Below are 72,089 nucleotides of genomic sequence, written 5' to 3'. Positions count from 1 at the left end.
TTCAGATAAATTATTTTCTATGGAAAATGGCACATAACGAAATTTCTGATCTAATATAATATGATACAATAATATAATTTCAAATCTACATAAAAATCAATTTATAAAATAGGCATAAAATCGGCTTAACTTTTAGAAAATTAATAAAAATAAATATTATATCAGTATAATTTTTTTAGAAGTTCAATAATATTGCAAATAGATATAATTAAAAATGATTTAATAATCAGTAAAAAATTATTAATATTAGTTTTTTTAACTTACACTTGAATATCTGTAGTTGTATTGTGTAGTACAAAACGATTGGCATTAAAATAACTATATATTCTTATTACGACATCAAATGAATGCATCTTCAACAGATAAAAAAACGAATGATTAAAATTAAGTATCTTAACACGAATAATATTAAATTAAATTTTAATTGTATTAAGTGTATAACTAAATGTTGTATAAATTATTAAGCTCAGCAATGGTAATATAATTGTGACGATTTCAACAAGTAATCATATTTTAAGACATTGGAGGAGAATCACGACTGGCATAACGTCTTTGAAACTTTCTGAAATTAAAATCTTATTTTAGTCCGAAATTTTGTACTTTGATTTATTATAAATGTATAGCGTTCATACGAATGGCTTTAGAAAATTAAATAAATACAGTGACCGTTTCCTGAGTAAGCAATTGCTTCAATATTCGATTATGATAATTCAATAATGCTGGCATGTGGGTCAGTACTATCATGACGAATTACGCTTGTACCTATTACACCTTTTATATATTGTTGCTAAATTATGTGAGGACAGAAAGTGTAATATCATATCTACTTTGATCCCTTTCTATAGATTATATCGTTAACATATTAATACTTTTTTAATTTCATAACTCGTAACTATGATACACAACTGAAAATATAAAATTTTAATCATGTCACAAAAGCCTTTCCTCTCATTCAACTATAGACAATGTAATTGACTTTTTTCTTCTAAACCAAATTTACTACGACTAAATATTGACCGTATGTTTAGAGGTGAAAATAATATGTGTTCATTAATCATCAGACGCGCAAGTCAAAATAATTTTAAACAAATAGTGTATGTATATGGGGGAGACGGTAGCTGAGGCCTGATCATTATAAAAGTTGAGAAGGAGAACTTTTGAAGGTATTAGGCACAAACGATTGGGACCGATTTTGTTTTAAAATTCCATAATGGATTGGGAAGGATAACCTAACTGTATTCGGAAATATTGAACACAAACATGCGAGATTTGCACTTAATTATACTTAAAAATAACTGTGATTTTTTAAATTAAGTTTTGTATTTATTTTATTTAATTCTTCAATTATAAACTAATTATTATTTTTAAGGAATATGTTTTTTATTTTTTATTGTTTATTGTTTTGGTGTTTGGCTCGAGATAGTTTAATGCTCATATTTGGAACTTAAATACAGAACAATGTTTTTACAATAAATTTAATATTCACTCGTTGTTTAAACAGCGTGGTGAAACATTTTCTCATGTTTTCAAATGTTAATCTGTGGTGGTTATTTGACAGTAAATTGTAATGCATAGAACGCTTCGTTTCACGTCAACATGAGAATGTAGGGCGTATTTAAAGAATAATACCTTTTTTTTTTTTTAAGAAAAATAATTGCCGTTGAATACATTTTATTTTAAAATACGTTTTCAGGTTTCTATAAAGCACATAATGGTGATTATATTATACTGCTAAAATACAATTTTAGATTTAGATTTTCTGCATATCTTAAATAATATTTGTATGTGGTTGCTATTTATTGAACTAACAAAAAATAAAAAATAAATGCGATATGTAGAATATAGTCCTTAATAATTATAATTATAATATGTATTCTGGATCGTGTCCGATTGGCCTTCATTGCAACGTGAACACCTTCAAGTCAAACGATATGACTGTGTCATTATTATTATTACATTATTATTATTATCATATTACACGCGATTGATTAAAATGGTGGATGGATTGAAGTTTATTTCGCAAGATCCCATTAGAAAGCGTTTTAAGTTTTTATGGCAATCCCCATAATAATATCAGCCATACAAATAACATAATAATAATGCTCGTTTGGCCAAAGTGAACCACCCAGACAGTAATAAATTTTTCATCAATATTTTAGAGTGTGTGTGTTTTTTTTTACATACATTGCGAAATTGTTGGTACAGTTTCAATGAATTTAATTTGAAACAGATATTTGAAATTAAATATTCTTCTTTCCGCTAAAAAAGGAGTTACAACATAATATTATTACGTACATGCTCGAAAGCTTACAGTCGTGTGATGTGGTTATGGAATATAGGTATAAGGTTAATCCGCGGTATATAATTTACGACCCTTGATATGGACTTTTCGTTCAAAATAGACGATGTGATGAAAAGTTTCCGGCTTGTGCAACACCAATAGCCATAGCATCTTAATTCAGCGCAATGTGGCGGGCGGTTTTATTAACAACGGTTTCCGTACAATGAATTAATTGCTCAACCTCCTCTCCTTGTCCAAATATTGCCAATAAATCGTCTTTCGTGTGTCGCTGTAGCGGCGCTTCTACAGTCGCAGCCGCCAAACGCCTTTATTGAAATTTAAACGTTTCCACGTGTTACTTAAAAATACATGACATTCGGTATATAGCGAGTCTTCCATTAATTCCGCCGGTTTCGAATGGTCAATACTTTCTGTTTTCTTTTGTTTCATATAAGGGAAACATTGTTTTTATAATTTTTGAAATCAGTTTTCACATTCTGAATAGATATTCAGTCACATAACCTTTTATATACCATTTAAAGCATTTTGGAACAATAAATGAATGCAGTTAAGTTCCATCCCCTCGTCGTTTGAAAAAAAAAACTGTCTCCAATATTTAGACAAAACAAATAAAAATTATTATTAATCATTAAAAACTGTGTAATTCACAGGAAACACTGCATATAATTATATTATTAAATACGTATAAGGCTTTCTAATTAATCGTGTTCCGTACGTCATCAGAGAACCATCTGTGTTATGTACCCTAGGGCCTAGATAATACATACTGTATAGTTGAGCTATGACTAAAAATCTTGAAGCATATCAACGGGTCTCCAATTTCACCACCGTGCATGCGCAGAAAATAAAATGCTTGTGGTATTATGTTACCGCGGTTATATGACCAATTCCAAAGGTATACAGCCCGCCCCGCACTATCTATTTCATTCCTGACGCATGCGCATTAAGTACGTCGGGGCCGAAGGACCAAAGTAGTCTGCTTCAAGTGGAGACCAAGAATATACTATGCGTGATATACTCTTTAATTCTATACAGAGTATATTATCTAAAGCCAATACAATGCACATAGTGATAACTTATGTGGTGGGGCCTTTAACGCTACGGTACAGTGATGGTGAATCTACGGAATACGAAAAATTAAAATCTATTTTTAATAATAAATAATAAAATTGCAGTTTTTGTTATACAAATTTAAATATATGTATATATATATATAATTATATACAAGGTGTAATAGATAGAACTGACATTTGGAATAACTTTTGTCCAAATTAATATTTTTATTTCTATTTTTATTTTTGTTCATTAAAGTGATTCTAATGCTGCATGTATTATGATTTTTTTAATGTTTCGTTTCCTTTTTAGTGCTGAAAATAAAAAAATTGTTTAGACAAATTCAAAATAGCTTATTTGTGAATCTGATTATAAGTACAATTTTGACGGTAAAAATATTTAAATAAGTCAGGTAGTTACTTTGAAACGAAATAACTGTTTAAAAAATATAATTTTTGAGAATTTGCCGACATGAGTATATTTCTTAAATCGTTTAATTATCGTATAATAATAACAATTTATTTTTTTCATACGTTGAATTAGCAAATAGGTATATTTATTTATTTTATCAGGCCTTTCTGTTACACGCTGTATCTACGTATGAATAAATATAATAGTTTTCACAGTTTAATAGCAATTTGAAAAATGCTAAGTAAAAGTCAGGTAATTTTTAGCACGTTACGTTCGAAAAATTTGCATTCCTTATATATAGTATTATCATTTTTATTTATATTATTGGAAAGTAATTGGTATTTATCAATAAATCATGTGCAGAATAACTGCATGAATTGGTTTAAGTAAAATAAATTCGATGAAAATTCACACAGACAACACACAACAGTTAAATCGATTTCATGTGATTTTTTTAATTAAAAAAAAACATTCTCTACATACGCCAAGTTCTTATACACTATACTATTACATTGATATTCTCTTCCATCGTCTAGAATATGAGTTTTTAAGCTTGGCGAATCACCTCTGAATTTATTAATTGTGATACAACTTATTGTTTGTATTCCTTATAAGATATAGCTCATAGAGAATAATTTTAATATGTAAAATGTATCGAATAAATAGCTGTTTTCAATATCATTCTTTATGTTGGCATCAAACTCAATTCAACTTCTATATTTTTTGCTGTACAAAATTAATCTTATCATCGTTGTTGGAATTTAACACCTTGTGTAAATATTTCCTAAAAAAATAAAAAACAAATACAATGTATATTATAATCATTTGTTTTTTTATCCACCCCACATTTTAAATAATTTATACATGTATAACAGTATATATTATTATTATTTTTATTGTTATTGAGTTGCAGTATATGCGATAACCAAACTTTTCATAATTTACCCAGGTATAAACCTATAAAATAGTGATTTTTCCTGTGACCTATATATATATATATATATATATTTCATTATTAGTATACATAATTATTATTTTATATTATATCGTACGCATATACCAGTTCATACCACGAAATAGACTTTTCGTTCACGACATACTATTATAACAAATTATTATTATATTAGTGTTGTTTGGTATACAAACTTAGTGTACCACCGTGTCCACCCTGTATGTAATACAATATAAGCGGAAGTCCCCTCGTGGACGCCGCCTCGCCTTCGAGCCCTTGCCAAAGGGTAATTTAAATGTCACCCTCGAGAAAATGGAAACGGATGGCCAACGATACACGAGTGTACATATAGCTCACACGCCGTCCATGTGCAGCCCCTCAAGTCTGTCCAATTTTACTGCCACGAGCTCGTGACGGTAAATTATTATCAGTGTCCCGCTGCAATATTATATCCGCGGTCTGACCGTAATTTGATTATTTCGTAGTGCGCAAACCCATTTTTGTTATACGGTTCTGTGGAGAAAACGAGACGATCGACACAATTGCAGCAGCTGTGTACCTATTATTATTGAGGTTATTTATAATTAAATCACTATATTATAATATAATATTATTATCATGGATAAACAACGTTATTATTACAACGTACATTTTGTATGACTCGATTTTCAGAGCAAACCGACTGAAATTAAACGCCTCAATCTGCTGTTTGCAATGTACGTTATCCACACACATTATATCTATTTTGTTGAAGTAGGGGGAGACCCATCTTCTTTCTACACACACACACAAACGATTTCGATGCAAAAGGGTTTTACGTGACGGTGAGCTTGAGAGCGATTATGTGTCATGGTTTTATTAACTTGACGATACGATTTATATGCATAGAACGTAATAAGTAATAACATATGTAGTAAACACATATTTTATGACCATAACTGTCTTGGCTGGTGAAAAATAAAAAAAAGAACAATTATAAGAAAAACAGAACTCAGTGCATTTTATTCCGAAGCGTGCCTCAGTTCACAGTCACGTTGTTGCTAGTTAATTAGGTATCTTTAAGTTTTTTAAGCAATTCAACAGCGTTGGATTAAATACAAAGCTTGGTTAAGTATAATAGTATGTGATAATATGTAGCCTAACCTAACCTAACCCTCCACACCACATAAAAAATGGACAATTTTAAAATACAGCCGTAATTATTACTGTAATTAGTATAGTAGTTTTTTTTGGCATGTAATCGTAAAAATGTTTTGAAACGAACCACTTTACGTGGTACAAACAACACTCTAAAGTTCCTGGTATCTTCAAAAACGATTTTCGTCAAAATCGGTTTGAGTAACTTTAAACTTTTAACTTTAAATGACTCAAATAGACAGTTATTAACAATAATCTTCAAATAATATACATACTTACTGAATTAAGTTGTAAAATACTGTCTAGTTATGATATAATAATGATTTTGAAGTTGTAAACCATACGATTGTGACGTAATGTCTCTTCGTTGATAAAGGCCTTTTGCAAAAAAGTTCGAACTCTAATGGTGTTAAAGCTTTCTATATAGTTAAATTGCTTAATGTTGAGTTAGTGTATTAGGCGCTTTAGATAAATCTTTGAAATGTATTTGATAAATATTTAAATTTAACCTAACCTTGCCAAAATTCTGCTGAATTCTAATTGAAATGACAACGCATTTATAAAATCGTATTGAATGTATTTATGTATAACCTATTATGAAATCAGACGTTTTTATATTTTTAATGAGTTTTAATCCAATATTCGTCATTCCAAAAGTGGGACAGTTAATATTTCAACTTTGCTAAGGAATAAATTTATTTAAATTGATTCATAACGAAAAAAAAACATTTCTCAACAAGTAGACTTAAATATGATACCAAATTTAAAACTTTTATTTTAGTTCTCATGATACTTAGTAATTTATTTTTAAATGCGTATAGTCAGCTTAATATGATAATTATTAATTATTTTTAGGTTCAGGAAATTCACTTATCGCCAACACTTTATATTATATGTCTAACTTATTTGAATGGCACTGGCTGTTTTGTTATTTCCTAAATTTTGACCATGCCAAAATATCAAGTAAGATTTTTAAGTATTTGTTAGCAGAAAATTAAAATCGTATTGAAACTTCTCCCTAAATTATGCCATGAAAGTATCAGTGTTTCATAGAGGTTTTTACACTTTCACCTTCTTCGCAATCATTCAACATTAATTCAAATTTTTTTGACGCGTAGCATTGAATTTAAAATAATATAATGATCTGATTCTATGACAGCAATTCTGAGTAATTATTGCATATACGTACAAGAACTTCACAGTTATTTAGGACCATTATAACTATTATCCCTTTCAGCATAGGAAAGATAGGAACGATGAAAAGCAAAAAAAAAAAAAGCTGGTAAGTCGTGGATGTCGCTTTGCTGTACTGTAGGTTACTGTAATGGATGGGATTAAATTTGAATGCAATGATAGGTATCATTGTATACGAAAAACGATTCTGAACGGAGATGATTTGTCATTCTATTTAAATATTGTCATATATTCTATTTTGAAACAAATATTTTATTTTTCAATTAAGACCCATTTTGCATATGGCATGGTTAATCAATTAGTGTAGTTATCATAATTCATAATATTTTATATTATCATAGATATACATGTACCTGGTTTGAGGATAAATCGTTAACATTACGCGATTTCATAAAAATTTAAAACTCAAACGCTCAAAACATTTTTCCTATAATGACACTTCGAGTTTTCTCTATAGCTACTTGAAATAAAACTTATGGAAAACTTAGTGATGTATTCTTAATCTTTAGTTATAAACACAAAAAATTTTATGATTTTTCAGCTTCAAAATTACTTGCAAATTTTCACATTTTCGACAGATTTCGTAAAAATTTGAACTATAAACGCTTATAAAAAAAAATTGTGCCTATGTATTCTTATAATTTTTTAATCACTTTAAGAATAACTTATGAGGAACTTTGTATTAAATTTTCAAGTATTTTGATAGGGCCAAAAAAATTTTATCGACACTTCAAAAAAAAATTTTCAGACAAATTGAAAATTTCAGTCGTCTATAAATATCTCAAAAAAAGTCAAAATATTTTGAAAATTTAATCATGTAAAGAAAATACCAATCCTAATAACTGGTAAAATTTTCAAGTATCTAGGACTTATACTTTTTGAATAATAACAAATATTTAAAATCGTTTCAGGATAAATCGTTATCGTTACGCTATTTCGTAAAAATTTAAAATTCAAACGCACTTAAAATTTTTTCTATAATGATACTTCGAGTTTTCTCTATAGCTACTTGAAGGAAAACTTATGGAGAACTTAGTGTTGTATTTTTAACCTTTAGTTATAAACGCAAAAAATTTTATGATTTTTTAACTTCAAAATTACTTGCAAATTTTCGCGTTTTCGACAGATTTCGTAAAATTTTGAACTATAAAAGCTTATTAAAAAAAATTGTGACTTACGATTTTTAATTTTTTTTAGCTACAATAAGAAAAACTCATAAGGAACCTTGTATTAAATTTTCAAGTTTTTTTGGTCGTCGAACATTTTTTTACCGACACTTCAAAAAAAAATTCTCAAAAAAAGTGTAAATTTCAGTGGTCTATAAATAACTCAAAAAAAGTCAAAAATTTTTGAAAATTAAACTGTATATAGAGAACACTAACATAAATATTTGGTGAAAATTTCAAGTATTTCAAGTGATTATTTTTTGAATTACAACCATATAAAAAAATCGATTTGGTCGAAAACTGATTTTGCGTAAAAATTCCCGTTTTTTTGTCATTTTTTTTTTGTTTTTCTCGATTTTTTTGAAAACTGTTGGAAAATGTTTACTTTTGACCTCTATAATGCACCAAGGATCTTCAATTTTACATCGGAAACCATCCCCAAAGTTTGAAATCGAAGTATTATTTCGACTAGTTATGCTGTACACAGACACAAAAAAAAAAAAAAAAAAAAAAAAAAAAACACACACATCATTGTAAAATCAATACATTCATCACTTCGTTCAGAATCTAAAAAAATAACGATGTATGGCCTTGATTATCTATTATAAATTACTGATATCAGTATATTATGATTGAATTTAGTCACGTACCTATGTTTTCAAAAACTGTTTTTGTACTCGATCTACTTCAACCGAATACTCATCATGAATGTGCCACATATTTCTAAATACTGGTTCACTACACTTGTATGTTATACAATATCTTGGCAGTAGAAGTCTATGAAATATTATTTCATTTGAAGACTAGCAACGCACATTATACGGTTGCCTGCGATTTTATGCACACGGTTGGACGCGCAGGGTGAGTCACGCCCGAAACGTCTTAGAGCACACATCGCTGTCAGAAGACATATGGCACTAGTTCAGTGTAAAAAACGAGTGTAAGTGCGAAAGTAAAAAAAATAAAAAAATAACAGAATCGATTCATTCATGATACGCGTTCCCGTGCGAAAAAAAATAATATGTTACCTAAAACTTACTGTCGACAGATAATATATTTAGGGACTGCGTAGTGGTCAGATTCGATTTTACAGCAAGCAAATGTCAATTATACAGTAGTTTACGTACTTCATGCTCATTCACCTCACACCTATTACTTACTTTTCGTAGTCAACGTTTTTAACTGGATTATTATCATATTATTAATAATCATGATTAATGGTATCTCGATATTTTCTCCATTAAAAACTATCCTATTATATATGAATTTATGACGCCGAAGATACACAAGTGCGCAGTTGTACCTAAAAACAATATAAAAATAATACATTTATTATTATTATAATATTAGTGTTTGATAAATGAATTATATGATAAAAATTGGTTTATAATAATGTGTGATCACATTATATCAAAAACTTGAACAAAATCAAAATCAATCAAAAAATAATTAAATTAAATGTTCATGTTCAAATAAAATTGAAACAAATACATGTGCAACAATTTGGAAATTTCCGTAAAAATAAACGTAAAAAATGGTACCCATTCCAATACATCTTTTTTCCTGGGGTGTTCAGTAAATCATTCTAATTAGGAACCACTAGTACATTCAACGTGGGAACGAAAATCAGTTACAAATTAAAATTCCGTTTATTCGTAATTCATCCATTTGTTTAGTCGTTTCAAACTCATAAGCAATGCAAATATATTTGACCAATAAATCTGTGACATTCGTAAATTTATATTACGACGTTTCATTGGTTTCGAACGATTAATCGTGATCATGACCAGAAATATTATATTTTTACTCGCGCTTATAAAACATTTTTAACGATGTTCAGGTAGAGGACAATATTTCAGCCAACAAGATTTCGACATTAATATTATTATTTTTCCACGATAGAATGTTTCACGATCAAGGACAACATAATATTATTTCATATTAAATATTGTTGTTTACAGTCTTTTCCGAAAAAATCAAAATCTCTCGAATCGTTCTGTTCGTCTGGATGAGTGCCTCTACGAGTTGCGTAGGGGGTTAAGACAAATTTGCATTCAAATATTAATATTATAATACACGTCCATGCGCAAATATTCAATTAATTTTCTGGTTGGAATGAACCTATGGTCTAGTATGGTTGGTATTCACACACAGGAAGCGGTGTGGGTGCGTGCATTCATACATAAATATTATAATAATGTGTGTGTGTGTGTGTGTTCTTGGTAGACCTTCTTCGACTTTATATTTGCAGTGGCAATGACGGTATTCTGCAAACACTGCACACGATATTAAAACACATGAATTTAGCGCGTAGTTTATTATATTGTTATATTAACACGACGATAAGAAAATCAATTATCTGCACTACCGAACGCACGTCTCGCAGCTTCGTTTGTGATATACATACAGCTTGGCGTAAACACACATACACGCGCGCGCGCGCGCGCGCACACGTGAGCCAACAACGGGGTTTTACGGTGAGTGTAAGTTACCCACTCTAGAATATTCTCAAAATAATCATTATCATGATAATATTACAGAGCCGTAGGTTTTTCATTTATAATTGAATATATTATAGAGGTGCTCCCGGAGCTCTATCGCTAAACAATCATACGAGCGTTAGTCGTCGCCGCCACCGAGTCGTTATCTAATCGTGACCATACTCGGTGGTGGCTATGACGGCTGCGGAAAATAATAATAAAAGTAACGAACAATTAAAATAGTCCACGAGCATAATAATAACAATAATAATTATAATTATAATAATAATAATAGTAAAGGGAATTATAACGACGACGAATAATATTATCATCCCCGACGGTTTACGCCACGCACAAATAACCTTGTCGTGTAATGAAACGCATTTTGGATAGGTAATAACTAATAATATCTTAATATAATAAAATATCATATAATATCAGCGCCAGACCGACACCGTAAACGTAAATATGTATATATATATATATATATATATACGGGAGGTTAACGGGATTAATAATGATAACAATAATTCGTATTGTGTGCGTCGTCATAAAATCGACGACGGAGAAAGTTCTCTACCGGAATAGCATAGGACAATCCGAACAAAAGGTTATTGTATCAGCTTGCACACACATTTTGAACAAAGACGCGACGGCCGAGTGTCCGTTTTCAAAAAATAATCCTTTTTTGGAACGAGTTGATAAAAGGATAATACGTCCGTCGGTGGTGACGGCAATTATTGCGCTAGCTAGGGGCCTAGGGCATACTCAGTTTGGCTGACTTTTCGTTTTTAATTACTTATAAAATTATTATATTTATATATTATATTATTGTTATACTATCATATTATATTGTTTAAATATCAATCGCCCCCTCTCGGTGTTCTTTTCAGACTGCTTCGCACTCGACGCGAAAAGTGTTGGAACGGGTAGTTGATTAATGACGTATTACATTATTATTATTATTAGTATATCTGTGCTGAGGAAAATCCGCTGTGAGATATGAACAAAACAAAAACGGATTTTTCCGATGGTGTTGTGTGTGTGGGGTCGGGAATCGGAGGTAATCAAACGATTTTCCCTTTTCGATATTCAATTATTAAAAGCCACCGACGTCGCGCCTCTCGACTGCGTGAATGGTTTTAAATGCTCTTCTGTTTATATATACGATCGGAATTGAATCCGGTACGTATTTATTTGATTTTTTTTTTCTTCCTAATAATTTAAATTATTGCACACAAAGATAATTAACAGAGGCGAATAATTGCAAAAGGAGAGTTTAGAAATTCTTTTTACGGAGAAACGCATGTGCATGCTATCGTATTATTATAATAATTCATATGTCGTTGGCCAATAATATTATTCTAAATGTATAAAATGTTTTCCGGGCAAATATTTTACTATATGAATGCATTTTATATACGTATATATATAGTAATGGTTAATTTATATAATATACATTCGTACATACCTATTATGTATTTGACTGGTGTATTAAACACAGAATATTAAGCGCGTAATGTTCACTTTTGATTTCGCCGGCTATCCTGTAGATTTGTTTGTTTTTAACTTTCGTCTATGTTTAGTTTTATGAATTATCGTTTTGAATAAATCATGGTCTGACCGGTGTCTGACAATGAAAATTATAATAGTTTTAATTGACTTGAGTATTCCAGAAACTTTTACGCGCTCGGGTATAGTCTACTAGAATAGTAACTAAAATGATTCTTATACATAAATGTATAATACCATTATATTATAATAATAATAATGATACATTATGTATGATAATAATTTGTTGTTATTATTTATGCCATGTACGCATAGTTTTATGAAAAGTCTTGAATGGATTTTTAGATAGACATGCTTGTTGTCTTAAATACATTAAATGCATAGTTTTATATTTAAAAGTAGATGACCTTACCTTATTCTGTGCCACTCGAAACCTTGTTATATGATTTTAACTGACGAAATGTTGATACTTGGAATCGGTGGATTATGATTTTGGGTTAGATTTTGATTCATAATCAGCTTAACTGATTTTTTAAATTTTATCAAAGTTATTTTATATATTATTTAACTGAAATATCATGTTAATATAAAATACATTTTTTTTTTTTTTTATCACAATGTAATATTAAAAATATTTGTATTGTAATTTAATATGCGGTAACTTAATATATTAAATAATGATATATGGTAACGTAGCTAAAACCTGTTATCAAGATTGTGATTCATCGGCATAGAGTTCTTAAGTAATTTCTGTAAATTAGATTAAAATATCATTTTTTTGTGAAATGACAGATATTTCTTAATAAAATTTTGCAAAAATCATATGATTATTAATTTATACATATAAAACAAAAACGGCTGAACGATGGCTATATTGTATGGTTTAATAGCCAAAAAACAATAAAAATAAAATTCGGTTCTAATAAAACCCTCAATAAATATGTCTATAATATTATAATATATTATTTTAAAAACTGTGTACGGTACAACGGTCAGGGTTTTCATAAATAAATCATATCAGTGATTTATTAATATTGTTATTATAAAACGTTAAACGATCATAGTAAACAGATATCGAATCGATGGTTATGAATTTATGATGTATTATAATAGTATAACGACAAGCACACAATCATTTGTCATTAACGCACGTTGCTCGCATAATTTTTTTCTCACTATTTCACACATCTACAACATACAATCGTTTACTCGTTTTAATTATACATATCATCAGGTTAGGGATTTTTTTACACAAAAAAAATAATAAATAACACGAAACGTTATAAAAATTCCACCGAAGCAGGGGTTAAAAAAAATGTTTTTCGGGAGTATATCTGTTCACAGCGTATTTCACGCGATGCGACTGAAAGAAAAATCAGCCGTCAAAAGCTTGTACCAACAGAAGTTCGAAATAACCTAAAATTTAACTGCAGTGCGTGTGCCATCGCTGTCGGGAAATTGAACATACAGGATTAATGGCTCAATGTTCACCCAACAAATGACTTTTTTCTTAATTGGTTGAAATCACAATTTTTATACCTCAGTCAAGGTTATTTGACAGTGTCATTTAATAATTTAACATTGATAAAACGTTTGGCGTAAGGTGACTGATGTATATTACTAATATTTTATGTTATTTTAGGCTTTGGAATTTAGGATTTATTGGGGGATTAAAATTAAATATTTACAAACGACTTCACCGGGTAAGAAATTTGTATATAATTATATTGTATAAGTATAATATTCAAATGTATTGGTTTCAAATTTGAAGCAGCTAGCAGCCATCTTGGGTTAAGAAGAACTGTACAGTCTATATATATTATATGTATATATACATTTAGTAACGTTATAACTGTGTTAAATATAAAGTACAAGCAAAACAAAAACGTGATTACACGGTGTTCTAAAAGCTTATGTTCGCTATAAATACTCTGCATAAACTCAGTAATACTGTTTGTGAAAACTAATACTACAGTTTTAGGCTCGCATTTCTGCGTGATAAAATAACTATTTCAATCGTTTTTAACGGTGTTGCCAAAAATCATTATTTACTATGTACGCCATAATTTTGATTAACGTTTAACGCAAATGTATTACTGAGCATTTTTAACGCCAAGTCCAAGTCGAACATAAAGTTTTTTAGTTGGGAAATCTATATTTCACTTCACTGCAATATATTACAAGAACACAAAGCATTTATATACTATATTGTTTACAACGTAGACTACAAGCAGACGCCATACGATGATAACTTGGGAATAAAGCCAAACTAGTACTCTCGGTTCGTTCTATTTTTCGTGAACAAAAAGAAAATTTAGAAATGAATTGATACAGAGGATAAAATCCAATATTAAATTTTAACAAAGTAATAATAATACTGTGAAAATATAATATTATTATGTTTGTAATACGGCGCATTGTATATGCAATTCTGTTACACAATTTTATTATTTTGCATGAATGACGTATTAATTATTATTCATGTGTGCAACATTAATCGAAATTATAGTTTTTGGGTACCGTGTGTTAAAGGCTTTCCAAAAGGGAGGTTACATTGCTCCTCTAGGGATTTTAAAAATAAAACACGTAATATCACGCATGTGATAGAATGATGCAAAAAAAACATTTTAATTAAAAATGGATGTTTCTGAAAATTTCTGATAAAAAATAATTGTAATTGACAGTAGGGTATAATTGTGGTGGTCAAAGTTATAGGCAAATGCAAAAGGGTAAAAAATAAATACCATTTGGGCCATGTCACCTCAGGTTTGTAGGTCCATTAAATTTTATCCGTCAAGCACGTTTACCACATCCTTCCAACCTATTTATTTATTGTATTATTTTTTTTACATAAAATTACAAACTATATACATGTATAGTAAAATAAGTAATTTTGGTTAAAATTACAGTATATATAGCGAGACTGGCAGGTTGAGAAAATATTCAGTTTTGTCAAATTACGATACCTATTATAAGCACATTATATTGATTTCATAAATATTAACAGATATTTAAAAAAAAAAGTTTTATACTCTGGCCGGCCTAAAACAGAAGGAACTCGTTTCGTGCCGGCAACTGAATGAATGAATTGGCCGTTCCTAGGCAATATTTCTCACACTCAAACATTTCACGTAGTTGAGTGTCTTATAGGTGAGCATAAGTAACTCTAATGCCAAACGTTCCGATTTCCAAAAAAAAGGAAGAAGTCATATTATCTGGGTAGTAATTTTGGCAAACACTTGTCTCGTGAATAACTTACCACAAGAGTGGTTGTCTTTTTTACATTTTTAATTTTAACAATTAAATTCATTAAATTATTTGAATAATTGTTTAAAAATATTCAAAAATTAATTGAATAAAGTAATATATAACTAGGATCTATATTTTATAAAAATAAATTAATAATGATCAAAAATAAAAATGATCAAATGCGCTTTTCTTAAAGTATTTCGTACTGAAAACGATTACTTATGTTTTATTTCTATCGGGTGCTTATTTCAGTATGGTAATGGTAGTAATCAATGAATTCTCTGACCATTTTTTTTTTTCACTTTTATTAATCAAAATAAATTCTGTAATAATATATTGTCTGAAAAGTGATTAATTATTCACTACCTATAACTAGCTGCTATATAGCATACATTGTAGCCCCATTCGGTTGCATCAACGAATTATTTAAAATTTTCGGGACTAGAGACCCCGCAAGCAGTCATCTCATCATAATTGAAAAAATAAAAATGTTTAAGTCCTACGCTCTGATATAAACGCTCAGAGGAGAATGATCGATCACCATAAACGGTATGATGTTTGTCCGCCGTAACGTGATCGAGCTTGGAAATCATAAACGTGGAGAAAAAAATAAAAACAACTAAAATAACAAAAATAACCCTACAAAAATATTATTTTAATAATAATCTGTACTATATGTATATTATCATTATTATATTGTGTGCGATAGTCGTATTATACAGCCGGCGGCGGCGTACGAAAACCTTATCAATTCGCTTATCTTTTGGGCTATTTTTTTTTTTTTATATTTTACATTATTCATGACGCGCACGTCACGACTTAACGAAATATTTTTATTTCCGGTTTCGGTTATGAACGAAAAGCAATAGGATATAGAGCGAAATAAATTGTCGTCGCCGCCACCGCCGTTTTTACTATTGCAGATCACGTCTGTAATACTCGGCTATTTCCAAACGCGTGCGCACATATGTGTATGTGTGCACGTGTGAGTGCAATATTATAAAAATATAAAATCTGGCGCCGAACACGCGTCGTTTGTATGAAACATTTTGAGATTCTGTTTTTATTTATATATTTTTAAGTCGTTTTATAATAATATGATATAAACTCTATACGCGCGTGCACGCCATTTTCCGGTGCACAGATCGCCTTTTCCAAGGAAATACCGTCATATTGAGTACATCGTGTGTCTCCAAAATGCATATTATTATAGATACGCATAGTATAGTAATATAATAGCTCAACATTTAAATAGGATAATACTATAACGGTATTTATTTTATTTTTCAACCACGACGACGTGCTCGTTATAAAACGTTTCGTGGTAACGTACCTCCGTTGTAGTGGTAGGACAGTGGTAATAATTGTGTGTATGTGTGTAATAACAATTGTTATGGTTATATGTTGTGGGTTTTATTTTTTTTCCTCTGTCTGAGGTCAACTCTGGTATATAGTGCGAAAAGTCAGAGCGTTAAGTTTTAAAATTCCACGTGATAATGACTCCCGACCATAATTTTCTTTTTCCCCCTTGCTCGTAATACGTTTGCTTCATTGTGTTTGCACGACAAAAAAGGGCCCGCTGCTGTGTCGCCTTTGATTAACGTTCCTTTTGGAATTCACAGTGTTCAGTCGTGAACTTTTTTTTTTCCAAGTAACATTGCTTGTTCGTTTTACTCGAATGGGTCCGTATTTGTAGGTAGCTGCATATTACGAGCGAAGAAGAAAATCATAATATTACTATATTAATTACGATGCTTAATAACTCACTCGATTCAGTTTTCACGTTTTTGTCCTATTTATTAATAATATAATATTTTAAACAATTATTCAGAGTATTTACTGCTTAATAATAGCTTAGGCATACAACCGTATAGCTTACATCATAATATTATTGTTTTAAGTTACTTAGCTTTTTAAAAATAAACTGTTTTGGATTTTATAATATTGATTGTTCTTCGCACTTAACTATTGGTGATATATTTATGTTAGAATTTAATTCTGTTGACTTGAACCTGTCTCAGCTTGATTTAATCAAAAACCTCGAGTAATTATAAAAGCGCTTTATATATTTACGACTTATAAAATGAGCTTTAAATATATAATAACCTCAGATCTAGCTAATATAATCGACCTAGTATCATTAGCAAATCTTCGAGTAGAGTATTTACATATTTTAATTGCTTATAAATTATTTTATAAAAAAAAAAAAAACAGTCCCAAGTTATAATCTAAAATTGGTTGTAAAGCGCAAGTGTCTTATTTCAGAAGCAATTCTACTTTTCATGTTTTATTGAGTACATAGAACCTCGTAAATATTAGTCCACCATGCCACTTGTCAAAGTCATGTAATGAACTTATTAATTTTGACTCAATTACAAAATTAAGACTTTATGTATAACGAGCCTTTTTGTTATATCAAACTGTATTATGTGTTAAATTATATATATATATTGTTCTGCTTATAGTTTAAAGTATACGCCTACTGCTCCCCTACATACTTGTATCCTTTACGGCTTTTGGGTGTAAATTAATAGAAGAAAAAAAAATATATTAGGTATGTTAAAGAAAAATTCACAAATGATATTTTAACGATAAAACTCGAACGGAAATCTTTTTATATACATAAATTGTTCGTGAAAATATGAAAACACATAGTCAAAATACATATTTTGTTGTTACAAATAGCATAATGGATCTAGGACAATTCGCCGTGGCTATTTTGACGTGGCCGTTTAGCCGTGGCCATTTCGCCGTGAGGACATTTAGCCGGGGCCATTTTTTCGACGTGGCCTTTAAATATTTTTGTCATTATAATAATAATAAATTGCTAAAAAAACAATAATACATTAATAATATATATTTCGTCATATTCAAAATTAAAAAAAAATTAATAACAATGGTAAAAATTTATAAGAATAATACATTTTTATACTTTATTTCGTCATAATAATATTAAGGTAAATTGCTAATAATAGAATAATATTCTATCCGGAATCGAACCACTATCATCTCGCAAAAATAGTTCCTCATTTCCTGTCGATGAAGTGTACATATGATATGAATCTGGTATTTCTAATATGGTAAAATTTTCCGGATTTCGTGGTGCAGCTAGAATTTCTTGTCTTTTGCGTCGAGCTTGTTTTTTTTAATGCAGCACTATTTTGTAATGTTGCCTGATAAATAAATAATATAGTTATAAAATATAATGTTCGCCTAAATAATAGTTTTTTTTTATTACTTACTTTGGCTGCTTCAGACAATGGAGCAATACACACGTTAATCAAAGTAGACGTAGGCTCCATACATTCAGCAGCTTTTCTTTTTAGATTTGTCACAGCGACATCTGCTTCGATTTTTGACGCTTCCGAGTCATGACAATGTACATTAATAGTGTTTATGACTGTGTAGTCATTTATTCCTGTATGAATTCGCGCTTTGCAACAATTTCTATTACGGCAACGCCAAAACCGTATTGTATTATTAAAATTAACATTATCATAAACATACATAAAACTATCATATACAAATATTTCACGACCACGAGTAGATTTCACTTGGGATTCCATTATGTTATACTTATGTTATGCTTATTAATTTACCGTGAGTTGTGTCGCCAGATGAGAACTGATTAAAACTTTATTGCAACAATTGTAATCGTGATCGTCGTCATCGAAGGCCATGGGCGATGTGTAGACATTTTAAGATAAGATAAGATAAATAAGAAAAATGTCCTCCCGGCGAAATGGCCACGGCAAAACGGCCATGGCGAAATGTCCCATTTCGTGTTTATATATCTATTGAAAGATTGTATTATTTTTATAAGTTTCACTAGTACGACGTGTGTCTAATTATTAACTATAATCATTTTAAAAAATGATTACTAATCAGAGAAATAAATAATAATCATGATATGAGAACCGATTCATTCGTCCATTAATAAATTGATTGTGACGGAAAGCGATAAATAATAATTTGGACAAAATAGCCATCGTCTTCTACAAGTAAAATGAAATAGGTACGATGCATGCACCTAATTCTGAATCACATTCAAACTCTAAATAAATATCTAATTATATAATGATATCTCTATTATGATCATTATATGGTCTGTTATTATTTTTCTGATAGATAAATACGATTTAAACAGAAATTATTGAATGGACGGTTTTTGATTCCGAAATGATCCAATCCGGTAGTTCTACAGATACATTAGCTCTCAAAGACAGTTGACTGCGTTCGCTTTTCGATACCAAAAATCAATTTTAAAACCATATATTATACGGTATCGTTCATATATTATTTGGCTACTGGTATTTTGAATTTAAAAAGAACACATTGTGTGCATAATAGGCACAATATACAATACAGACTGACAATACATACTATAGGTAGGTACTATGTGTGTATTTGCATTATATTCTGAAGTATATTGTACATCATACAATTGATATGTTTAAAATGCATTAATACATTGTCATCTATGTATCATATTTGTATCATATGTATATTTTATCCGATGTGTCATTATCACTACAGTGTGTCTATATTAATTATTTAGTGATTTATTTTTCTATTATAATATAATTAGTAATTTATTACTGTTTGCTTTATGTAGATTACACGATGTTACCACAGCTATGTTGAACAGTATAACTTGGCTAGTTAAAAAATCCATTGTTACAACTTGTGTATTTCTTGTTAATTTTAAAAATAATATCATGTTTACGTTTCATATCTATTATAATAATTGATAACTTAGTTTTTTTCTTTTTTTTTAACTTTTAATCACTGTATATACAAAATAGCTGAGAACAAATCCCTTAATTAAATAATTTTGTAAAATAAAGAAATTAGTTCTGCAACTGAGCTATATTATATGGGCACTTAATTTTTATCTTTATATTAATTTTAAGCTTGTACAGTTAAAATAATAAATTGTTTGTACCTATTAGCTAATAGTTTAATGTTCTTATTTTCTTAACATTGATTTAACTTAACTAGTTCATTAATTAAAGTTATTTGTTTTTTATTTACTTGCACAAAATTAAATATTTTCATAATATGTAAGCATAACCATTTAAACAATATTATTCTAGAGTATTCGGTTAGAGAAATAAAATGCATAGCGAAAATACTCGGATAAAATGTTAAGTAGAACACGACACTGAAGGAAAACGACGAGACTCAAACATTTTTACTTTAACTGTTTTCCCTCCCACGTCCTCGCTCACAACTATTCTATATTTTCCCTCATCCATATAGTGGTTTTATCGACCCAAATACAAGCTGTCGTTATCAAATGAAAATCTTTGACTTGTGTTCTTATCAATTCTCCCATAAATATGATAAGCTCTACTTGTTATATATAAATAATAATATATACTTGTAACGTCTATAATAATAATTTCCTTATTAAAATATTTCCAAATTAACGGGACTTTACATGGGACTTGTGTTTATACATCGTTTAGCCGACAGGTCGCCGAATTTAAATATATACAAAGTAAGCAAGTAAGCAAGTCTTGCAAGTTTGGAATCACTATATACATAAATACACTTGCAATTCTTAAGCATCTATATATGCATCGAGACTACTGCGCAGTGCGCTTGCCTTTCGAAAAGATCATACTACATAATATCATAATATACGAAAATCCTCTTTTCGTTCATGTATATGGGAGGTATATATATTAAGTATGTATTATAAAGTGCATTGTATGAGTCGTATACCCGCGCTTCAACATAGTATATAACACCATGTCGACGAACGTTTGTAAAATCCTCTCTCGACACCCTCGTGCACCCTTTCTGGTCACCCTAACCTTAGCCATCGCGTCAACGGTACACGCACAACCACACGCTCACAAATACTCACTTTCATCGTTAATACTCTCGCCTCGGTTGGAGGATTCATCTTTAGGGCAAACACGACGGTTTATTATAATATACCACCGAGGACTGAAGAATTACTTTAAGCACCGCAAAGGAAGGGACAACGACAAAGTGTGAGTACCTATAGGGAGGGAAAAAATGAAAACGAGAATAAAAAATAATATACTCGCACACACATCGAAAAAAAAAATCATTATTTTTACACTTTGTTTTTCCGTAGAATCACTTTGATGTGTGCATACACAGTACTACTACGCAATGTGTCTTCAATAACATTATACGTCATACTCAAATGCGTAAATAGACGGCCGAGCGACGAAACAAGATATTGGCGAGGCGAGTGTGCCAAATCTGATGGCGCCATAATATGACGCTTAAGTAGCGGTCGTTTATGGGATTTAACGGTTTATAAATATATAAACCTATTTTATACATTATATATTGTGGTTGTGTAAGTATTCATGAAAGAACCGTTTTACGGAGAAATGTTATAAAAAAAGTGCGACGGGGCCGTCATAGCTCCAAACGCGATCCTAATAGATGCTTAAAACACTCAACACTGCTTTTCAGAAAAACGTCCGCTTGTCGGGCCTCTGAAGCGATTAATCTTTCTCACGATATCGATTATTATTTTCACACCACAAAATAGGTATTAAAAATGCACACGAAAAGTAGGCCATATATTATACAGTCTATCCATTCGATTCACAGCTTTGTCGCGGTCAAATTGTGTGCATAGAGGGAGGCGTGCACAGATTTTTTTGTATGGTTGAGTTATGAATTATTCAACTACTCGCAGACCATATAGAATAAAATAAAAATTAATTTTTTTGTATTTACCTTACATAAGCTAGTAGGTATAACCATTAATTGTGTGTGAGGATAATTTGTATAGTATGTAAGTTACTAATAAAAACTTGGCATAAATCAACTTTAATTTTATGAATTATAAATATAAATCGTGAAAATAAAAGTATAGCGAAAAAATGAATTTTTAATTTAATAATAAATAAATAGATGAAAAATCCTAAAATTATAAATGTTACGTGCTATTAGATATTTTTTATCTGCAAAGAATATTTAATTATCATAGATACGTTTTGGATCTAACCCCGTTATATGCACCGATTGTGCAGTGGAAAAATGTCTAATAGCATGTTAAATTTTGTTAAGAATTAAATTATTTTTAATTAAGGATAAAGGCTTCGACATCAATGGTAATTAGCTTGTAAAATGTAATATTGGTTTAGTTTTTGGTTTTCATTATTGTTATTATTATTATTATAATCGTTGATTTGTAATTTTATGTCAATAAGCAAAGCATTTAAAAAAATTATTGTATTCAGCCCATTAAACACATCTATGATAAAAGAGCAAGGACATGGTTCCTCACCTCCCCGTTAGCACGCTCTTGATATGTAATGAATATTATGGTGGCAATCGGTTTCATACATCGCAAAGACACTGTGCGTTGTGCCTATATACAATGGTTTAACATATTAGTGTACTTTTGTACTATTATTTTAAGAATTCTATTTTTGTAATTCATGTTTTATTCAAATCATGAACTTAGGTATGTTCAGTAAAAAAAATCCAGTTACTATAATATCACGATACGTTGACTGAAATTATAGTTTGATTTCATTAAGTATGATATCGCAACAAATCTTGTAGGTCGGGAGATATCGACCCTTTGAACGTATCAACTACTTCTGGTCAGGTTAGGTTATTCTCGGATCGCAGTCTCACAAATATGTCGTCGCACCAATATTCATCAGATTCGTCGTCGTGATTTCAAACAAATATGGCTTAACCAGCTGATAGTATAATTTATTATTTTAAGAGTTGCTGATAAAATTGGACAAGTCAACCGCAAGTTACCCGTGTAAACCAGTACTTGTTCGCGCATTGGACGTACGCATTTTATACACTTATCGAGGCTTGAATTTTCGACCACGATCGAGCACTTAACCACTACCAGAGTGGTGGCACAACTTACGACGTATACGAAACCCTCCGCGGTGTTTCGGTGGTAGTCGAGACTGATTACTTCGACGTACTACGCGAGCCCTGGTCTCGCAGTGTCCAACAATCCGACTAGGACAGTTGTAGATACGTATAAATCATTATTAAGCGTGACTTTGTCGTCAACAGTATTGACCGATATTCGCGTTAATGTAACGTCGTCGTACGCAACTTTAAGTGATTCGTATGGCATCTAAATCATAATTTACGCGGCAATTTTCATAACTCTGGTATACGCGTGGTGACTCAAGTATTAAAATATTATACAAGTAGCACCGACTCGTAGATCTTAGCGTGAATGACGAACAATATATTATTATCATATTATTATTTTAACAGCATTGGACGGCTTATCGAACGAATATCGTTTATATAGTATTGTTTGCTACGTCCAAGATAGGCACAGCTAGTAATTTATATAAATCTATTTTATATTTTAAATTATAATAATCTACTCATTTAGTTTATAAAATATGCTGTCATACGATAATATTTTAGGTGCTTTATTACAATTAAGGGCTATTAATAATCACTGAAAGCTGAATGTTGTAACGAGCAAAAAAAGTCAAAAGTTTTAATATAATATTATAATGTTACCTACGCGTTTAAACTGCTTATGCATAATGTTTAGGTAAGTATTTTTTTTTCTTTTCAGTATATCACAAATTCACGCATATGCAAGATAATTTTTAACTAAGAATAAGGGGGATTAATTTCACTCAAGTGGCATCACAATCGGTGTAAAGTGTTGACGTGTAGTTACTCAGACTCATTTTAAATGCGAATAAAGTTGTTTTTAATATTAATTATTAATCTCAAGTAAGTTTTTGTTTAAGAGTTATTAAAAGAACATGGTTATTTCGCTGGAAAGTCTTGAACTATATTAAGACAGTTCCAGAGCTCGAGGGAAAAGTACTTAGCTGCCAAGTGTCAAAGGTTTCTTTCAGCATTATACGAACATAAGTTGAATACGTGATGTTGATATGTTTTTCGCTGTCAAATTTGAAAACGTTTGTTTGGGCCAAATAAGAAGTTTTATACAGTTATTTCTTATCTAAGCTGACGTTGATAGTAATTTTAGTTGTCGCCGGTATAATAATATTTAAGTATTGTTGAGGGTGATAATAGACATAATATTATACATGTCAATAATTGTAATACTTAGAGTGTATACCTAAATCCAGAAGGATAAATGTCATAAAATTATATATTTGAGATGAATAATAATCATCGATAACATCAATGTTAAAACGCATTTTGTTCGGTTGAAGATGTTTGCATAAACGGGAAAATAATCTTCTCTAATTCGATTAAACCCATTAAAAGTTTAATAAACATTTATAAATTCACACTATTTATGTTTTTTTTTTTTTTGTGAATCATAATTATATTTATGTAGTATTTAGGTATAACATCTTATCAAAGGAGTGTATAATCTTCACAATGAAGTGGGTTTCTGTTTAATATAATATATTAATGTTATTATTATTATCTTGTCAACACTGCGTTTAATACTTTAATGTAATAGAAGACAAATCATCTCGAATTCCTCTATCTATTTTTTTTCGTAGGTACATAACGTCTCTACCCTTAATTCAATTACAATATTTTTTCTTTCACTCTGTCATTCTCTTGAGAATATCTGTCACTGCAATACAGTTACAACAACCAGGCCCATGGAACTTATGATGGTAATTTCTCCACTTTTATTACAGTGCTAGTAATTTGGACTACTGACAGAGACACCTTTATGAAACGACTCAACCACCAATCGGCGGAAAACTGCAATCTGAGGTTTTTGATCTAGCGTGAAGTCATTTACGGGCTATGACTATTTTCATTTTTCACCAACGTGGTGAAGGGTTTATATTAATTATTTATGGTATTAAGTAATTATCTAGTACTTATTGTACTGTAATATTTATGGTATTTTTAACCAATTTGTTATTTAATTTAATTTAATAATGTTACCAAATTACGCATGTAATATGTATGCATTATTATCATATTGTTATTACGTATTATTTTTATAGGCATTATTGTATTATATACAAATTTATTCTCATACAATGATGTGTGTGTGTGTTTTTTTTTTGTCTATGTACAGCATAACTAGTCGAAATAATGCTTCAATTTCAAACTTTGGGGGTGGTTTCTGATGTAAAAGTGAATATCCTTGGTGCATTATAGAGGGCAAAAGTAAACATTTTCTAACAGTTTTCAAAAAAATCGAGAAAAACAAAAAAAAAAAATACAGAGAATCGGGAATTTCTTCAAAAATTAAAAACTTGAAATACTTGAAATTTTTACCAAATGTTTATGTTAGTGCAGTTTAATTTTCAAAAATTTTTGACTTTTTTTGAGTTATTTATAGACCAATGAAATTTTCGATTTTTATGAGAATTTTTTTTTGAAGTGTCGGAAAAAAAAATTTTGGATGACCAAAATACTTAAAAATTTAATACTAGGTACTTATTGTAGCAAAAAAAAATTAAAAATCATTTATCACAATTTTTTTTATAAGCGTTTATAGTTCAAATTTTCACGAAATCTGTCGATGACGCGAAAATTTGCAAGTAATTTTAAAGTTGAAAAATCATAACATTTTTTATGTTTATAACTAAAGATTAAAAATACAACACTAAGTTTTCCGTAAGTTTTTCTTCAAGTAGCTATAGAGAAAACTCTAAGCATCATTATAGGAAAAATTTTAAGTGCGTTTGAATTATAAATTTTTACGAAATAGCGTAACGATAACGATTTATTGTGAAACGATTTTAAATATTTGTTATTATTCAAAAAATATAAGTCCCAGATACTTTAAAATTTTACCAGTTATGTTATGTATTATAAATATAAATAATAACATAAACGTATTATATAGACATTTATTGTTGACAGTATAAATCGTAATGACGTACAATATATTTCTACTCGCTAATAACCGATGGACAGTCCCCACCGATCGTAATATGATACTTATGATTATTGTTAGTATAAACAGTATAGGTGTAATATCATATAATATAAATGCTGAGTAGTATTTTGTGTATTGCTTAATCGCTATGTTAGTGTGTTAGTAAGTTTAATTACATTAATTATAATCACTTGGAGAATATCGCTGAGGTGGTTTTCTAGATCTAATTGGTCTGGGTGTTTTATTTATTATTATAGTATCAGGATTTTGTTTTGCACCTACGGTTTCGATATTTTCAGTATTTTCATTTATTTGTCTAGTGGGTGTAAGTGAAATTGAATTATTCGCTGGTGTCAGCGATTTATCAATGAGTAATTGATCATTGTGTCTCTTCCAAATAGTTCCGTCATCGAGCTCTACATCGTGTGTATTACAACTAATGGATTTGATAATTTTACCCTTTTGCCATTTATTGTTATTATTCCTATAATTTCTAGCTAAAACATTATCACCTGTATTGAATGATACTATCCTATTACCACCATTGTTTATTTGTGATATTTGTCGTTCAATAACCACTTCACTTGTATTCGGCATTAACGCGTCAAATTGTAAACGTGTTGATCGACCTAACATTAGTTTAGCTGGCGTTTCTCGTGTTGTTGAATGAGGTGTATTACGATACATCAAAAGAAATTTATTTAATTGGGATTGTGCAGTCGAGCATTTTTAAAAAAAATTTTTTATTGTTTTGACTGCTGATTCCGCACAGCCGTTTGATTCTGGGTGAAATGGAGCGCCTGTCATATGCCTTATACCTAGATTTTTGCAATATGCTTGAAATTCGAAACCAGTGAAACATTTTGCACCATCTGATGTAATTGTTTTTGGAATTCCAAATCGTGCTATCGTTTCTGAAAATTTTTGAATAACAATTTCTGCTGTCATAGAATTTATTTGAAATACTTCTAACCATTTTGTGGTTGCGTCAACAATGACAAAAAAATATTTATTTTGAAATGGACCAAGAAAATCGCAATGCACTCTAGTCCACGGTTTTTCTGGCCATTTCCAAGGTGATGTTACAGATTTTGGCGGATTTTGCCTAACATTAATACAATTGTCGCAACTTTGTGTGATATTTTCGATTTCTTTGTCCATTCCTGGCCACCAAAAGTATGATCTCGCTAAACTTTTCATACTGGAAGAACCCATATGACACGAATGAAGTTCCTTGAGTATATTATTTCGAAATTTAGCTGGTATAATAACACGGTAACCCCATAATAGACATCCCTGTTCCACTGCAATTTGAGTTTTTCGTAAATTATATGAATTAAGTTCTAAATTTTTAGAAAAATCACTATTCCATTCTCCTGTTTTGACTGCGTTTAATACTTTGGCGAGAATTGTGTCTCTACTTGTTTCAATTTTTATTTTAGACCAGTCTAATGTGAAAGGTGATTGTTCGTGAATAAAATTAAGACTAATACATTCTTCATTATGATTTTCAATTTTTAATTTTGAACTTTTTATTCGTGATAAAAAATCGGCTGTATTATCTTCGGATTTTACATATTTTATGTCGAAATCGAATGATGATAAAACATAGGCCCATCGTTGTCATCTATTAGCCGCGTAAATTGGGATACCTTTCTTATCACCGAAAATATATATTAACGGTTTATGGTCGGTTTCTAATAGAAAATGCCTACCATATAAATAGTCATAAAATTTCGTAACCCCGTAAATAATTGCTAAAGCTTCTTTTTCAATTTGTGGAAATTTACATTCTGACTCAGATAGAACTCTTGATGCATATGCTATAGGTTTTTCAGTACGATCTAGGTACACATGGGAAAGAACTGCGCCTAGTGCATAAGATGATGAGTCTACAACGAGTTTAATCGGAATATTATGATCATAATGTGCCAATACGGGTTTCGAAATTAAAATTTGTTTGACTTTATTGAATGCTTGGTCACATTTTGGTGTCCAATTCCATTCACTGCCGTTACGTAAAAGAGTGTACAATGGTTTTAAAATATTTGCAGCGTTTGGAATAAATTTTATATAATATGTAACTAAACCTAAAAACGATTTTAGCAATGTTTTATTTTCTGGGACAATGGCATCGTTTATAACATCTGTGTGTTTTGTTAGTGTGTGTAAACCATTTTCATCTAACCTGTGACCCAAATATTCAATTGACTTTTGCATAAATTTGCATTTATTCAACTTTACTCTTAAACCTGCATTTGACAATACATTTAGTAATTTGTCTAAACGAGCATTGTGCTCTGTGATAGTGGAACCTGCAACAATAATGTCGTCTTGGAATATACCTATGCCCTCAAGACCTGCTGTTGAAGTTTCCATAGCTTTTTGAAACTCCCCTGCTGACGACTTTATTCCAAAAGGGTTGCGTGTATAGCTAAATAAACCTTTATGTGTGTTAATAGTGGTATATTTTCGATCAGATTCTTTAATAACCATTTGTTGGTATGCGTCTTTTAAATCTATTTTCGAAAAATATTTTGAACCACTAATATTTGCATATAAATGTTCTATTTTTGGAAGAGGGTATTCAGTCCCTTCTAATACCGGATTTATTGTTATTTTAAAATCACCGCAAATTCTAACCGTGCCGTCTGGTTTTAATATTGGTACTATTGGAGTTGCCCATTCGCTGTGGTCGACGGAAACTAAAATGTTGCTTTTGATTAAACGCTCAATTTCGGTTTCAACTTTTCCCTTTAATGCTAATGGAATAGACCTATGTTTGTAAAATTTAGGTACTGCCCCCGCTTTGATATTTAATGAAATTTCGTATTTGTTAAAAGTGCCTATTTCATCTTTAAAAACATTGTTATATTTTTTTATAATACTATCGACACTTACGTCATTTTCAATACTAAACAAGGTAAAACATTTTATGTTTTTTATATCATTTCGACCTATTAATGGAGGACCACCATTGTCGATAACATAAAGGCACATTGTAAATTTTTTATTTTGGTACACCGAATCGACAAATATTTTTCCTATCGGTTTAATGTCGTTGCCGACGTAATCAGATAGCGAAATGTCATTTTTTTTTAATTTGATATGACTAAACAGTTGATGATATAATCTTTTTGAAATTACGCTATGTTGTGAACCGGTATCAATTTCGAAGCTTACATTATTGTTTTGTACAATTAAATTAACTGTAAACGGTTTTACCGCTTTATTTTGAAAATTTTGATCAATTATGGAAAAAAAAGTATTCGAAAGATCATAATTAACTGTTTCGTCATCATCATTATTATCATACAAAAATTTATTTTGTGTTTTTATATTTTTCTTTTCTTTCATACCCTTTTTACATACGGTGGACAAATGACCTTTTTCACCACAATTGTTGCACTCGAAGTCCTTGTATCTGCAGTCTTTTTGAAAATGATTGGAACGGCCACAAATCCCGCATTTGATTTTTGACTCCTTGTATGTGTTGAACCCCTTCTTGGCAGTATGTCCATTATTTTTTTGTTGGTACTTCAAGTCTGCGTATTCTTCTTTTTTCCAGCCACTCTTGTCATTTATTGCAGCTTCTTTGGCTGTCGCGATTTCCATTAGATTTGAATATGTAACTCCAATTTTCGAGGCATCCTCTTCTAACAGACGATCTTGGATTGGTCCTGAACCCATTCCGACAACAAATATGTCTCTAATGACTGTTGTTAGTTCCGACGAAAACCCACATTTTGAAGCAAGATTTTTGACACGTGCACCCCATTGGCACACCGATTCATCTTGTCTTTGTTTAGCTTGATAAAATGTATACCTAGCCGCGAAGTACGATTTTATTGGTTTGAAATATTTGTTCAAACTTTTCATTAGAGTTTCATACTCAACATCGTTTGGCGTGTTAGGAACACATAAACTAAAAAGTACTTTGTGAATTTCCTCACTGACTGATGATAATAGAATGGCTCTTTTTTGAATATTATTTTCGATGGCATTTGCCAAAAAAAAATTTGTCAATTTTGACTCAAAAATTGTGATATCCATACCTGTTTCAAAGTTTCCAGGTGACCCAATAACTTGATTGAAGTTCGTTATGGATTCTGTCTTAGGAGTTGCCATTTTGTATTAGTATGAATACAATGCTTGAAACTTCTAATGCACTAGTGATTACGATTAAATTATTATTTTCTTCGTCGCCAATTTGTTATGTATTATAAATATAAATAATAACATAAACGTATTATATAGACATTTATTGTTGACAGTATAAATCGTAATGACGTACAATATATTTCTACTCGCTAATAACCGATGGACAGTCCCCACCGATCGTAATATGATACTTATGATTATTGTTAGTATAAACAGTATAGGTGTAATATCATATAATATAAATGCTGAATATGCAACAAGTTATTTAAAGTGGCATTTTTTTTACATGATTTAATTTTCAAAATATTTTGACTTTTTTTGAGATATTTATAGACAACTGAAATTTCTAATTTTGCTCAAAAATTTTTTTTGAAGTAACGATAAAAAATTTTTGGCCAGGTCAAAATACATGAAAACTTAATACAATGTTCCTCATAAGTTATTCTTATAGTTATTAAAAAATTATGAGAATACATAAGCAAAATTTTTTTTTATTAGCATTGGAAGTTCAAATATTGACAAAAATTCGTCAAAACCATGAATATTTGCAAATTATTTTGTAGTTAAAAAATCATAAAATTGTTTGTCTATATCTAAGGTTATAAAATTCAACACTAAGTTTCCATAAGTTTTCTTCAAATAGCTTTAAAGGAAATTTGAAGCGTCATTATAGGAAAAATGTTTTTGAGCGTTTGAGTTTTTAATTTTTATGAAATCGCATAACGATAACGGTTTATCCTCAAACCAGGTTATGTATATCCATGATTATATAAGGTATTATGAATTATGATAACTACATGCAATGTTTTTGGAAACATTGATTAACCATGCCTTATGCAAAATGCATCCTAATTGAAAAATAAAATATTTGTTTCAAAATATAATATAATATGACAAATTTAAATATAATATATCCTAGGCTGACAAATCATATCCGTTCGGAATCGTTTTTCGTATGCAATGATACCTATCATCGCATTCAAATTTAACCTGCCCTAGTCAGAGGTACACCCCACCCCATCATGTACAGCAGAGCAGTACCCACTTACTCGCTTTTTTTTTGTTTATGGAGTTTTTTCTCTTTAAATAAATAACATGTATTTCCTCCCTCTCCACAACTGTTCAAGACCATAATTCACGTAAAAGACTGTTGACAGGTGAACAGCATTTTTATAATATAATTATATTTAAGTAATGGAAGTACGTATTTTCACTTTTATTATGATCGATATTAGAATGTCATACAATATGTAAAATACAAACCATTAAACTTCTGAGAGCCTAAGCCTCATCACAATATATCATGATAAATATTAATAATTATAACTGTGATCCAAACTTCTATCACTTGATGGGTAGTTGACATGTATAATTTATATATCTTATTTATATATATGTATAAGATTTTATTATATATATACATATAGAAAGAATTTGTCTCCATAGGGATTACCGTAGATCGCGGCGGTGGTACGAGGTGGCCGAGTGGTCTACCGCGTCGGCTGTGGCTCAGCCGGACCGGGTTCGATTCTTGACCATCGGGCGGCATTTTTCTCCGGGCAAGTCACGGTGTCCGGAGAACAAGTGCCGCCATCCCCCACTCTGGGGCATGGCAGATACCTACGGGTGCCCCAATAGAAACTCTCACCCACGTGTAAAACCAACCTACAGTTCCATAAGAACCTACAGTACTACCCCCTTTCCAATGGCCTTAGTTTCCGCGGGATAATTAAAAAAATAAAATAAAATAAAATGTCAACACAGCTGCACAGATAAAAGTTGAAAAATAAAATATCTTTAATCATTAAAATACTTTTAGATCAAAGAAAATAAATAGAATATTATTTATACAACTGTATCAACATTAAATAAATTACTATTAATTAACTCACTCTTGGATTCTGGACAGTAAATAATCATAATCTTTACAGCTGTATAAACATAAATTATTTAGTACATATTATAACCATTTACTTATAATGTCACGGAAGTGAGTAAGGCGGCAACTCGTTAAGTCGAGTACAAAGTCGGCCATCAATATCTATAAAAGCAAACACGACAATGAACACTGCGCTCAGTCATACAGTAGCGCTCACCTATTGTCATATTTTTAATAATTTGTAAATTTTATATGTGTCGATTTTTATAAGTAGAAATAAATTCAGTTTACTATAAATACTTTTACCAACTTGTTCAATTACAACATTATACTTCTCACTATTCTGGTCAGTCAATTTCAACAGTACATCGAATTATACAAGATACAGTTTTCTACCAGTAGGTTCTTCGAAAGGTAAGTAAAAATTATACACAACAAATAGGTATTCTAATACATTAATTTATTTGGAAAGAAAAAACTCTCGTACCTATCCCCCGTAATATATTTTATGAAGTGATGAGTTAAAAATATATAATAAGAATTTAACATTTAAAATGCATTCCCATACTATAATTTTTACTTAATATTTTTAACTCATTACAATAGTATGTTATTGTACCTACAGTAATACTAATACATTCAAAAATTAATATTGATTAAAGAAAAAATACACAAAAAGAAGTTTGTGTATGCCCTTCAATTATATAGTTTATTGAGTCCAATTAAAAATTCTGATAGCATATTCAATTAATTTTTACTATAATATTATTGTTATAAAAGTCGTATCAATTTAATACGAAACAACGCGAAATGTACGAAAGGCATTGTTATTATTAAAACTTTAATTATAACGATACATAATACTTGTATTATAATGTTAATTGTTATCGAGAATAATGCTCTACTCCAGAATGTTTTTAGCCCTGCGTAATTATATCATGGCTGAATTTGACTCGTGCTCAGAAAAACACTTACTAAAATCAATCCAAAAATAATTTGTCAACATTTCACAATAAATAATATTGATTATATAAATTCGAGTAGTAAATAAAACTAAAATCAACAAAAGAACATATTATATTAAACTATAATAATAATAATTTTTTTAATAATTTTAGGTGGGTTACGATTATATTGTATAAAGAGTATGCGTAAAATTTGACATTCATGTGTTTATATTTGAACGAGATTAAAGATTAAACACTTACAACTATAAAAATGTCATCATTTCAAATTCATATTAATTGTATTTCTTCCTAAAATAAAATCTAGTAAATTATTTCATGCATCGTAGGGTATCGTGTTGACATTTCAATAATATATGTATAATTAAATTATTCGTGTATCAATATTTATCAATACGTTTAAATGAAAAAAATATTTATGCATAATATTTATATAGAATCGACGTGTTAAAATGAAATGCTAATCACTCGACGACCTACGTAAAAATACAATAATTAATGTTGATCGGTTTATTTACAACAATTTTCCTAGATAAACCGTGTAATTATTCTCTCAAACGCTATACATTAACGTTCGTACGTATCTTAATTTACTAGAAAAATAACAATAGGTAATCTTTTGATATATTAAAATTTCATTTCACAGTATTAGTTGTTGAAGTCCTCCGAAATGGTTTAACCGATTTTCATAAAATTTTCTGTGTATATTGGTAGGTTTGAGAATACGTTTTAAGCTGATTTAATAAGGGAATTAATAACTTTCGGGAGGTGTTCAAACAGGAATTTTGAGATTTATGATAGAAATGTCTGTTTATTAAATAGTTACCATTTAAAAGCTATTATAGTAATAACTATTTGTTGCCTTCAGCTAAACATGGTTTCTATTGATTATAGGATAAATAACTAATACAAATAATTAGTATTTAAAAAAAAGCTGAGTTGTACTAATAGCCGCTCATTTACAGATTTGTTTGTGTCATAAATACCAGGAAGACGCCAGAGGGCCAATTTTTCTCATAGAATAAATGCAGCAACTAACATGAGAAATAGAAGAAGGTAAAGAATAGACGAACAAATCCAATCCGGTAGTACGAATTTGCATGTGAGTATGGCGCAATTGCGCGAATCTCAATAAAAAGAGGCACGAGCTGAAAGCAATGAACAACGAAGAGTGGAGCAAAAGACAAGCACGTCGATTCGGAGTTGACACGTCATGCAAAGCAAATTACCGATAACGCTAACAAGTAAATCTAATTCGTTCCTTCGTCTAGCATTCGAGTATATGCTCGATATTGAATATTAAGCTAATTTGGAATTAGAGATCGGAGCTATGGACAAGAAATGTGCGTATTTTAATGCGCTTAAATTCAATAATGAGCCAGTCGGTATTTGTTGCGCGTCAGGAAAGTACAACTACCAGAAATTAAAACACCGCCTGAACCATTGAACGGTTAACTTGTTGGTACGGATCCAGATTGTAACCAGTTCCTGATGTTAATTCGGACATTTAATTTAGGTTTCCAAATTACATCGTTTGGAACAGCAAAAATAGTTAAAAATAATTCTGCTATTAACAATTTAATTAAACGTTCAAAATCAAAGGCAAGTTTATCACAAAATAGGCTCATTGCTACCAATGCCAAACGAACCACATATATTTAAAAAAATTTAATTTATGGGTGGAGAGAACTCCAAAAGCGCATTTGTCAATTCGTGAGGATGTACGTTGTAGATACAGTAACCTTCATTCGCCTTTTTTAGACGCATCGAGAAATGTGTCAAAGAATTCAAAAAAATTAATATTTTGGTGTTTTTTTATTGTTCCTAATGCTCCATTCCTCTTTCAGTCATATACCAGTAAAACACAATTATAATTTATAATTATTTCGTTATTTGATTACTAACATAATATTCATTAAAAATACCTAATTTTTTAAGGCAAAACAACGTTTTCCGGGTCAGCTAGTTATTATTATATTATTATACAATTCTGAAAAACGGCAGTTCACCGCGTTCACGTGATATTGATTCAACCGAATTATTTGGAGAAAAGGAGGTGGTGGCTATTCAAGTGCGCCAACCCCAACCCTGTCATCATCGTTTGGTGGTCGTGAGATCGAGGACGGTTCGAGGTTAGACGTGTACGCATAATTGCGTGTGTAAATATAATAATAGTTCATCACCGATGCCAACCCTCAACGAAAGTGAGTACAGGTATAGTTGAGCAACGACTCCCCCCTCACACTTAGTCAAACAAGCGATTATACCTCAGGTAAATATCATAATACCTTAGGTCATAATAGTTACCAAGGTATATATATATATATTATATTAATGGGTTAATTCACTGAGCATGCGCCACCTTTGTAATTTTCGTGTAATTATATGAATTGAAAATCATCTGCTTAGTATAGCTTCCTGTAAAATAATGCTCGGTTCTCATAATTAAAATAAAAATAAGTTTGTGTGACGCCAAAAGACATACTCCTTAAATGTTGTAAAAAATGTAAGTATTCAAAAATATAATGGCCCTTAAGTATATACTTAGGTACTTGAAAATTTTCCAAAAAGTATTTGAATTCATTATTTAAGAGACAAAATAGGGTTAAGCGTACTTGACGAATCATCTTTCATACTAGGATATTATGACATCATCATCTCCATAGTGATTGTATACTAGGATATTTTTACCTCCGGGTGAATATATATTATATACTGTGTGTCCACAAAAGTAGAGTTCTCGCTATTACGTAGTTCATATTATATGTCTTTGTTCACTCGGTCATTTAAATCCAAGCCATTCATTCACTAGCCTCTCACTATTATAAGCCATATTACAAGAACACATTTAATCATTCAAATCCCTAATTTCAAACCTTTCCTCCTTTACATTTCTTGATAACCTACCACGCCATAAAACTATTGGTCCAGGAACCTTCTCAACATTAACAACAACAATAATAATAATAATAATAAAACAAACAACAAACAAAATATAAAAAGTAGCAGGCTAGAATTATGAAGTAGAGTCATTGAACCTCCTCCCTCTCATATTGCCAATTGTGTACGTTTTTATTACATATAGCATATAATATTTTGTTGCTTGTCCTAATAAAATAATGAAATAAATAAACAAACAATAATCAATTGAGTATCATGATCGTCGTAGCGATGGATTTATTAATGTATTATAATGTACTAAAAGCAGTTGATCGTGAGACTCTGAGCCGGATCGAACTGCTTATTAAATTATAATGTAATAGTCGATTCGAAAACGACGACGAGAACAGTTTTCAGTGGTGTCGTTAGAGTAAAATAAATAATTTATTATGCGCATAAAAACACGCGCGCGCACAAAAAACCAATGAAAAAAAAACACTGTCGTTTTAACGGCAGTGTGATGATAGATTACACACGGAATATTCGTCCCGTCATTCGTCGCATGCATAATAATATTATTGACCCGAAACTAAAGCCACAGTTTGGCTTCTGTGTAGCGTTTTATATAATTTCCATCTCTCTCTCTCTCAATTATAGAATATTATTATGTGCATACACGTTCACGAGTTCACACCTATGTATATGACGTTTTCAGAAAAATGTAAGCACCACTGTCGTCGAGTATGACATCAAATTTTCATAAACACGATCACTGGGTGTGTGTGTGTGTGTGTGTGTGTGTGTGTGTGCTATTTCGGTACCTCCAATGAGCTGTACGAAACAAACTTATTCTTGCCGAACGTCGCCATTTCTGTTAGCGATAAGTTTTTGTTGAATTTTCTTTTGAAAGTTTTACAAAATGCGCTACTTAACGTTAGTGGGCGAGGTGTCTTCGGTTGGCCCGAATCCTGTAGCAGAATGTCAATTACAGGAACGATCCCGCAGAGATATAATATATATATATAATATATATAAGGGAAATATATATATATATATATAAGGGAAAAATCATCTTCGCTATGCAATTTAATTATCGATAAAAGTATTTTTTTATAACACATAATAGTATTATGCAACAATATTTCCTTTTTTCGTTTTACGCGTTTCTATAATATGATTTACGTGAGTCGAAAACAACCGAACAACTTCGGTATTCGTAATGCGGTATGTGTGGTATACCAAATATTGGGGTGCGTCAATACCAATACACTCGATACGTTACATACACTCGTGAATGTTTGTAGGCACGTGATTTTTGAAGTGGAAAATAATAATATTATAATATATTAAATTCGAAGAGCAATAGTCTGATGCGTATTATGTGCCAAAAGAGCACCGCACTGCTCGGCGGCGAATTACCGATAACTATAGTGCGTGCTTGGAAAAAACAATGGAATATTATATTATATTCGCGGGCACCCGATAAAATGAACTTAAACACATGTAATGCGTACACATGGCATGTGAACGTGAGTCGGGACCGGGAATAAAATATTTTAACCTTTACGGCGATGAAAAAGGGCAAATCGTATATTTATTTTACGTCTGAATATATTATTATACAATATGTACACTGGAAGTACTGTATAGGTACATACCGTAATATTATTATATACATCTGCCTACTCGTATAGTCGTATGTAACGTATACAAAAATACTGTCAAGCACAACAATATAATACGATACATGTATGATACTATTATTTATGTATTATTGGAGAAAATCTCGTATTCAGTTTTTACAGAGCGAACACACGTTACAAATTGAGAATACACATAATAATTTTTCACACCGTTCGGAAGCAATGCATTAGGTACATTATATCTTCATTGTTATATTATACTTTATTTGATTCTAATGGAAAGCTTTGTTCAAACATATTTAGATATTTAGTGAGAGGTTATATGTATTATTACAATATTATCTAACAATTAAATTTGTTTTGTGTTTAACAGAATAAAATTACTAAGAGTCTGAGAGTTGTACATTCAGCTTTGAAAATTAATCCACGACATAAAAGTATAGATAAATACACGAGTATAATAATAATATGTTGGCATTATAATTAATATAACATAATAATTCCTTATTTTCTGTCAACTAATAAGTATGTAAGTATGTATTGATGAGAATGTTGTTAAGTTTTTCTACTTACACCCGTGATAACAGTAACGGACTAGAATTTCAATTTTGTTTTTTTGTAATAGGTATTATGTGTTACATCAACATGCTATTATATAAGTAGAGAAAAGTAAATATTTGTTGTGGCTATTAGGCTATTTAAAATGTGGTGATTTTTATTTTAAACTTTTCAAATTTGTTGATATATTACGTCAAAATTAAGTTGAAAATATTACTTTTCTGATTATAAAATGTCCTCCATTCTGATTTTGGTTGGAATATATCAGAGGATTTATTTCGTAATTTTTTGTGGTAAGCATCTCAAATGGATTTTCGAGGGTTCATTTTTTTCATCACGTGCTTTTAACAAACTGACTTGAAAAAATCACTTGAATCTTACACACCCAACATGATGAATGCTTCTTTGTCACATTTATACATCAGCATTTCGTCCTCTGTATTCGTGATCGTCATAACAATAATTACGGTGATATAAGTATATAACGCGTAAAAACGGAAAATCAAAATATGTGTATGCGTGTAATATATGATAATCCGAAATCAGAATGACCACGCAAAGGACAAAAATAAATTATTTTATTGTGCTAGTAAAAACAGATGGATGGCTTATATAAATACATCTATTATACCAATAGGTATTATTAGGTATCTTATGACTATAGGCACAAATATTTCATTTGAAATTTAGGTGGGGGGAGTGGTGAAGCCCTATCAGGCCTATCATAATGATATTAAATACGCTTAAACACAATATAGAAAGGTTTGGTGGGATTTAGCATTGTTTACGAATTTATATAATATGTTTTGATAAGTAATAGCTTATAAAATTAATATAACGTAAAATTCATAATATGGTAAGCTCATTGTATTACCTGTATAAAATTAGAACCAAACGATCAAAAATCTTCTTTAAAAATATTATTATTAGAACTCAACTATATGAATTTATCTAGATACCTAAGTGCATTTTTTCATCTTAGATAATTGATTAAATAACTTGCAACTTTTTATCTAGATCATTTTTCGTCGTATTATCTTTATGTAGATGAAAATATAATCTAATCCCAACATCGGTTACCCCGCACAAGTGTTGTAGTAGTATTTAATCTAAGTTATCATTTTAATAACGTTCACATTATACCCCATGCCTCGTGGATATAATATTATGTTTTGAAAAATATAATATATTGTTCTACATATATTCACACACATGTGGATAAAACGCCTCGTGTAATCCGAATAAAACCACATGTTGTGACCTCAGTTGATGGTAAAGTGTTACCGAGGTTTAAATATATATAATATATATACACCTATATATAGGTAATAATAATTAATATTAAAATCTAATTGCTTTTTTGACTGGATAATTTAGTATTGATGATACGTCATATAAATTAGCATGATACGGGAAAAATAATAGATAAAATATTAGATATTATTTATAGCTGTTGATATAATATGCTGCTTGTCAGCGGTAATAGTTTTTTTTTTAATTCTGGAAATAAAACGCACTATTATTGCGGTAGTTCCCATAGGAGTACGCTGATTTCAGTTTCAGGCGTAGCACGAGTTCAGTACTTTCCATAATTCCTATAGTTTTATTAATAACAAAATATATATACATGGCAGAATAACTGAAATACCCTTCTACTTTATTGCAGGTCCCTAAAGGGCATTTAATTCTTACAATTTATCAATAAATTTATTCAACTACAAAACAAATTAAAACACAGCATCCTCACAACACAGTAAAAAATATAATATAACTGTATAGAGGTACCTGTAATGTATAATAAAATACTATTTTATTTCTTGAAAACGAATTAAATTGATTAAAAAGTCGTTACAGTTGTTTTACTCACACCCGTAGTAGAAACGAACAATAATTTGACGTATTTTTAAGAATATAATTTATTAAGAAAAATATAATAAAATTCCATAAAAAAACTTAATATTTGTTGTATTATACAGATAATAGCAGCTTAAAACATTGTATTTTTTTCAACATACATGTGGTTACATTATGTCACAAATGTTTTTTTTATTATTTAAAAATACATGTGTAGCGATATGTGCTCAATAATTCGGAGTATGAGTGTCATGTATCGCTAATTTTTCGTAATTTTTTGGTGGTAAACTTTTAACCAATGACTTTTTCTAGTCTAGTTTTATTGTACCACGTGACATAGTATATAGTGTATATAGTGTATAGTGTATAGTGTATAGTGTATAGTGTATAGTGTATAGTATAGTATAGTATAGTATATATTATAGTATATATACTATATATGTATAGTATAGTGTATACTCTCAAAAAACGGTCATTTGAAACAAAGCCCCTTAAATGTGCTCACTACACACAACAACATTTTCTTCGTCACGTTTTCAAATCGACTTTTGCTTACCATATGTGATATACCTATGTGATCATTATAATCCTTATTATCACCATCGAAAACCACAGCTTCGAGTTTGTACGGTCAATTCGATTCAAAATCTATAAACAATGACGTAAATATCACTTGCAAACGAAGGATTGACACAGTCGATGTGACCTTTTCTCCATTATTCTATCACACTTGGTTCTCTGGTACGGTGTCCCATCGGATACTGCAATGTCTGTAGGTGGCACCCGCTAACATTATTTGTCTTTATAAAAAAAACATAAAAAAAAAAAAAAAAAACGTACCAGTCGAAGGCGACACTTGTCGTGATAAATTACCACGAGCTGCAACAGAGTGGTACTTTTCGCTAGGTGAAGTGGTGAGTGCAGGGAAATGACGACGGGAGTTCAATTTGACTTTAACTAAAAGAAAAACCTGCTGGTTTTACAAACGTTAGTTTATTTACACACAGATCACCAGGTGACCTCTATACGAGTTAAAACTAATCTTTCGAGTTGAGGTTTTGGACGTGTATTTTACTCTTTCACGAAGGAATTTTATTTTTATTTTATTTAAGATAAAATATTTTTATATTAATGAACTTCTGATGATGCTTAGATTTTAGAAAAACACGAGAAGAAATGAAAAATATATCATGGAAATGATGAGAGTGGGAGGAAGTATTGGGATATGAGGTTACTTAGATAAAAATAAGTGAATGATAACGACAGAAAAAATAGGAATTTTAATAAACATAACTATACAGAACAAAAAAATAAAACAAATGAGATATTTTAATACCAAATAGTGACATTATAGACATGCTAAATAACATGCATGTTGAAATAAACATAAAATTGACAGCAGCAAACACTATGTACTTTGCTCTGGAACACCTATATAGGTCAACAAAACAAAAAAAAAGCGACTGTAATACATATGTACCACATAGGCAATTACAAAGAGTGACGAAATGAAGCTCCTAAGATTCAAGAGGAGGATACTAAGCAAAATACGAGTCCATAATTTATAAAAGTATAGTAAATCTATTTAAATTGCTTATGAACAGCGAAAGCAACATCAAATAATTATATTTATCGGTGTTTTTTTAATAATTTTAAACTAAATTCATTTGAAAAAAAGGTGAAACTAAATTTTATCACGATACTGAATAAAAAAAGCACAAATATTAAATATTATAATATTCATCGCATACACGTTGAAATTTACATAAAATCTATGGAAACACACATCAATTAACTACGGTTGTGTTTATAATATCGTATAGTATAATAATAATAATAATGATAACTGCATATAGTCGTTAAAGTTAACGCACCTATAATTTGTTAGAATAATATCTCCAAAAGGTTAACATTTATACCAATCCGCTATAAAGTTTTAAAATTTATAATATTATTGACGCAAAATTTACTTTGATTTTAAACAACTACCGAGTGTGTTTAAATGTAAATTATTGCAAACCTACCAAAGTTATAATACAGGTGAATCATTTGTTTGGTACGTATTTTATATAAATTATACTAATATTTCAAACCCATCTTCATCATAATCTGGTAGAATTATTTTTTCACGAAATAAAATTGTTTATTTATACTTAATAGATTGTCAATAAGTATTTCGTTTTGCTTAGAGTTTTAAACACAGTGTATTCATTATTATATCAGCTGTACAAAGCAACAATTATATTTGTATTTTTAATAATTACGATATGGTTTAAAAAAGTTTGTTTATGATTTATAGTTCATATGAATTATGCATACGAAACGCATAAAAAAAAACGTTAAAAACATATTTCATCATAACGTTGTTTTTTTTTTTAAGAGAAACATCGCAAATTGGGTTCATCTGGTTTTAAAAAACTTGTTTGAAATTTCTGATTGTTCTCGATTGCAGCAGAACAATAATAACATAACGACGTTGTCACTGTTGTCAGACTGTACAAGAATGTGGAATCATTACGTTGTTGATGCGTTTTGATATTATAATTTAACATTAGCATATCCGTATCACGGTGTAGACAACAATCGACACTTAAGCACTATGCGTTACGATCGATTCAGATCACTCTGTATAATCATATTATTTTTTTTTCGTTAAATTCGTGGGACGCGTAGCGACCGAAATGAAAAAAACGTTATTGTTCGTTCGGTGCGTGTAGATAATGATATCATAAAGGCCTAGAGGTAAACGATTCGTGAAAGACGGTGTAATTTCCAGGGGGGAAAAAGCATCGGGAAAACAGTGGTTCGTTGGTCGCATCGTTTCTGCGGCATTCGATCGAAAAGTGCAAACGCCGCAGCAAATCATCGCCACAGCGTCAGTCTGTGTCCGCCCCACTCACAATTATATTACGATATATTATATATACACGACCAATGACTGCTGTCTGAGCGGATTTGCAATCGAGTTTTTTTATTATTTTATTGAATATTCGTCTCGCGACGCCAACGTAATTTACTGTAGCCGCACGTGCGCTGCACACTGCCACTATATACGTCCCGACGATGACAATAATATATACCGCTGCACCTACATAATAATATAATATTACTCGATGGTAGATGCATCAGAAAATCGCGGTTTGTTGAACACGTGAACTGAAACAACGATTTTAATTCGATCTGTAAATCATCGGTCGTGACGGTAATACAACAACAGACCGACCAAATGATATATTATAATACAATATTATTTTCATCCGAACCTGTACCGATGTATTGTTTTAGCATTCAACACGAACGAAATGCCACGCTATACAGCGTGCTCCGAGTCTATGCAAACTGTGAAATTTTAATCGGTGACGGTGTGACTAGAGAAAGAGAAATAAATAGAAATGCAGTTTACGACCAGAAGAAGTTTTAAATCGAACCGAGACTACTTGCCGTGGACACGACCAACTCAAATTGTTTTGTTATTGTTTCCAATAACAACCGACGAAAAATGATGGAGGACCTAAGTAATATAAAAACGAGTACCTAGTTAATTAGTTATAAAAATAGAAGTTTATATGAGTTTAGACTAATAGTTGAATCGATTGAAAATATCTGGTTATACTCTAGAAAATATGAGTGGCGAAACAAGCTAGTTCAGCATAAATGAAATGGCATTTAATATTTAACGATGGATTTTTAAGAAGTGCGTTCTATAATATACAGTCTATTGTATAATTTAATATTATAGTAGTTATTATATAATACATAGCTCATCATTTTTATTATGAGTTAAAAATAATAATATCGTCTGAAAACATAAAACATAATATATAAATATTATTATATTATGTAATAGTTTATTAAAGGTTAGGTATAACCCATATAATATAAAAAACTGATTTCTTAAGTTTTAAGTTATGTAATATATTTTCATTATTTTTTGAATTTTCAGACTAGGGAAACATGTTTATTTTGGATGACGGATTCAATATTCTATTCCAATACAACTATCGAACCTATGCAAACAAATTTAACTTATAATAATGAATTTTACTTCCTATTCAAATATTACTTTTAAAACATTCTTGTTATCAAAAAATCAAAAATGACTATAAGTAAAATATCTCTTTGGTCTTGAAATAGATGGTGCGTGTATCGTCGTATTGATTTGGACTCAATCACTGTGTATCGCTTAAGTTTTATGAACTGCGATGTATATACTCATAAAATATTATACTTACCAGATATTTTTGATACGTAAGGTAAATGTAAAATGTAGAACACGCGATTTTAAAATCACTTAATTTCAAGACTTTTTTTTTCATTTCTAGAGACTCATAATTTACTAGTTACTCAGCTTTGTGTAATGCTATAATGTGAGCTGATGCAGAAAGTAACTGATATTATGTTCATAATATACACGATTTGTTAAATGGTTGAGTAAAATCTCCTTAGTTACTTTCGAAGGATTGGCTTTTCTATTTATTTTAATTGGACAAGACTCAAAAAATTTTCCACGTTATTTTTCATAACAATATAATATAATAACTTACTAAATCGGATATCTACGCTTCAAGAGTTATAATGAATACAACTTGATTGTATCTGTTATGTACAGTAGTAATCAATTTTAATTTTTACAGTTATTCAACTACGCCACATTTAACTATTGTATGATGTATTATGATTAAAAAATATGAAACTATTGTGGAGTTTATTTTAACTTTAACCATATTGTAATGATACGTAAGATCAGGTACTCAATTGAAAGTTTATAATTTTAAAATTATAACCGGACGTGTAATACTGTTTTTAAATTTAGTACAAATCTAGTTTCCAGTGACCATCAATATAGGAAGGGGTGACGTAATGATTGGATGTCTATTTAGCTGCGATGATAATTCGTTATCACTTGTTTATATTTTAATATTGACTAAAATTTTATTAAACTATATAATTCTTAAAATATCTGGTGAAAACGCATTATGTATTCATATTTATTAAACATAGGTTTCATCAACACTGAAATCGTATTATATTTAATTTCAATTTTACTTTGATACTAGTAATAAATTAAAATACGTTTTTGAGTTGTATAATAATTTTATGAGAAAATGAAATAAGTTAAACAAGAGTTTGACTACGCACAAACACGAGATATTAATGTTTATACTTTTTTTTTTCTGACGTCATTAATTTTTAAGTGCGCTCGAATATTTCCATTTCGAACTTTTGACAGTTAATTGCACTTATCCTTATCATAATACTACGAATATGTTTAATTATAAATATAAATTTCATAAAAATGATTTATAAGTATCAGTAGAATAAAATTGATATAATTATAATATTTTGGCGAAATTTTCAATAGTTGGGGTTTTTGCTATAATCTGAAAACCAAACATTTTTCACGGTAATTATCACGGGGGGGGGGGGGATTTCCAAGAATAAATTACTTGCGCATTAAAAAAGTCAACGAATCAATAAAATTATTTTTTCTAAAATCAATTAAACCGTCTAAGCTAATGGAAACGAGTGTATGTCACTACATTTTGTTTCGTTAGACTTACACCTTGAACAACACTTTATAATTCCATAGTCTTATTGGTTATTCGATATCAAAATTGTATAAAACACTAAAATTTATCACTCTAAATAACAGAATCAATTAATCTAACTCCAAGTCAATTAAATATTTTTCAACAGAATTTCATAATATATTATTGATAACAGCATTGGAAATTTATTATTCTACATATCTGTGGCATAATTAATCCATAAGCATAATTTATATGATACAATATTTTGAATTTTTCAAAATACAAAGCATTTAAATTCATATCAGGGTACCTATAGATATTACTATCATAACGCTATGTATACAACATTTTATTTTGACGCTATACGGAAATTTAGTTTTCATGGAATTTCTCTTTTTTTAAATTATAAAGGAATAAAAGGTTCATCATGTGTTCATACTGAGAGAATTTCATCTCTCGGTTTATTCATTACAGCTCAAATTGTATTCAATTTTTTTTAGCCCTGTTTTAACGCGATAGCAGCAACTTCCCATTCGAATGTAAAACATCAAACGTGTTGTCATGAATGTATACATATAATATTAATACGATTAAACTGAAAAAGATTAGTACGTTTATATAGTGTTTTAAATATACATACATATAATTCAATTAAAACTTATTTTATTCATGTGCGTGAAACTAATGAACAAAGTCTCCTAAAAAGTTTTCTGACTAATCTACTGATACAGTATTCAAGATGATAAGTCTTAATCCATATAAAAAGCATGATTTGTTTTCAATAGACAAATTATTGTTTATATTTAACTATAAATCAAACTTTATTGAACAAAATCAAAATAATTATACATAATCCCATGAAATTCAAATACACGACTAAAAAAAATGTGTTGCTTTTAAATAGTGGTAACTATTTCCACTGTGCTATGAAGTTAAGGTTATTTTTCTTGCGAAAATTGATTTTTGGTATTATTTAACTTTTGCACCGAAACGGACGGATGACTTTAGAACAATAACTTATACAAGAATCATAATACAATAGCTCCGACTGAACACCCAATATTAAGTTGATAATATTATTGACTAAAAGAATAATATTATATTTATTGTACTAAAAACAATAAAACACAACAGTGGTGTAGCTAAATTGTCTATCCAAGACGCCGTGTTAAGATTATTGTAAAATTTTAATAGGTATATAAAAAAAAAACAATTTAGGGTCTCAGTATGATGTAGTACAAATTCTGGTAAAAAATAAGAGAAAAGTCACTTTGAAAGAATTCTTTGAATACCTTAAGTATTTATCTATATAGTGGATTTGAGATTAATGTTTTATTTATTTTATAATAATATAATTATTTTAAGAGTTCAGGCTGCTAATAAAAAACAACAATGACGAGGTTGTATAAAAATATCTCTGAAAAACCCCAGTGAAACAAAAATTCGTTTTAACGTCTTATAGTTTACAACGGGATCGATAGATGGTCGCCTGCATAGGCGTCATTTTAACAATATAACGAAAGATTATACACAACCTTGATGCTATTGTTGTGGATTATAATACAATATATACAGTCTGCTCTTGGTAGTTATCGAGAAAAAAAAATTTCATTCAAAGTGTCACGTAATACTAATGTTTTTTGATAACTCGAATATTTATCGATATTATTTTTTTTCAAATCCCATTCAATATTGAGTTGCTCATAGTCGGTTGTTACTCATGTCATACTACAATACATATTCTATTGTAAGTTTGAGTGTAATAATACACTATACTAACTATACACTATTATATATTATGTCGTATACTATTGGTACACCATAAAAGTGAAACATAAAACAAAATTAATAAGAATCGATTAAGAATTGTGTTTAAAAAAATAAATTACTATAATACAGGACAGGCCAAACAATTAAAAAAAAAAACATTGTGCGAAGAACAAAAAATTATCACTGTAATAAAAGCCTAAAATAACGAAAAATTAAAAAGGTTGGTTTATTATATTCAAGCATAGTTTACTGACAACTGAATGACTGTAAAAAATAACGATTTTTAAAAATTTCATATTTCCTGAAAAATAATAGGTATATATAATATAAAGATGTACATTGTACAACTGTTACACAATTGTAATTTCTGAACTTATCTCATCATGATTACATGGTATCACAAGTTTATAGAAACAACTTAATTAGGGTTTTAAGGAACTCATGAGGTCCTTACTCTAGAAGTGGAATAGTTTTATCACAATATTTTAAAGTTTAATTACAAATAACAAAATACAAAACTAAAATATATATTACATAATGCATAAAAATTAATTACTCGATTCGCCAGTATTGTCCAGTACTAAATCAAATGTAAATTTGGAATGCTCCATTAATAATATTTTCTAGCTGTAATATTTCCAGCGTTTCTTCATAATTTTGTTTTTCCAGTCATTCAACTTGAAGTTCCACGAATATACATTCAATCATTTTCTTTATTTTCCGGTAATTGTGACCCACACTTTTAACAGTGTCTAAAACTTTTTTACAAACCTTTTCTTTGTCTTGGTGGGTAATAGTAGTAGTTGCAAAATTCCAAACAAAACATATTTATGTTCCTTAATGGATTACAGGAGTATTTAGTTATTTTGGTTATATTAAAAATTTTAAAGTTGAATGCTTTCTTAATTCTGATTTCTTGAATTTTTATTCAAATTCAAAATTTCGTAATGATAAGCTGAAAATTATCACACGTCATCTTTTATCAGCAGGGCTAGGATTTGTATGCAACATCATGTTTTTTTTGCGACTTCTGATTATTGATTTTGTCAGTAATGTCCACGAATCACATTATGATGCGATGAATGGTGGTGTTTTTATTTTGCATGTTTTTGCATATTTTGGATAAAATGCATATTAATGCATATTATATTGAATAAAATGAATAAAATGAATATTATTGCATATTTTCATTATAAGAATGCGAAAAATGCATGTTTTATAGTATATTTCGTAATTAATATTTATAATTTAATATTAATATTTCATATTTAATTCTAGCTTTGCTGATTAAAGTTTAAAACTTGGTTTTTTTGTCAAACACAAATTTTATTTTTTTAAATACAATCCTATGGTACAATAGGTATGCGAATAAAGATTGAATAGTTTGACGGAGAAAGATAAACGCAATTAATAAAAGTATGTCGGTCAATATAAAATCCAAGATAGAAATTAAAATGCATATTTTGATAAATAAATTGCATATTTTACAATTTTTTATTGCATACAAATCCTAGCCCTGCTTATCCGTATGTAAAAAGTTAAAACAGTTGACTTGTAAAACGATATTAATTTGACAAGTCATTTTCGACTTGATTACATTTTTATAATTTTATGAAACGCCTATTATTTGGACTTTTCTGTTTTTACTTGTCTCTTGTAATTTTACAACTTGTTTTTTTTTTTTATGAAACAGGCCCCTGGGTGACACATAATATTATAGTTGGTACCCACCGATTTTCCAGAATCGAAATTCCCGAATAGTATTTTGCTCGATAATGCGAAAAACCGAAACCTTTTTTCTCGAATGAATTTTTCCCGACGGTTATTATTGTACCCGAAATAAAAAATTTCAAAATTTAATTAATAGCAAATTGTCGCAGCCCGCGGGCGATGTATGCGGTGATAAAGATACTATTTATGAAAAGTTACGGGTATCTTGCCTTTAACGCACTTCACCGCCGTTACATGAACATTCAACTGATTAGAATTTTACACCGATATCATAATTACATTGTAATCGTAGTCTACGTAGTCGCGTACTGACATTATTTGCGTACTATCAGCAATCGTTCTACTCCCTAGTTCTTCGAACTAGTGTTTTATAGTAAAAATTGTTTTATTTTTACTTACCAATCACCATCATGGCTGAAATTAAAATTTTGGACGAAACAAAATTAATTTACGGTGGTTTTATTAACGTAGGTTCTAAATTACCAGTGAACGGAAAAACATACTGGGAATGTCAAAAATTACGTAGGAAAGAGTGCAGTGCAAGAATTATTATTAAGTTCGGAAAAAACACCATTCGGGAAAAACTTCATTCGTGAATTTAGATTCGAGAAAATACCGGTAATCATTATTGTGACTTCATTCAAAAAACAAAAAAAATTCAACTTATTATTGCAACGATGAGTGCATATTATAAAATATACAATACGCTATTATTTTAATAATTTATTACATCATAATCATAACATATTATATATTTTACTAATAGAACATTAATCGCAGACGTCAAGATACCTACAAGTGTACTGGTATGTATTGATCAAAGAAAGATTGCCTGTTACGGAACATATTATCAGACAACAGAAACGGTCCTTTTCAGGACCACCAACCAACCACAGACTACCATTTAAGTAACCACTATAACTACACCGTTATACACACAACAACGTTTATACTCGAACAGACGAACAAGTTCGCTGAGTGAAAACAGCACCATTGAGATCAGGTGACCATAAAAATGAGGTTATGTCGACTCGTCATTCCATATAGCCTGAATCCAATAAAAGCTACGGAAATCTGATTAACGTGTATAAATACCGGTACAGAAACCGAGGACCTAACCTAACTCAAATTAACGACGATCATCAGCCACGACGTATAACGCACAAGCCGTTATCCGCCTACTGTCGATCACCCAATGAACCGTTGCCGGATACCAAGACTATGACCCACTCAGCGACTCACGCCGCACGGACTAAACGCGACTGTTGTCTACCGGAGACCGCGGCGAAAGTGCGAAACACCGAACGGCCGGCCCTGTCAACAATACTATCGCCGAGTATCCGGCGCTACGCTTATTCTCACCGCTCAGGGTTAATCGGTTGTCGAATACGCCGGAACACATAATACGAGCGGAGTTATCCCGGAGGACAACGCGGACACCATCAACCAGGCGGGAACGACGATCGACCAGGACAACTGCAGTCCGAAGCACCGGACCCATCCGATAGATTCCGCTGGTCAACCATCGTCGCGACCGACTCAGTCAATCAACACAGAAAACGGCTCTTTTCAGAGCCACCACCACCTTATAAGACACTTAAGTTGATCTTTTCCGAATCTGCTTCGCCACCGGAGTACTGCTTATATAAGCTGAAGTGATGGGTGGTTCCCCACCGTCTTGTCAAAACTTAACATACCCGACATTGTAAATAGAGTCCGGCCTGTGCCCGACCAGCCACAAGCACCACCGACTGTGCCGCCTCACTTATCAAATCTGGGTGGTGCAGATCGACGCTTTACTTGTCCCAACATTGTATAAATTATTATTCGATATAGCAATAGATTAATGTGATTACCAATACTAACAATTAGTTATTTATTTCACGACGCGGAATTTTGAAATTCAACGCTCCGTATCATGCCATATTATGTATAGTAATAATATGTACCTATTACACATTTTTTATCGCATTTTATCAGTTTTTATTTTTTTATTCAACATTAATTAGCAATTATATTACTTCCTACCGAGCATTACATTTTGTATAAGATTCTTATTTAGTTTACTGGTTGTGAGATCGCATACTGATGATTAACTAAAAAGCCAAATAATTTTTGAACTTAATGCTCATGTGAAGAATTAACTTTTTGTTATTTTTATTTACGAAGGCCATACCACCTGCTTCCCTATACAATAATAATATAAGTCATAATTCTAATTTATTAAAATCATAATTATACATATTACATATGTTCCTCCAGCACATAGGTATAATATTATAAGCATGTAAATATGTGCATATTTTGTGCAAGAAACGATAAATTTCCATCAAGTTTTGTATTATGGTTGACGTATAATTAAGATAGATGAAAAAAAATTACGCAACACTGTGATAAACAAAATCAACAGTTCGTCAAATGCAAATTAAGTTATATTATACACATTTTTTACTGTACATATTTTTTATTTATTTCATCCATTAATTGTATTTTAATTGTATTTTTTTAATAATAATACCATTTAAATATATTATAAAAACTCACGGCGGGAGTTTTCCCTAAATGCAATCAAAATATTGTTTCAATAATTACAACAGTCGCGGATTTCTCATTGCTCGTCGCACACTCGTTACGCTCCGCTTAATTGCCGTGATTCCGTCTACTTTTCGTGTCCGAATGTGTCGTACTTAATACGAAAATAATCAAAATTGTTTTCCTTATTTATTTATGCAAATTATAAAAACTGGAAGTGTGCCTAATTGCGCTTTTTCTTTTACATCTAATTGAATTAAGTTTACGTTTAAATCAAGTTTTTTTTCGTCTACACTATTGTTGCAACTAAGGCTACCTATATCCTTTTCCTTACTTATTTATTTAATGCAACTATACGTCTTTCATACTTTCCACTTCTATGGAAATTTTCAAACTTAATCCTGCTTCCTAAACCGAACAAACCACCTGATCTGCCTTCCTCGTACAGGCCAATAAGTTTGCTACCATTTCTAGGTAAACTAAAAGAAAGACTAATACTTAAAAGGCTATTACCTTACAATTTTTACAAACAAGGTACTACCATATTCTCAATTTGATTTTCGATCAGCGCATAGTACAATACATCATGCACATAGGTTAGTTGACGCTATCTCGTGTGCCCTAGAAATTAAGTGTTACTGCACTTGTGCCTTTCTTGACATTAGCTAGGCATTTGACAGAGTTTCGTATGGAGGCTCACTTTTCAAACTAAAAAAATTCTTCTGCCCATGTTTATTTTTATTAATTAAATCTTATTAAAGTGATCGTCATTTCCAAATCTGGTTTGGATCCTCAGTATCCAAAATTGAGAAAATCTTAGCTGGAGTTACCCAGGATGGAATCATCTCCCTTTCTTTTTAATATCTTTACCTCTGACCAGCCTAACTCTATAAATATTATAGTTACCGATTACATGGATGACAAAGCCATCATATCAATTAATTAAAATTCACTTACTGCCTCAGCAAATCTTCAAACTCATCTCAACCTAATATTTAAATGTACATCGATTGGCGTAATAAACCTAATCTCAATAAGTCATTACATACAACATTCACCCTATGTCACTACATTTATCCTAATGTTTATTTACATAACCTCCTTATTCCCACATCTGATACAGTTAGATACCTAGAACTTAACTTGGATAAACGACTGACCTGGAAAAACCATATATGTACCTATTGAGATACTTGCCTTAAACGCTCGTATTCGTAGACTATGTTCTTTACTCGTAAATAATAAACATTCCATACTAAAACTTAAAATTCGTATGTATGAAACATTATACTCAAACCACTATGAGCATGTGTTCTTCAATTATGGGGAACTGTAAAGGTGTACAATACCAATAAAACACAACAATTTCAGAATATTGCCTTTAGGAATATATCAATATATAATATATAACCACCCTTTGTTTCTAATCGCATATTGTATAAAGACCTGTAAATTAAAACTGTAACAGAAGAAGTTACACGCTTCTACAAAAACTTTCGTTCTCATCTCCAAACAATCAAAACCCAATCATTAAAAAGCTGTCCAACCAAAAATTACCTGACAACCCCAGGCATCACCTAAAAAGAAACTGGTGCCGTGACTTGCTAGGGAACTAATAACTAAACATATATATATATATATATTTATTTATTTATTTTGTTAGATAATTAATCAACTGCCAGTCAAGTACCACTAGTGGGGGCTTCTTAACACACCTAATCATGTTATTTTTTAGCTCTTGCTTATTGTGCATCAGTTATACAAATTTTATATATTATTGTGAAAGTAAAAAAAAAAAAATTATATAATTATACTACAACAGGACGATAACGAAACCATGTGCTATGTAAAATAATCCGAAACGTTGGTGTACCGAGCGTGTAACTTTATGCACTCTAAATATTAATAACATACAACGGCGTAATTATTTTGATACCTATATATTTGTATATATTATACTAACATGTATTTTGTTTCGCGTTCATTAATTACAATTTTCCACTCGTATAACAGTATAATAATAATAATAGCATAATTGACATATTTATATTGCTTTAATATAATAAGGGTTTTCATTTGGATCTATAATTTGTTTTTACTCTCCGTTTTCCGATTGAAACATATATGATGGCATTTAGGCAATGATGATATTGTTATTGTATTATTACTATTAAAACTAGTGACAATGTTCCACGTCATTAAGAGGTTTCATGCTCGTTCGATGAGATACGTGAGATTTTTGTCGTCGCCGGGCACCACGAACGGCACAAATTGTTTATACTGGTGACCTAATTTGTCGATGAACTCAATTCCAGAGAAATGACTACTACTGCAGTGGACGAGCTCAAATTAAAATAATAATATACGTAATGTAGCTAAATTAACGTAATATTTTCAAATGTTATTTAGAAAACCATAAATGATTCAAGAATACTTTTGTATAATACGTATGTATATTATATTATGTACAATAATTATGGAAAATAGCAGCATGTGGAATTCAATATCTCGTACCATGTGGTGCTGTGCATATATAATATATGTATTTATATTTATTTATATCTACTAATGTATGTATGTAATGTATGTATTGTATACAGGTAATGATTTATTTCTGATGTTTTTCAGTCATATACTCATGCGCGTACGTTTCTAAACTGTATATTATATAATGACCAAAACGATTTAATGGTAATTGGTAAATGTGTGTATGAACATAAAATATATACAGTCATGAATTGGTGCAACAAAAAGTTACCTTTATATATTATAATGTATAATTTACTATGTGTATAGTATTTTTGTGATGGTTAGACGCAGTGGTTTTCTTCTGAAAATGTAGATTCTTTTATTATCAATCAAACATATTAACATACCTACATCCAATGGTATCTTCTTCCCTTATATATATAAAAAAAAAGTCGCTCTGCTGTACATTAGGTGGTGGGGTGGACCTCTGACTAGGGTAGGTTAGATTTGAATGCATTGATAGGTATCATTGTATACGAAAAACGATTCTGAACGGAGATGATTTGTCAGTCTAGGATATATTATAGATAATTAAAAATTTTAATATCTTTGATTTAAAAAGAAAATTTTGTATAAATTTCTAGCTTAAAATAATTTGCGAATTTTCGTAATTTTTACGTATTTAGTCAATATTTGAACTTCAAATGCTAATAAAAAAAAATTGTGCGTACGTATTTTTAAAATTTTTTAATTATTATAAGAATAACTTATGAATAACTTTGTATTCAATTTTCAAGTATTTTGATAGGGCCGAAAAATCTTATCAACCCTTCAAAAAAATTTTTCAGAAAAATTGAAAATTTCAGTTGTCTATTAATATCTCAAAAAAGTCAAAATATTTTTAAATTTTTTTTATTTTTTATTAAAAATATATTACAATCTGTTTACACAATAAGTAACAATGATGAGTGATTTAAAGAAGACATGTCACACATGAAGAGGAGACTGTCCGGTGACAGAACCTCAGAAAATTTGAGTTCGGGCTTTGAAATTTATTTTATTATTTTATTTTTTATTTTATATTTTTTTTTATTTTTTTTTATTAGATGAGGAGTCTCTAGCCCAATTTCTTTTTAACCTTCGAGGAATATTAAGAGGTAGTGTGAGAGAAGAATGTTTTTGATAAAGGGGTTAGAATGATTAATTAATTTGAAATGGAATTTTTTATAGTAGCTTTTAGCAAGTTCATTAACTGTTGGAAGTTTTAGGTCGTTATGGAGAGCTTAATTTGTGATATACCACGGAGCACCGGTTAAAAGTCTTAATGAGATGGATTGGAAGGCTTGGATGAGACGGATGTTAGCTGGTTTCGCTGGGCCCCATATTTGAATACCATAGGTCCATATTGGTCTTATGATAGATTTGTAAATTAATATTTTATTTTTGAGATTTATTTTTGATTTTAGAAGAGGTTTGAGTAAATGGAGGCGGGAGTTAAGTTGTTTACGTTTATTTTTTGTATGACTTGCCCAGGTTAGCCTTTTGTCTAGAAGTGATTTAGTTGATTGATGAAGAGGAATTGGTTGGTTATTAAATTTGAGTGAGGGACATACTTTTTTCTTAAGGGAGAAATTTACCTGAGCGGATTTATTGTCATTAATTTTAATTTTCCAGTTATTAGCCAAAGACTCAAGCAAATGGGGAGAGGAGAGTTTGATTGGAAGAGAGAGCATTACAGAGGTATAGATTTTATAAAGTATAGGAGAGAGATCACTACCCTGAGGAACACCTGCCTTAATTTTTTGGATAGTAGAAAATTCATTTTTGTGGCGTACTGAAAAGGACCGGTTATCAAGATAGGATTTAATTAAAAGAAAGTAAGGTGAAGGGAGAAAGTGCTTAAGTTTGAAAAGAAGTCCGTCATGCCAAACGCCATCAAAGGCCTGTGATATATCGAGGAATACCGCAGGGCAAAATAGTTTTGACTCGAAAGAGGATGAAATTTTATCAACGATTCTGTGGATTGGTTGAGTTGTATTATGTTTACGACGAAATCCAAACTGAGATTTAAGTAAAATATTTTGTTGGTCATTTAGTGGCGAGATTCTATGTAAAATTAGTTTTTCGAAAAGTTTGGCAAATGTAGGTAGTAAACTGATTGGACGATAAGAACTTGTGAGATGTTTAGGCTTGTTTGGTTTTGAGATCATGATAATAACTGAATGCTTCCAGGTTGAGGGGAAGTATGACAAGCGTAACATAGTATTATATATATGGGTAAGGAACAAAATTGAATTTTTGGATACATTTTTTGCTATTTTATTTGTGATTTTATCATGACCAGGAGCTTTGTTAGGCCGAAGCTTGTGAATGACTGTTACGATTTCGGATGGAGAAATCATATTGGCAGGAAGGGACATGGGTAAGGGAGAAGAAAAGAATGAGTTTACTAGGTCAGTGTGGTCAGGGCTAGGGATTATTTCAGGATGAGGAGAGAAAGTTGAAAATAAGTGGGCTCCAAAGAGATTTGATTTCTCTAAATCAGTGATGGCTAATGATTTGTCGGGACGTTAAAGATGAGGGATATTTTCACGTTGATTCGTTAGCTTTTTTGTTATTTTCCAGAGGGAGCCGTTGTTAGGAGACAGAGTACTTAGGTATTGACTAAATTGTTCAGACCGACCGATCATATCTTTAACATAAAATTATTGTCATCTCAGATTAGTTTGATTTTCTTTCCGCGCTGTACTCAAAAAATACTATGGTATAAAAATACTATATTATTATTATTATTATTATCAATAAATTATTTCTATATAAACGAATAAACGAACAAGATCACGTCTTTTTTCAAATGTTGGCTCTTTTGCATATACCTTGAAAAAATTATCCAAAGGCCAAATAAAAATTCACCATTATCCAAAAATGAAATTTTCAACCAACAATACAATTTTTCCGCGTGTCCAAAATTTACTGCCTTACATTTATCATACTTTTCAGTTCCCTAAACCTCACCTGCGTATTATCAGATTTCATCCATAGTTATACCTTGGCGAAGTATTAAAAGCAACCACTCTACTAATAAACAGCTTTGTTATAAAACAATAATTATTACTTATTGAACATAATTTTGATAAACAAATTCTTTTTATCTTATTGTGAATCAAACAAGTACATATACAATTAGTTCAACAAAACATAAGAACAAAAAGTGCACTAATATTAAGTAATAGTATTTATTAATCACAATTTATTTCGAATATATTATATTTTACAAACAGGTACATCGAATGTCCACACATCGTTTCAAAAAACATTTATAGCATAATATGATGATTTCCTAAACATAACATCTCATTCTGTGTAATTTAAACTGGCTGACAATTTGGAACTTTAGCGGCGTTTTCCATCTTATCGGATCAAAAAAACAATTTTTTTTCACGAGAAGTTTGTTGTGACGCCTTAGACATAATTTTCTTCGATAGTTTCATCGCGTATCTTATACCGATCTCATTCCCATAAATAAACAATTTCAGGCCGTCCGATTTCCCATACGCGAACGAAACAGTCATTTTTTGAATGATAGTTTTCTTGCATAATTATATATTGGCACAAACATCAGTTCATGGTGGTCATTACAATCCTCGATTTTAGAAAGAATAAAACTTGAATAACAATGGGTACTTTTTTTAATGAAATTATAGACTATTAAACTGCATATACAGGGTGATTCATGAGGCGTAAAACATTCATTATTTATAAAAACTATTTACTTTTTTCAATTTTTTTTTTTCAAAATTTTATGAACATGCTGTTCTAAACCTATATAAATTATTAATATTTTTCACCCTTATATTTATCAGGTAAATCAACTATCAACTTTTTATTTTTAAATGGCAACCTATGTTAAAAATATCATAAATTAATAAGGCAATTTTTTTAATAAATTTTCACGTATAAATTTTCATTTTTCGTTAATCCGTTGACGAGATATAGTCTCCAAAAATTGGATGGTTTTGGGGTTGGTGTTTGTCCTGTGTAAATATTTTTACTTATTTTGGGGCACCACTCAGGCTTAACTATCGTACTTACTGCATTTATTTGAAAAGTGTATTATGTTTATCGCTAGAGTACAAAAATCCCAACTGCGGCCGCAGTACTGACATGGTATAATACCACATTTATACACAAACAACACCTCAAAACCATCAAACATTGGGAGACTATAATATCTCGTCAACGGATTTACGAAAAATTAAAATTTAAACGTGAAATTCATTAAAAAAATAGCCTTATTAATTTATAATATTTTTAATATAGGTTGCCATTTAAAAATCAAAAGTTGATAGTGGTTTACCTAATAAATATGAGGGCAAAAACTAATGAAAATGTATATAGTTTTAGAACAGCGTGGATCTAAAATTTTGAAAAAAAAAATTCGAAAAAAGTAAATATTTTTATTAATAGTGATTGTTTTACGCCTCACAAATCATCCTGTATAACATGTACAATTAAATTTAATTAGGTAAGATATTATACTGTAGTGTATGACATAAATTGATGTAACTACTTTTATTTTATGGTTAATTGTAATTAACAATAAAATAAAAGCAGCTACATGAATTAAATATCATACGCCAGGGTAGATACCTTACCTAATTAAATTTGAATTGTACACAAATAAATATACCGCTTAATAGTCTATAATATTTTCATTACAAATCATCTTATTCATCAAAATAATAATTAAGTATTAAAATGGCAATCTTCTTTTTGGCCCCTTTTTTTGATGGTTCTACAAAATTAAAAATTAAAGGCAATGTTAACTAATTCTTATAGAACAATTTTAAATATTAATACTAAAATTCATCCAACCAATATTTGTTGGTGGTAATGATACAATACAAAAATATTACCGTATGCACAAAAAGAATGTCCATCTATCACACATTCAACCTTGTACTGTGGAGGATAATCTTTGTCCTCTAGAGTTGTAATAATATTCAAACAGGGAGATAACTCATTTAAAAGACGCACCGGATGGTTCTTTCTTTTATAATCAAAGTTCTTCCTCTTCTAAAATAAAAGAGCTTAAGTTATAATATTTAATATTATATTATATTCCTAACAACAAACAGGCAATTAATATTATGAATAAACATTTATATTCTTAATCTTATATAAAGTCTATTCTTATTTACCTTAATCGGTATCGACATTCTTGGTCTCTTATTCGGTATACTCGTAATTGATTTCATATCATCTGGAATGTCCTAAAACAGATTACATACCATTTATAATGATATGTGCAATAAATTTGATAATTTACACAAGATTTTTTTTAAAATCCTATCTTTTATTCATTTCATGTGGTTTTGATAGCAGTATATTTTTATACATATATATAGAAAGATAAAATATACTTAATAATATGTATAATATATACAACGATATTCAATTTAGTTAAACATAATGTAATTTAATTCGTTTATCGAGAACAGTATAGACAATTCAAATATTCGATTGAAAGATATTTAGGTCTATCGATATTTATATTTAATCCATGTATATTCAGACCATAAATCTAATAAATTTCTGTACCAAATTTTTTTCATAGCAATTAAATAAGCCATTTAGAAATACAAATAGGACTAGCAGACAGAAATCCATTTATATATTATATATAAATAGGTTTATAAAAATAGCTTTAGAAGTCATCATTCACGGGTGGTGAGCTGTACAGTGAACGATTAAATCATGTAATGTCCGGCTCTTAAGATAGTTATTAAGAATTTAAATTTTTAGATACTATTCAAAAACTACAATATAGAGTATAAACTTTCTATTATAATCTAAAATCAATTGTTACCACGAATGTTGGAGATGGAGACACTGGTCTTGTAATCTTTTCCACTATGGTCGCTTCTGATGGCATAACTATTTCCACGGCGGTTGGCTTGGTCGGTTGATCTATTTGAATGCTCGAGTTTAATAAATCCTGGTGAAATGGAATTGCAGGTGTATTTTCCGATTCGCTTCCTAAACGAACGTTATGTTAAAAATATTGTTAATCAATATTATAGGTAGGTCGATATAATATGTATTATAATATTACTTTTTATATATTCCGCATCAGTATTGGTGACACCATCGTCCTATTAATAGAAAAGATACTGTCAATATTTAGTTTTTTAAAATAAGTAATCTCATATACCAACTGCTTTATACAGTTAACGATTAAATCATGTAATGTCCGGCTCTTAAGATAGTTATTAAGAATTTAAATTTTTAGATACTATTCAAAAACTACAATATAGAGTATAAACTTTCTATTATAATCTAAAATCAATTGTTACCACGAATAATGGAGATGGAGACACTGGTCTAGTAATCTCTTCTACTATGGTCGATTCTGATGGCATAACTATTTCCACATCGGTTGGCTTGGTCGGTTGATCTATTTGAATGCTTAAGTTTAGTAAATCCTGGTTAAATGGAATTGCAGGTGTATTTTCCGATTCGCTTCCTAAACGAACGTTATGTTAAAAATATTTTTAATTACTATTGTAGATAGGTCAATATAATATGTATTATAACATTACTTTTTATATATTCCGCATCAGTATTGGTGACACCATCGTCCTATTAATAGAAGAGATACTGTCAATATTTAGTTTTTTAAAATAAGTAATCTCATATACCAACTGCTTTACACAGTTAACGATTAAATCATGTAATGTCCGGCTCTTATGATAGTTATTAAGAATTTAAATTTTTAGATACTATTCAAAAACTACAATATAGAGTATAAACTTTCTATTATAATCTAAAATCAATTGTTACCACGAATAATGGAGATGGAGACACTGGTCTAGTAATCTCTTCTACTATGGTCGATTCTGATGGCATAACTATTTCCACATCGGTTGGCTTGGTCGGTTGATCTATTTGAATGATTGAGTTTGTTAAATCACCATCTTTTAACAATTTCTTCTGCTTGGTTATATAATTATACAAAAATCCTACTGCACTAATTGCGCCTAATGCAAGACTTGCACAGATAATTCTTCTGGACATTTTTTTTAATGCTATTTTCAAAGTAAACGTATGTACTGAAATGAACAAGAATATTAACGTTTGAATTGAATCAAATAATCGGTCATTGGTTGTTATGTATTTATTATAATAATATATTTTGTCTCCAATCAGCGTTGCCCGGACAAAAATTCGTTTTTGTTTAAATGCATGAGAATTTATTATAAATAATGTACAAGAACATTATTATTATTTTTTTTTTATTAATTCATAGTTCGAGAACTATAGCAATTATTCAGGTTGTAGGGACTAATATGAAAAGTGGACCTATCCAAAGTGGATCACTTTCTGCAATCAGGGATTAAAATACAATAATTTATCTTCCTGCTATGACAATTATATTCCATAATCTGTATGCCGTAAACAGCCAAAAGCAACTAGTGATTTTCATCTTACATCTTAAAATATTATTTCTTAAACGTTCAATAAATACATTGAAGGTTAGATTATATGAAGGCTCGATAGGTTAGAACCACCTATTGAGGTTAAGATTATTATGACTTGTTACGGAATAAACTAACAACTAAAAAGGTCTTTCTCAAGACCATTAAAGACAATTGGACAAAACCATACGTTTCAACAGGTAAAAATGACACCTAGTAAAGGGAAACGGTAAAGCAACGGTGTGGGTTTTATCTGGTGTAACGAATAAACGCTGACCAATGAGCAACGGATTAGATTGTCGAAAAGGGTATAAATACCGGACGCTTTCGACAATCTAGTCAGTCCATTTCAAACCTTCAAACCGTCTACAACTATTTCAAAGTTATAATTTCTGGCAACACTGTCTACAAGCTATTCAGCACAAGAATTTCGACGGAAGAGGACCCGAACCAAGCACCGTCTACGAGACCATGAGACTCGTGTTACCTATACTCCGACGACTATACGCCGCTCCACGGTTTCAAGCATCATCATCTGACTGTCGACGACGACGATACACCGCTCCACGGCTTCAAACATCGTCCGATTACAAACGACGTACGAGACAACCGGCTACCGCTCAACCGTAGAAATCGATTCATTTATATTCCGACGACGACTATACACCGCTCCACATTTTCAAGCATCATCCGACTGCCGACGACGACGATACACCGCTGTATAATATATATATATAAATTAATTTAAATAGAATAACTACTATAGTTATGATGTCGAAAAAACAATGCATCTTACATTTTAACGCATTAGGATATGTCGTATTACACGGAATAATGTTCAGCCGAAAGATAAACGTATCTCACAACTCGGCGATGGCAATATTTTGTAATATCTATGATGATATAGATCATGGAATTAAATTAAATACACATTTACTTAGTATTTTCATTATCCTTGAGTTATAATAAATAGATATTCAATTAAATTATAATCAAATATGGTTTGCAGTATCTTAAAAAATAATAAAAAGATTTTCATCAATCATTAATGGTATGAGTGTTAAATATTTGGATGTTTTTTTTCGAAAATAATGCCAAAACATTCTATTATTATTGGGTGAAAATAATTCTTTTTTCTCGTAATACATTTAAATGTTACATAATATATTTTATTACCTGTGGGACATTTAAAATAATAAATGAAATAAAATATTATAAAATTATATATATAATAATTTGTATAATAACTAACATATCATCTCTATATCATTTTAATTATTTTTAAAAAAATCCATAAAGAAAAAATAGAAAATGCAAATAGTACAAAAGAATTGGATTTTCCCCTCACATATTAACATATTACATTATACACTTACACAATAATATATATTTGGATAACAATATTTTAGGATATTTATCAATAAACATCGTCTGAATAATTATAGGTATTAATAATATTATATAATGTTGTTTATTTTCCCTACTCTTTTAAATCTTAATTTTTATCCTGTGATATTTTGACCTAGATTCGTGTATTTTATGGTTGAATTTATCAGACCTGCGTCGCGACGGAATTCCGGTCGCCAGATAAAAAAAAATATATATACACCGCAAGTACGAACTAAGCGAGTCTTATACAGCGATCGTCTTAAACATTAAAAAGTTACGTTATCTGAAAAAGTGTATTCATTAATAAAATACTATACATATTAGGTATATACTTAGGTACGGATAACGAATGACTAATGATATTGCACGCAATCCATCTAGGATCATAAAATTAACCGTATTCTATGTCATGACTATATAATTTAACGGTTATAGAAGGACACGAAAAATAAATTTGTGGTTTAAAAATTATATGCAAAGAATTATAATACCTATGTAGGCAGAGAACTGAGTTTCCATGATTTCAAAGTGTTGACTCTGAATATTTTTTACTTAATTCCCAAATGTCTAGAAACATTTTGTATATCCATGGTAAATTCTTTGTTTCCGGCCCCAGATTTTCTGAGTCTGTTGATCAATCTTATAATTCTGATGTAACGTTTCAATAACACCACAAGTATTTGTTCAGTTCAAGATTTCTACTTGAGCACTTAAACGATTTTTTCACTTTTTTAGTTTCTAATAATACATATCTCTTAACTTTTTCCTTTTACCGTCTCACACTTGGCAACTTTATTTTTCAATCTTAGAATTCTGCAACTGATGAATGCAGCATTCCATTTATGAAAACAAAAATTTCCACTAGGAAGCTAGAGAAAAAAATATAAATTGTTGATAAAAACAAAATATATCTTGATATATCAAACAAAAAAGTATCTGATTTGTAGCTGAAATTTTGAAGTCGGATTGCAAATTGTTGATGTAACGGACTTGGAAGATCATTCCGATGTAATACAGTCGAAATTATTCATCTCAAAGTCAAAGAAACCTGTCAAAAGTTCGATTTATCCAAGAATTCGATTTATCTGAGGATAATAATAATAGTAAGAACTTCTAGGGATCAGGAAAAAGATCAAAGTATCGACGACTTTGAGTTAAATAAAAGTTCAAGTTAAGCATCTTTGACTGTATATCATTTCATATCAAGTTCCAACTTAGGGTGTACACGTATATTGGTGTATTGCATTGTTTTGAGGTTCATGATACTTTGACCTTCGTCTGAAATCGGCTGACTGGTGAACTCTCCAACTGTCCGGTCAATACGCGTGTTTGTGTCATTCACGTGCGACGTATATTACTCGCATATAGATTATGTAACTCTGATTGTGTTTCAACTGTTATAGTATGATTTTATTTTCTACTATTACACAATCCCCCCGCTCGTATTAAACAAGGTTCGAATTAAACGGAACACAATACAATACAATTTACACCATAATACGGTTGTATTATATTATGTATATATCGTTTTTCTATTATTATTCAACGCATCCATCGACATTTATCAGCACAATTTATTTACCCTAACCCACGACGAATTGAACCCCACTCAATAAAAAACCACCGCGGCAGTGGTGTCGGTGTCGAACACTTGAGTATATAATATATAACACCGAATACTATATATATATATATATATATATATATATAAAAGCAATAATATAGTTATATATAAGGCTCGCTCGAAGAGCCTCGTGGTTTATTTACACACAAACATACAAACAAACATGTATATATATAGAGAGAGAGAAAGAAGATATAGTCTGGGCAATCGTTTCGACGCTGCATCCGTCCGGGGTATACCCTAAGTTATTATATTGTGCGTTCACCAAAGACTAAGACAAGTCCACGAGCGTAAACAGACAGACCTCGCAATGGCAGTGGTTGTTGTGTGTATATTCCCTCGGTGAGCGATTTTACTAATTAATTCGGAGAAGAGTCACGAATTATTATTTATTTGTTTATTTGTTTATTTGTTATGCACCAAGCGTGTAGACACCGAATTTCAGAACCCCGGGCCGGAAGTTGATAATTAATTTTGTTTTTTCTTTCACCACTATTATATAATATAATATTTCAAAACATAAAACCAGTAACCACCCGCGACGTCGGCGAGATACCGTTTTGTTATTTGTTTTTATTCCGGATGTTACGCAGAATAGGTTTAGCCGAATCGATAGAAAATAAGATCCGTCATTTTTCACCGGACATGTGAAACGATAAATTAATTTTCATTTATCTCTTAGTTAGTTCATAAAAGAACACAGTTATTAAAAAAAAAAAACTTTCTAGAGAGGTAAGTAGATGTATAATATTATAATAAATATAATGTCAACAAACTAAATACATTTTAAGTGACATATAGTTAAATTAATCCATAATAATAAAAATTAATAAAGGTAGTCTACTTAAAGACTATATCTATTATTTTTATATTATTATATTCTCCAATTATTTTTTGTGTTTCTTATAAAATTATAATAAGCTGAATGTTTTTAGTTTTATGTCCAGAACTGCAACTCCATATATCATACACTGATGACTTACAACTGAATGTTTGTACAAGTTTATAACTTCTATAAAAATATATTATAAATTATTACAATATTTATTAAAACATAATTGATAAATAATTACTTTCAAATTATCTTTTTTTCAGAAAAATCGTCATGAATTTCTCCTCAGTTTAGCTTATATTTTTTTTATGATATTAATTTGATAAACTTAAATCATACATGTATATATCAAGCAATCCACTTCACCTAACTACCTAAGACATGTGATATTTAAAAAACCATGAATGGTTTTAAATATATATTTGTGACATAGTATTAAGTTGTGAATTTTTTCAAAAAATATAAGCTTTATTAATATTACTATAATTTTTATTTTATTTTGTTTTTTAAATTTTTTAGCCACAGCCAAGGACTAAGATATAAGTTTATAACAGTGGTTGACTCTCTTAAAATTATTGGTCCACTACTTCACTCGGTTAAAAATTAAAAATATTTATTTTTTCTAAAATTAAATTTTTACATTTAAATTTGGCCGGATCGATCTCAATAATATAAAGATATTGACAAATTTTGATCAATTTCTAGAAGGTTTATTGTATTATTAGGCCCATCAGCGAGATTGACAATATGTAGAGACAAATAATCATATATTATTTACCGTTCACGCGGGTAACTACATCGAGGTGATATTATAAGAGTACAATGCACATGCGCGATCGATCAGCAATTTTTTATGCAATCATTATATTATACACTTATAACCACTTGCCATGCATAAATATTGACGACCCATACATACACACACACACACACTTTGAAACTCTTAAACTCTTATTTAATTTTTACTCTTTAAATACGTTAGGTTTCGAAACCCCTTAGTAATCATACCTTTGAAAGACAATTTAATTTGAATTTAATACTTGATCAAGTTAATTTGGTTATGAAACGTTTTTAATACAACACTATAAAACTGTATTAAGGGATTTCATCATACTGAAATAAAAACAAAACAGAAATTAACGATTTTTTAATTTAAACCTATTACCATCACTTTGTCTTAGCATAAATAAGGATCGAGCTTGTCTCAATAAACGCCATATACAGATAAAATAGTGAGATTTTTAAAAATCGAAGTAAATCCATCCATCTAAATAAGTGATAAAACCGCAAGAACTAGGTACCTAGATATTTGTTTATATTTATTAAAATTGTATCGTTTTTGTCAGCAACGTCCAATATCTGTCCAAAAAGTAATATATGTATTCCAAAGCTTTAATTGTTGTCATTGATTATTATTTTAAGGAATTATACCTATTAAACTTGACAGATGGAGCTTTGAAAACTTAATATTTATGTTTTTATTTTCATCAGCTTGATAAATTGTTTACTTTTTGTCTGCATCCTAAACTTAGTAAGTACCTACTTTAGTACCAATGAAAAATGCATTAAATTAAATATAGAAAACGCAAACGCTTTGTTGATATAAAAAATGTTTAAGAAAATAGTGTTATCTATCGTCGTTCTAAGTGCGTTTGGGCTGTAGTTCTGGCATAATTAATCATAAATCGCTAGGTAGGTATAGAAGTAATTTGCAGTCAAGACTCTATATCTTATAATAAAAAAGTTACGAAAAGAAACACACACAGTTTTGTTAGACACAATTTCATGTCCCGCGAGTTGCCCACCGCCATTCCTTCATTTTTTACGACGACGACCACGACCACCACTATCACTACCATCACCACCCTCAACACTACTTCTTACACTGTCGTGCCGTTTACTCCATTCATCGTGTATGAAATTGTTGTTGATACAAGTTTAAACATGTCCTTCTTTGTGCATACACCGCGCTGAAAGATATATGGTCTAAGTTGGTTTCACGATGAGAAAAGTGCGTAGAAAATAAGCGATGATAGATGACGACGGTTCTGATAATATATTATATACGTGGGCGTATAGTTTTCATTTAGACGAGCAAATTTTACGACTGAACTGAAAACACAGACTTTGAAAAGTTTTCCGACAAGTCATATTATCGTGTAATCAATAATATGACACGTCGTGGATTCCGAGCAGAGTATTCAAATTTACCACGCAGTATAAATACTGTGAAACCTGCTGCTCAACTATATTTTAATTTTAATAATATTACATGGAACCTTATATCGTAATATCTAACATCTTTAAACGTAAATTACCACTTATATTTCATCGTTCGTTTAGTATGATCAATAGGTCAAAATATTTAAAAATAAACACGGTACCCACACTTAGGTGTTATAAAATACATTTGTTTTTGTCTACGAGGGGCAAACGAAAATTATAATAACAGTGTTGCTTTTAGACTTTCAAGAGTTTTTACATTTGCCACGATCCTTATAATAATTATAATTATAGATGGAAATAATAATACCCCTTCAGAAGGGGGTTAAAATACTTCCACGGCTCTTCAGCCTGTGTGACAAATGAGGTTGCATCAGGTTGACAGTCGGTGCAAAATATCTGAGTGCGATATGAGAATGACTGGTGTTTGTGAGGAGGATGCTAATGGTCGTATTAAGTGTAAATTGAGGACCAGGATGACCAATCCTAAATAGTTGGGCGAGAAGGTGAAGGAAAAGAAGAAGATAGATGAGTATAATAATATTGAAATACAAAGTCACATAACATATAAACGATATTTATGTGTATTTGGTATTTGAATATTAATGTATACGTAATGTGTACAGATCATCATATTGTGCTTGAATATTATAATTTTATTTGCAAATCGTTTCCAAATGCAAATAGAAGTTAATTTGAATGATCAAAACATAGTTACTCATGCAAATGCATTTTATTTTAATAACATTTTTTATTTTTGTTAAACATGTTTCCAATCACCGTCTATAAAACTACAGTTTATGTGGATGGTAAATCAAATATTAAATAACCATCAGGTCACGTTTTAAAATTTGAACTTTAAGCAAACACTAACAGCCGCTCGGTGCTCGGTCTATATAAATAATGTATAGCATTTATTATCAAGTTTATGGAACATTTTAATTTCACTTATTACGAACACGTCGTTCGCAACCAGACACCTACATACCTACCTGGTTGCCTTAACCTTTTTATTCACTTGAGATTCGGCTTTAACATTTTCTCCTACAATAATACAATATCAGACTATCGACGTTAGGAGGTATGCCCAGCACACGTATACATTTTTACCATAGCGACCAGAGCCGGCAGGCGAAGCGAGTCACTATACTTGAAAACTTTGTTATTTAACTGTTAATAATTTAAAAAAAAAATCAAGAAATAGTTTTTTGATGTTTTTTTCGTAGATATCACGTATTTTTGAAAAAATTAATGTTTTATAGTTTTTTTGGTATAACTTCCAAAATAATGATTTGCGAGAGTTTTGGAATCAGACTTTTGTGTTCAGTGCTTTAAAACACAAATTTTTGGGGGAAAAGAAATCGAAAAAATCGCGTGGGTACTAAACTGCATTTGTTCCCTATAATCCTTATCACAAAAGACTTGCACCGTGCACCGAAATCGGTACCCACTCAAAGCCACAGGCCCCCGATTTTCACTTATATCTTGCATGCGACGGGACATGCATGCAATCCACCATACGTGCATGCTATATCCCGCAAAGATTTACATACAGTGATGATTGATAGCTAGACATTCGAATACAATTATTCGCATTTCCTAATTGCTTATACAGTCAAAACAGAACCGGGCATGCGACAAGACACGGTATTAGTGTATTACACCAGAAGAGGAAAGACCGCTAGACACTCAAAGTCACAGATTTCGGTTTGGCTTAATTTCTTTTTGAATTTCCGGTCAAACGATTTCCGCTTGACTACCACGAAGGCGCCGGAGGCGGCTTCCACAATGCCCGGAATCGAGTTACACAGGCAGTTATTATACCATAAAACTTTACTATCTACACGACTATACACGTATAACATGATTTTTGAATGTCTATGAAATCCGCCTTGCACTGATAACCGAGTGACCGTACACGATCCATATTACTGTTGATGTAATATGGCTATAACATTTATACTAAAATACCTATTCACTAAATATTAATTCCACTTACCGTCGTGTCTGCATAATTGAATAATTGATGTAGCACATTGTCCAACTTGAGTAGCTTACTTGAAAATTAATCGATGTTCATCTGTGTTGACTGACTTGCTAGACACTTCAAAATGAATTTCAAAATATTACTTTTTTTTAACATACGAAAAAGCACCGGACATGAGACGTGGAACCGTATTATTCAATTGCCGACTTCCGTGGGCAACGAGAGAAATCTAGACACTCAAACTCGAAATTCAAACTTCCCGCCTTCGGAACGTGATCACCAACACCGAGTCTTATCAAAACTCTTTATCACATAGACAATTTTTGTTTTTCAACCAACAATTCAATTTTTTTGTTAAAAAATAAACTACGACATTATCGTTTCCAGCCAACACCAACCACTCACAGCGAGTCTCACGGACCCCCGAGTTTCAGGACAGCGAGTTTCCGATGGCAGCTATGTAATAATATAATATAAAGTTTATAGCTGAAACGCTTTTAATCAACATAAGCGTGTATGAGATTGTAATGTGATGACCTGTAATATATTATAATAATATAGAGAAACTTCATTTACCAGAAAATTATTATACACAGTTGTGTGTAATGTATGGTTTTTCGTTACTTAGGGTTGGCGTTATTTTTGTAATTTATTTATAAGTCATAAACAAATTAATATCATTATAACTGCCACACCATATATTACTTACTAATAAACATACTTTAAAATTACAGGTAAAATATTTGTTTTATATTGTCTCTCATACACATATTACCAGATATCCTAACCGTCGTCACCCAGGGTGGTACCTGGTGAGGGGTTTTTTTTACATGTTACTCCTACGACGGATTGAATGCTTTTTGTGCTATCCCAAATCCAGTTGTTTTATCCGGTTGGACAATATACAAACTCTATATTAGATAGACAATCCACCTGCGAAAATACAAATTTCAAGTTTGTAGTTAGATACTATCATTAAGTAGACGCCACAACCGCATGCTTTGTCCGAGTCTTATAAACGTATAACATGGCAAAGACTGTTTGCGTCTTTTTTCCCTCTATATTTTTAGTAGAATTATAAAAATTTCACTCACGACGTATATGAAAAAACTTAATATTCGATAAGTGTCACTATTTTTGTGATGAGTAAAAATGCAATTAAAGTAATTAGTCTAAGAACTTAACTTTTTTCATACTCTACTGTTCAAAATAATTGGTTAATGCTGTCCAAAAAATAACGAAGGCATGACATCGATAAAGTTCTTAGCTACGTGTTTACGAATCTTGGTGATTCTATTATAAATATATATTCTAAGCAATTGTGTTTACCTGAGATATTTTATATTATTTAAAGGAAAAGTTAGCGTTATAGGTGTATTTTTTCAACTCCTATCATGTCGATTTATGACAATCTCGAATATTACTTTAGTTAAGAACATTTTAACAATATTGTTAAGAACGATAAATATGATTTTAGTTATTGCATTAAACATTTTGTTTTTTATTTAACTTACGACCAGTTATGAACAAACAAAAATCCAATACATATGACAGTTTAACAGCTATATATGTAACATCAATATTAAAAAGAAAATTACCAAATGGAATTCTCAGCCTAATATCACTAGATGTTCCGAAACCATCAACAAGAATCGACCATACCAACCTCACCCACATACATATCATAAAACATGAAGAGCATCCTCTCTGTAGCCAATGCAACGAACCGCTCTCGATCGAACACATAGTCCTGGATTGCTCGCTGAAATGTCAACGCAAGAAACATCCTCAACCAACATTCATTGATGGAGGAAACACTAGGAGACCATAATATTCACTTAATACATAGCTTTTTCAAATACATTGGCATCGACACTAAAATCTAATACTGAACAAAATCTCACTACTTACAACTGTATTGTAAATATTATTTAAAACTAAAAACTACTAACACATAATCATGTAATTCCTAACTATAACTAAATTTTATATAACAATGTTAACCTACCGCAGGTTAATAACCTTGTTGTTGAAGCTTTATGATCAATAAAAGAATAAACACCAATATGTTTTGGAAACAACATAGATCAAGGTTCGTGATAGCAACTACAGAAGTATATTACTTACCAAAATCGTGGCTTATATGAAAAAATACCGTTAAGTCTTTCCTCACAACGTAATCACAAACATGACAAATATTGGTACCTATCTAATATAAATTATTTTGAATAATTTTAATTAAAATATTTTTTAAATGTTTCATCATACAAAATCAAATAAATATATGTAAGAG

At 30.3% G+C, this 72,089-nt stretch overlaps 2 pseudogenes across 1 annotated transcript; one reads left to right on the top strand and one right to left on the bottom strand.

Annotated features, from left to right (window-relative positions):
• Window positions 1–18,421: 18,421 nt before the first annotated feature.
• On the bottom strand, window positions 18,422–19,248 carry LOC149056299 (uncharacterized; annotated as a pseudogene).
• Window positions 19,249–32,542: 13,294 nt separating this feature from the next.
• LOC149056298 (uncharacterized) lies at window positions 32,543–35,169 on the top strand (annotated as a pseudogene). Its single transcript, XR_016191597.1, has 2 exons — window positions 32,543–32,744; window positions 34,261–35,169. The product of XR_016191597.1 is annotated as an uncharacterized LOC149056298 (transcript).
• The last annotated feature ends 36,920 nt before the right edge of the window (window positions 35,170–72,089 follow it).

Source organism: Diuraphis noxia, unplaced genomic scaffold (assembly GCF_037042655.1).
Source record: "Diuraphis noxia isolate RWA-SAM2 unplaced genomic scaffold, SU_Dnox_SAM2 contig0004, whole genome shotgun sequence".
NCBI classification, from domain to species: Eukaryota; Metazoa; Arthropoda; class Insecta; order Hemiptera; family Aphididae; genus Diuraphis; species Diuraphis noxia.
This window is presented reverse-complemented; position numbering and strand designations above follow the sequence as displayed.